At 42.8% G+C, this 72,089-nt stretch overlaps 1 protein-coding gene and 1 pseudogene across 1 annotated transcript; one reads left to right on the forward strand and one right to left on the reverse strand.

Moving 5' to 3' along the window:
• Positions 1-14,793: 14,793 nt before the first annotated feature.
• LOC114883922 (zinc finger protein 665-like) lies at positions 14,794-36,631 on the reverse strand. Its single transcript, XM_029202250.1, has 4 exons — positions 36,573-36,631; positions 33,848-33,938; positions 31,107-31,233; positions 14,794-19,287 (listed from the first exon to the last, which is right to left on the reverse strand). Exons 2-4 carry the CDS (start codon positions 33,860-33,862, stop codon positions 16,850-16,852), a joined length of 2,580 nt encoding a protein of 859 aa, XP_029058083.1. The 5' UTR covers positions 33,863-33,938; positions 36,573-36,631; the 3' UTR covers positions 14,794-16,849.
• A 10,503-nt stretch (positions 36,632-47,134) lies between these two features.
• LOC114907190 overlaps positions 47,135-72,089 on the forward strand; it is a 40,386-nt pseudogene continuing 15,431 nt past the window's right edge.

Raw genomic sequence — 72,089 nt, forward strand, 5'->3', positions numbered from 1 at the left:
TGCTTAATACTTGAACTCAAGGTAAATGTTTTGCCACACCCATTGTATTTGGGAGCTAACACTTCAGTATGTTCCCCAACTTGTGATCTTTGGGTAAAATCCTTGCCACACACAGTACGTTTGTGTTGTTTCTCTCCGGGATAAAGATTCTGATATCTAGTGACGAAGGACCAAAAATTTGAAACTTTGCCATATTCATTGCATTTTTAAGCATGACGTATCTGGTGACCCTGAGTTTAAGGCACGACCTAAAAGCTTTGCAAAATTCATTACTTTCGTAATGTTTTGTCCAGTGCTTATTACCAAACTACTGGTGAGATGGGAGCCATGAGTATAGGTTTTGCACATTCATGGAATTTGTGAGGATTCTTTCTGGAATGAGTTCATTTTCTAAAGGCCTGACTATACTAAATACATTTACCTGGCTTCTAGCCAGTAAGAATTTTCTCATGAACATTAAAATGTGAATCTATGCTAAAAGCGTTGCCACACTGATTATATTTTCAAGGTCTTTCACCAGTATGGACCATCTGATAAGTTAGGCTTGAAAGCACACTGAAGGATTTGTCACACTCATTACACTTACAAGGTTTCTCTCCTGTATGAATAATTTGGTAGGTCATAAGGTATAAATATTGACTAAATACACTGAGACAGTCATTACATTTGTAAGGTTTCTTTCCATCATGAATTGTCTGATGGTAAGTGAGGCTGAACGCACAAAAGCTTTGCCAGACTCGTGATACTTATATGGTTCCTCTCCACTATGAATTCTCCGAAGAAACGTAAGGTGTGAATTTTGAAGTCCTTCCAACATATATCATATTTATATGGTTTCTCTCATGTATGGATTTTCTGATGTGTAGTGAGGGTTGAGACCCGAGTAAAGGTTTTTGCACACGCAATATATGTGAAAGGTTTCTTTACAAAATGTACTCTCCAGTGACTTGTAAGGTGTGAATTTTGACTGAAGGCTTTGCCACAATCACTACATTTGAAAGGATTCTCTCCAGTATGAACCCTCCGATGAAATCGAAGATGTGGTTTTAGATGAAAGACCTTGCCACGCTCATTACATTTATAAGGTTTCTCCCCAGTATGAACCCTCCACTGAATTGCAAGGTTTGAATTACAACTGAAGACTTTGCTACACAAACCACATTTATATAATTTCTTTCCTGTACGAATTTTCTGATGTCTAATGAGGTTTGAGCGGTGATTAAAGGTTTTTCCACACTCATTTGTATACGGTTTCTCTTCGGTGTGAATTCTCTGAAGATTTGCAAGGACTGAATTTCGACTGAAGACTTTGCCACATACATCACATTTATATAGTTTCTCTCCTGAATGGATTATTTGATGTTGAGTGAGCTATAAGCCATGACTAAAGGTTTTGCCACATTCATTACATTAGTAACATTTTTCTACAACATGACTTTCCTGATGACCCACAAGGTGTGAATTTCGACCAAAGATTTTACCACATATATCCCATTTATATAATTTCGCTCCTGTGTGGATTCTCTGATATCTCGTAAGGTTTGAGCTGTTAAGGAAGGTTTCGTTACACTCGTTACATTTGTCTGGTCTTCTGTCAGTGTTGGGGGAATGCATAAAATCATTCTCATTTGTATTAGAAATACTGGTTTGAAGAGTAAGAGGAATTATGTGAAGTGGTGAAACTGAGGCACTACTGTTGATTTTCTTGTCAGCTAAATTTAAATTTAAATTCATAAATTTCCCCTTCACTTCTCATTATATGGAGTTCATCCTGAAAGCTTAATCCAAGCCTATTTCCAATGGGCTTGATTCCTGCATCCTGTCTACAATGGCAATGTCTTCCATCAGTGAGATTTTTGTTATGGGTTATAGGCATAACTTTATAATTTCTTTCATCATCTCTCTGCTGAGACTCAAAGTCATACATATTTTCCTGGATTTCCCTGAGGTAAAAATGTTCGATTTCATGACTTTCAGATCTTCCCAACATCACTGTTTGGAATACTTCTCCTGTTATCACTGTTCGTTTTTGGTTGTAACTGCTGGATCACACGTATAAGAGAGATATCTACAAGATATAAAGAAACATAGTTATCCTATTCATTACAACCTATAAATAAATGTTTCATATTGAATATATATTACACCAAAAGTAATACTTATACCAAACAGAGTTATGAAACTACCCAACAATGATCTTAAAATTTTTAGAAACACTAAAGGAATAGAATTCTTTACTAAACAAAGAGTAACATATAATTCAAGTTCATTTTAAGGTAGCCTTGTTTCACAAATCCTATGTTAAAAACACACAGATTGGACATCAGCTATCAAAGAGAGGGTATTTTTCCACCATGACCCCAAAGCACATACCAATTAACATTAAACATGCTGCTGTCTCATAATTGAGGAGAAAAAAATATTATATTACAGATATATTCTGCATACTTACTACACGTACATAAATGCTAAAAAAAGATGTAATGCTAAATAATCCAAACAAGCTAATAAATAATCTAATTAATTGGCTGTTTAGAATTGAAAAGTTAATACATAATAGAGAAAATGAAGAATTTGATACAACCTTTAAGGAAACAAAATATTTTTCTGAATATCTGCTTTAAAACTATGTACCAGGCTTCCCTGGTGGTGCAGTGGTTAAGAATCTGCCTGCCAATGCAGGGAACACAGGTTCCAGCCCTGGTCCGGAAGAACCCACATGCCGCGGAGCAACTAAGCCCGTGCGCCACAGCTACTGAGCCCATGCACTAGAGCCCGTGCTCCACAAGAGAAGCCACTGCAATGAGAAGCCCATGCACTGCAATGAAAGAGTAGCCGCTGCTTGCCGCACCTAGAGAAAGTCTGTGCACAGCAACAAAGACCCAACGCAGCCAAAAATAAATAAATTAAAAAATTTAAAACAAAAAAGTGATTGTAGGGAGAAGGTAGCATTGCATCTATTACACTATTTCCTATGTAATGTGTCCAACTGCATATTCCATAAGTTCCACTGTCATGCTTATATTTGAGAAACACATACATAATATTCTAGGAGATTGTGCAAGAATTTTGCTAGCAGAAACCAGCAGGAAAAACCAGGAAAAGGCAACTCAAAAGGAGATTCATGCATTTCTTCTGTACACACACATGCTGATACAAAGAAATCGAATCAACGGTACAATAGAGTAGGAAGGAGATCATGATTTTGAAACCGAGTCCCCCTACATTTCAGTTCCCCTGCTGAGTTTGATTAATCTCTTTATAGAATATTTTATTCCCTTTCTTGCCCCACACCTGCTCCCCTTAAGACTGAGGGTATCAAAAGTGTGGGGGGATTGAAACTGAGGAAGACCCTGTGGGGCCCTGCCAGCCTTTCCGTGTCCTCGTTTCTTGTTCATAGAAAAAGGCTTAGTCTCCTAGACTTTACCAGAGATCCAAAGAGCAGATTCAAGCCGTTACTATTAGGAGAGTGAGGGAACGCAGAAAAAAAGGAAAAGCAAGTCCAGCATAATCTTTAAGGTAGCTTAAACCGATACCTTGCTTTATGGCCCCTAACTGCGGCTTCAACCAGTTGTAAACATTGTCACAGTGCTCTGGAGACAGGCTTTTGTGACAGTCCTCAAAACCAGAACAAAAAACTGGAAAGACATATAGGTGAGGTACTTGTGATACTTTCTATCTTGTATCCTACAACCTGCTGACCACCCTACGGAGTAGGTTCAAGTGGTGACTCTGAATGCAGTAGGATGATATTGCAACACATGAGGGAAAGTGTTCTCCATCAGTAATTTTCTGTTACCCAGTAAACCCATTCCACAGGGAGTCCACCAAAAGTTGTCCACAAACTACAGGTGGATTATCACAGCAAAGAAACTGGAAAAATCTTCAGTCCTTAGGACTACGTAATTCAAAAGCACATTTAAGAGGCAAATCGTACAAACTTATGAAAATAAGAAATCAGGAAGAGTACACATTCCCAGACTAGGCAGAGTAGTACAAGAGCCAAAATATTACAAGATATGGGGGTCAGATGCTCGAGGACCTTGAGATGGAACCATGGGCTCGACCCACAGATGCCAACCTAAGAGCCTGAAAGATTCATATATGCTCCCCATGTAGGACTGGGGATCAAAAAGAGGATCCCTCGGGACTTCCCTGGTGGCACAGTGGTTAAGAATCCACCTGCCAATGCAGGGGACACAGGTTCGAGCCCTGGTCCAGGAAGATCCCACTTGCCGCGGAGCAACTAAGACTGTGTGCCACAACTACTGAGCCTGCGCTCTAGAGTCCGTGAGCCACAACTACTGAGCCCACGTGCCACAACTACTGAAGCCCGTGCGCCTAGAGCCAGTGCTCCGCAACAAGAGAAGCCACTGCAATGAGAAGCCCGCGCACCGCAACAAAGAGTAGCCCCTGCTCACCGCAACTAGAGAAAGCCTGCGAGCAGCAACGAAGACCCAATGCAGCCAAAAATAAATAAGTAAATTTAAAAAGAGAGAGAGAGAGAATCTCTCTGTCCGCTGACCTTAGTTTTCCTAACAATGCAGACGAACCACTCCATCTCCCTGTCACACACAACCTTGAAGTGCATGGCAAAAGCAGAACACAAGAAATGGCTGAGGGATCTAAATAAGCAGGCAGGGTTTGAGACAGCTCCATGCAGGTTCTGAGGTACCAGATGAGTCAAAGAGCAGCCAGTGTTTTCCCATCTTCTGATTACGTCTTCCAAGTACTGCAACTCTGATCAAACTCAGAGGCTAAGTGGTGGGACTCCAGAAGCATCAGCTCTGATCTACAGGGACTAAGAACTGAGCATCCAGTGGAATCAAGGCCCGAAGGAGAGATGAAGGGGCAAGAGACCCCTTTAAAACAGCCCGCCTCATGCTCCTCAAAGTCAAGCAACAAGTTCACAGCAGCCAGATGATGAGTGCTGTGGATCTTGATAAAGAACTTGCCTTTGTCTCTGGTGGAGCTGCAGCACCACTGGAGGGTGAAAGAATACATTTCACATGTGGAAGGACAAGAGGGATAAGTTACAGAGAAGAAAAATTTCCTCTGAGAGTTTTCAATAAATAAACTTCAGTTTTCCCAAAGAACTCTCTACCCTGAGAAGCGTTTCCCAAACACTATTAATGTTGTGGCTTCCTCTCTGCCCTGAGATCCCACCTGTGTTCACACTTTTGATACATTCCCACCCATTTGTTTTTTTGCTATTTTCACACCACTCACCAGAGTCCTGGGCTATTTCTCTTGCTCTAAAATGGAGATAATGTTCAGATCAGAAATAGAAATTCCTGCTTATCTGAACAAAGAAATGTATAGTGGGACTTCCCTGGTGGTCCAGTGGTAAAGAATCTGCCTTCCAATGCAGGGGATATGGGTTTGATCCCTGGTCAGAGAACTAAGATCCCACATGCCACGGGGCAACTAAGCCCACACGCCACAACTACTGAGCAAGTGCGTCTCAAGTAGGGCCCGCGTGCTGCAAACTACAGAGCCCATGTGCTCTGGAAACCGTGCACCACAACCAGAGAGAAGCCCGCTCGCCACAATGAAGAGCCTGCGCTCGGCGATGAAAGATCCCGCGTGCGGCAACTGAGATCCCAAGCAGCCAAAAATAAAAAATTAATTACTTAATTAGAAAAAAAGAAAAAGAAATGTAAAGCGCTGTGGTTTTTCCAAAATCACAGTGCTTTGTTCAGCTGAGTAGTGAAGAAAAGACAGGTGTTTCTCGAAAAATATTTCAAAAATTCACCCACTGCCTGCCTCCTTCTAAATGCATAGGGAACAGTGTAATACATATATCTAACACTCTTCCAAGAAATACTGAGTAAAAAGCAAAGGGTACAAAACAGGAAATCAGACATTTTTAAAAAGTCTGCCATTGTGAAATTGAGACACAGATGTAGAGAACAAACGTATGGACACCAAGAGGGGAAAGCAGCGGTGTGGTGGGGGTGGTGGTGTGATGAATTGGGTGATTGGGATTGACATGTATACACTGATGTGTATAAAATGGATGACTAATATAAGAACCTGCTGTATAAAAAAATAAATAAAATTAAATTAAAAAACTAAAAAACAGAAATACAACATGGCAGAGATGTCAAAGATAAAATGGGCCTTGAGCAAGTTTAAGAGATGTATTTATTAATGACTCCTAAGAAGGGCCTAAAGTCAGTGCTTAATAATTCTATTTTATGTCTACCTTTTAACATGATTTTTTTTAAAAATGGTCTGCCATTGAGCTTTTTTTTTTCAATTTATTTTATTTTTATTTATTTATTATTTTTTGGCTATGTTGGGTCTTCGTTGCTGCGTGCAGGCTTTCTCTAGTTGCGGTGAGTAGGGTCTACTCTTCGTTGCAGTGCATGGGCTCCTCATTGCGGTGGTTTCTCTTGTTGCGGAGCACGGGCTCTGGAGTGCGTGGGCTTCAGTAGTTGCAGCGCGTGGGCTCGGGAGTTGTGGCTCACGGGCTCTAGGGCGCAGGCTCAGTAGTTGTGGTGCACAGGATTAGCTGCTCTGCGGCATGTGGGATCTTCCCGGACCAAGACTCGAACCTGTGTCCCCTGCATTGGCAGGCGGATTCTTAACGACTGCACTACGGGGGAAGCCCTGCCATTGCGCTTTATATATAATTAAGCTCTAGAACAACCTCTGATGTAACACAAAAGGCACAGATCATCTGAAGAAAGGGTCAGTTTAAACTCATGATGCTGCATGTCTGAGTCTCCAAGGGGCCTCCCCAAGAGGCACACAGGGGAAAATGCATAACACAAAAGGGCAGATCCCAACATCTAGAAAGAAGTTATCCTCACCCATGGAGATCGGGTTCCTTTACATCTCCAACATCATGTCACTGTACAAGGCCCTCTGAGCAGGGTCCAGGCATTCCCACCCCTCCTGAGAGAATTCAATGGCCACATCTTCAAAAGTTAGCTGTTCCTGAAACAAAAACATTTCTGGGGTGGGGGGGGAATGTTGGATAAATTAGGAGTTTGGGATTAACATATACACACTACGATAAATAAAACAGATAAACAGGAAGGATCTACTGAATCACACAGGGAGCTATACTCAATATCTTGAAATAACCTATAATGGAAAAGAATCTGAAAAAAGAATATATATATAGCTGAATCACTTTGCTGTACTCTTGAAACTAAGACAACATTGTAAATTAACTATACCTCAATTAAAAAAAAATTTAACCAAGTGGCCATGAGGATAGTTTTTATCTTTATAAAAAATGAGGAGAAAGGTGTAAGGACTGATTCTGTCTGTTGACATATATATTCTGAAAGATACACGTTGTGGTATTTGGACCAAATTATGTATCTTTAATTTTAATTTCTTATGCTTTTTCATGGCAGACTATGATATCCTCCAATTAATACAGATTTTTCATCTTTGTGGACAGTTATAAAACACATAGAAACAAAACTCAAGAATGGGTTGTCTATGCAGAAGTGTTGGATATTATGTTCTAAACACTGACTGCTATTCGATAGCCAGATGAGCTTCAGTATGTGTGCTGTCTTCAGACACGACGAAGTCCACCGTGGCTTTAGAGAAAGGTCAAAATCTTCAGTTATGACAATGATAACAACAGCAAGGACTAAAAGTGTTTGAACACTTCCAATACGTAAACATTACTCTAAATAAGTACTTTACAGGTATGAACTTGTTATCAACATAATAGGTCATTGGGAAAAGACCTGTTCCCGTCTTACAGAGGAGAAAACTGCGTCAGAGACACTCTGAGGTCTCAGGTCAAGAAGCTAAGAAATGATACTGCAACGACCTCAACTCAGAGGGTTGGGCTTGGAACTGAAGCTAAAAAATAGAAGAGTTTAGTAAGAGACCATTGAAAGTACATTGACAGGGACTACCCTGGTGGTCCAGTGGCTAAGACTCCACGCTCCCAAATCAGAGGGCCTGGGTTGGATCCCTGGTCAGGGAACTAGATCCCATATGCCATAACTAAAAGTTTGCATGCCACAACTAAAGATCCCACAGGCCACAACAAAGAAATGAAGATCGAAGATCCCGTGTGCGGCAACTAAGACCAGGCACAACTAACTAAATAAATAAATATTTTAAAAGTTGTTAAAAACAAAAAGTACATTGACAGAGGGTTCCCTGAGAAAACTTAAAAGAAGTTCAGGGCTTCCCTGGTGGTGCAGTGGTTGGGAGTCCGCCTGCTGGTGCGGCGGACCCGGGTTCGTGCCCCGGTCTGGGGGGGGTCCCACGTGCCACGTGCCACGGAGCGGCTGGGCCCGTGAGCCATGGCCGCTGGGCCTGCGCGTCCGGAGCCTGCGCTCTGCAGTGGGAGGAGCCGCGACGGTGAGAGGCCTGCGTACCGCAAAAAAAAAAAAAAAGAAGTTCAAAGGACTTCCCTGGTGGCACAGTGGTTAAGAATCCACCTGCTAATGCAGGCGGCGTGGGTTCAATCCACGGTCCAGGAAGATCCCACATGCTGCGAAGCAACTAAGCCCGTGCGCCACAACTACTGAGCCTGCACTCTAGAGCCTGCGTGCCACAACTACCGAGCCCGCGAGCCACAACTACTGAAGCCCAGGCGCCTAGAGCCCACGCTATGCAACAAGAGAAGCCACCACAATGAGAAGCCCGTGCACCACAACCAATAGTAGCCCCCACTCACCACAACTAGAGAAAGCCTGCGCACAGCAACGAAGACCCAACACAGCCAAAAATAAAGAAATAAAAATAAAGAAATTTATGTAAAAAAAAATAAAGACAACGGGACACTCTCTCCAAAAAGAACTGTCACACACAGACACACACCCAATTTGACCAATCATTTCATGGGTAACTGTTGCTCGCACTCAGAATTTTTGGTCTATTCTCTCATCTCCATTTTACAAGTGGGCTCCCCATGGGCCAGAGGGGAGATATCTCTGAGAAGGTCTGAATTCAGTGAAGAGAGCCATGTGGAACTGAATTCTGAAAAGCTTCCTGAAGGACCAGTGGGCAGTTTGTCCTTATTGTCCATCCCACTTAAAACACAGGGACGGGGACTTCCCTGGTGGTCCAGTGGGTGAGAGTCTACCTTCCAATGCAGGTGACGTGTGGGTTTCATCCTTCGTCGGGAAACTAGGATCCCCCATGCCAAGGGGCAACTAAGCCTGCGGCGCCTCAACTACTGAGCCTGCACGTTCTTGAGCCCATGCTCCACAACGAACACCCCCGCGTGCCGCAACTAAGACCCAATGCAGCCAAATAAGTAAATAAATATTTTAAAAAACAAAAAATAAAAAACGCAGGGACGATCTTGCATGTTCCTGAGTAAAGGAAACTTCTCTTGCAAGGTCTGATCACACTGACACCAGGCAATTAATTATTCTTTCTCAGAAAATCAAAGAAAAATGTTAAAAAAACACAGAATTGCAAAACCATTGCTGCTGGTGCGGAAAACACTGAAAGCGGTCAGCTTAGAAATAAGCTGTGAGCAAACTTCTTCATCATAAATAGAGGGGCTTTGTTGGAAGGTTTCACATCAATCCAGCCCATCCTTCCTCACTTGCACAAAACAGTCAAGAGGGCCCTGAGGGAAATATCTTTATAACACCTCACAGCTCACAATTTTAATAGATCACACAAAAAGGAAGAAAACGGAATAAGAGACTAACTGGTTAAACTAGGTTTTGGCTGTTAATATAAACCATCATTGATATCTTTACCAAGTACTCATCAAAATAGCCTAAAATTATTTAGTAGTTACCAAGGAACTTTTCCAATATAGAAGATAAAGAGGAGAAAGCAGGCAGGCCTCAAAGGAACCTGAAACATACTATTTTTTTTTAAACACATTTTTAAAAGAAATAATTTGTGAATTTTTTTCATCTAAAAACTCTGCTGTTAAAGTTTTTAAAAATTGAGACTATAATGTTTAGAAAAGAATGATATGAGTTAATTATAGACCACCAAAAATTATTCCAGAAATAAATACTTATTTACAGGAAAGGAGAAACTGAATGAACTAAGATTTACTCCAACCTACAAAAAAAATTATATATACAGAATCAAGAAAGAAAAAGTAAATGCATTCACACAAAAAATACTTTAAATGTTCCTCTAAAAAGGCACCATGTAGTGACAGAGTCAGTCATTTCTTGCCCCAGGTGTCCTCTCCCCTGACCTCTACTCCATGCCAGGAAAAGGGAAGGGCGTGACCCACAACTAAGTGAATCAAGTCACTGTCCCCCTGGCTGAACAGGGATTGCAAATGCAAGTTATCTTCTCATATAAATAATTACGAAATGCATAAGCCTGTAGTCAGCAGGTTTGCAATTCTCATCCTCATTTGTATAATTTAAACAAATTTTAAATGTACTATATTCTAAAACCAAAAATCATACATCACGACTTAATCATCCATATCCAAACAACTCACCATCCAACTGCATCCAGCTCCCACCACCTACCTGCACTACTGTGTGTTACCATTTCATTCCGTTTATCTGTCTCCCTAGTTTTCTCCGTCTACGTCTCTCCTCCGCTCTCCTGCTGTTCCTGCCCTCTTCTCTATTTCCTCCCTCACACCTGGCCTGCCCCACTCTGCAACCTGTTCCCCCTTGTTCCTCTTTCTCCCCCACCTCCGCTCCCTGTCTACCCTCTCTGGGTTACACCTCTTCTGGTCCCCTTACATTCCGTTCCTCCCCACTCGCCGGCACTTCAGTTGGCGACGCTTCCTTCCTGCTCTGTCTTCCTCTGCTTTTCGTGTCCCCCTTTGTCCTCTTTCTCTCCCAGCACCTGTTGCTCTGAAAGCCTTCGTTCCACCTTTTATCCTCTCCCGGACTCACTGTGTGCAGGGCCTCACCACTGCTGCCCTCGCTCCTACCGCTGATCCAGGCCTCTCGCCATGCTGCTCACCCGGAGATCCGGCTTTTTAAATTTACTTCTCTATTTTATTCGCCCGCTAGTTTCAAGGCTAAATCTATTTCATTTCACTCTCTTTGCAAGTCCCTCAGCCACCGTCTAAGTTCCCATTGGTTCTCCCTCATTCTTTTCTGCTTCTCAGTTTTTCTATCCCTCTCTCGGTCGCTCTGTCTCTGCTTCTCCTGATCCCCCTTCGCCCCCATATTTAGAAAGATGGCGAGTGAATAAGATGCCCGCCTACCGCAAGAGGCCATTTTCCACCTGAGTTGAACTTGGGACGGAAGAACCATGGGTGTCCACAAGGCTGGCCCAGGTCACGTCCCCCTACTAGGGGTGAGGGGAAGGGCTGACCAAGAAAGAAGCCTGTGGAGCAGAAGGACCGGCCTGAGGAAACGCGAGGACAGAGGCGCTGGGAGGGAGGGAGGGGGGGGCGTCTCAGGAGAGGGGCGGGCTCTGCAGAACCCCAGGACCGGGGAGAGGACGCGGCCTGTCCGGGAGCGGGGCGGCCGGCGCTGCCCTCCAGGGGCCGAGAGGGCGAGGCTGGGGGTGGGGTGGAGGGCGAATCCACCTCGCGGTCAAGGACTTTACAGGGGGAGGCCGAGACAGTTAACAGGTTTTAAGCAGCGAAGTGTTGCGAAAGGCGGTGTCTACGTGGACCGAAGGTAGAAAATACAGGGCAAGGACCATCCTCAGAGAAATTTACAACCCGAAGAGAAAAGATCCCCGAAAAGATTCAGACCGGCTAGATCTGAATTTACCTGGGGTAAATTCAGGGGCGGGTGTGGGGATTTTAGGTCCGTAGTCATTCACAAGACCCTGAGGAGGGAGTAAGAGAGGCCCCGGCACGCGGATTTTCACTAGAAAGTAGAAACTCACCCTGTGTCTTATGACCCTGTCTCCGCCGTATCCGCTTCCAGGTCCTCTGGAAATTGCGCGCGCGATTAGAAGCAGGGCCTCCGGGGGGCGTGGCCTGGGCGGAGAGCTTCCAGCGAGGAGCCGGAGGAGGACGAAGCCCAGGTCTGAGAAGGGAGAGGGAGAAGCCCTGGGAGGAGGCGGGCACCGAAGGTGCTTCCCAGTAACTTCACGTGCTTAGTTTAAGTGACTGTAACAGTTTTAAGGTAAAAAGCTTACAGTTGTGTGGGCCAGTTACGTCGGAAACTAAGATGTTTCCTCTTAAGATGAAAATGGTTTAAGTAAGGGAATATCCTGTTGGTCCAGTGGTTAGGACCTTGGTTAGGGAACTAAGATCCTGCAAGCTGCACAGCTGAACAAAAACCAAAAAACAAATCAAAAACAACAGGAAAACACCACACACACACACAAAACAAAAACCCGTCAGTGTCTTTTTGGCAAGAGTTTGCTTTCAAGTCCTGCTAGTGAGACTGAAGCAAGTTGTGACATGTGAACTTAGTTGCGGCACGCATGTGGGATCCAGTTCCCTGATCAGAGATTGAACCCGGGCCCCATGCATTGGGAGCACGGAGTTTTATCCACTGCGCCACCAGGGAAGCCCCCTGTATATTGCTTATTCTTAAAAGGAAACTGAAGAACATTGACCTTTTCGAACTATTTCACTAAGCATTCCAAGCACAAAAACGTTTGTTCTTTTAATGATTTCTGAAAATCTTCTATATTCTAATATTTTTGGTTTACTTCCTATATTCACTTCATGTAAATCAAGGTTTATGCCATGGCTTTTACTCTAGCACACACACAAAAAAAACCACATAAAATATATTCATATAGTGCATATTCGTGAAAGTACGTCAGGTTTTAGGTGGTGTGAAAAAGAAATAACAAGGCCAAGGCAGAGTCCCTTCACCCCAGGACAGCAAACCAAGTCTTAATTGTAGTTTCATCCCTCCCTAGAATGTGGCCTGAAACCAGTAACTCTGCAATTTCCAGATCAACACTAGTGAGGTTATCTAGAGTAAGACCTCAGCTGCACGACTACCCAAAATAGGAGACCTAGCCTCAAACATTCCTTTTTAATTTTTTTTGTGCCAGTAAGTCTGTCTTAACCCACTTTCTCCCTACAAAAGCGTTCATAACTGTACAGCTCCTTGAGCACCACCCTATTTACTAGGTGGCATGCTGCCCTATTCATGAATCATTCAACAAAGCCAATTAGATGTTTTTTTAAATTAGTGTTGCGTCTTAGTTGCGGCACGCATGATCTTCGTTGTGGCGTGCAGGACCCTTCATTGTGGCGCGTGTGCTCTACAGCCTGGGGGCTCAGTAGTTGTGGCACCTGGGCTATCTAGCTGTAGCACACAGGCTCAGTTGTCCTGCAGCATCTGGGATCTTGGTTCCCCGACCAGGGATTGAACCCGCGTCCTCTGCGTTGGAAGGCAGATTCTTAACCACTGGACTAGTAGGGAAGTCCTAGCCAATTAGATCTTTAAATTTACTCAGTTCCATTTTTGCACATTAATGGAAGTCAGCCTCTAAAATGCACTGCTATGGTATTTTCACTATAGCCATCCAAATATTCTGGAATAGAGTGTGGAGAGAATAACTCAAGTACAAATTATGAGTATGTAATCTCCCCAAGTATGCTGCTTGATTCCTTCATTGAAAGAAATTGTTACAGATACATTTTCAGCCCTGAGAGCCTAATAGTGCATTCTCAGTTTCTGTAATATATTACTGAGGTGGGATAAAACTGTGTTGGTAGAAGGAACATGATTAATCCGTGGTTTAAAAAAAAGTGATTTATTAAATGAGGCCTATGATACATTCTGAATAAAACAGCAGCAGCAATTAAATGTGAATCATATAACTACAAATACTATTTGGTTTCTTCTGATTAAATTCCACTCTTGGTTAACCGCTCTCTATTCAATTTCCAAGAATAAGACTATTTTTCAGACTTCCCTGGTGGCACAGTGGTTAAGAATCCACCTGCCAATGCAGGGGACAGGGGTTCGAGCCCTGGTTCTGGAATATCCCACGTGCCGCACAGCAACTAAGCCTGTGTGCCACAACTACTGAGCCTGTGCTCCAGAGCCCATGCTCCGCAGAGAAGCCTGCACACCACAACAAAGAGTAGCCCCTGCTTGCCACAACTAGAGAAAGCCCATGTGCAGTAATGAAGACCCAACGCAGCCAAAAATAAATTTACTGAAAAAAAGACTAATTTTTCATTAACCATTGCCATTCAGTGGAGAATTTCCACTGAATTTCCAGTGCATTATTTCTAATAACGAGTCCTAGTAACCTGTGACTCTCCTCTCATGAAAAGTCCAGTCCTTAATGCTTGATCTGTTCATGGTCAGTTGGTAGAACATTCTGTACTATAACCCACCGTCTATGGATGGGCACCTTGAACATAAGCATGATAACTGATATCATAGTTTTACATTATTCTCTGCCCTTCCCTGATTCTAATTCATTCAATATTGTTACGTAACTCAGTATTTTTTTTTTTCTTTTTGGCTAGGTCGGGTCTTAGTTGTGGCACATGGGATCTTTATTGAGGCATGCAGGATCTTTCATTGCAGCAGACTGGGTCTTTGTTGTGGCAGGTGGGCTTCTCTCTACTTGTGGCATGAGGGTTTTCTCTTCTCTAGTTGTGGTACGCATGCTCCAGGGCACATGGGATCTGTAGTTTGTGGCACGCAGGCTCTCTAGTTGAGAAGCGCAAGCTCAGTAGTTGCAGCGCATGGGCCAGTTTCCCCACGGCATGTGGGATCATAGTTCCCTGACAAAGGATTAACCCACATCCCCTGCATTGGAAGGCGGTTTCTTTTTTTTTTGCGGTATGCGGGCCTCTCACTGTTGTGGCCTCTCCCGTTGCGGAGCACAGGCTCCGGATGCACAGGCTCAGCAGCCATGGCTCACGGGTCCAGCCGCTCCGTGGCATTTAGTATCCTCCTGGACCGGGGCACGAACCCATGTCCCCTGCATCAGCAGGCGGACTCTCAACCACTGCGCCACCAAGGAAGCCCGGAAGGCGGATTCTTTACCACTGGACCACCAGGGAAGTCCTTTAGTATTGTTTTTCCAGGAAAGGTGGATATGAATGAACCACACCTAGTGAATTTGGCCCCTTCGTCTTGACTCCATCCCAGAGACCATCAGGAAATTCTGTAAGAAAGGTATAAAATCAAGACTTCAAACCTTAGCTTGAAATTCATAAAGTAGCAATGCAGCCTTTTCAAGAATACTCAAATGAAATACTCTATAATTTATTAGAACAGAAGGGCCATTTCCACATGTCCTTGCTGCAGTGATACACGTCATAAGTTTTAATATTTTGTGACTTGTAATTATTCTGTAGTATGTAACATCTCAGGTTAATCTCAGAGAAGTAAAGACTTAGTTATTCCTAGTATGGATTATTGGATGTATGGTGTGTTGTAAGAAGTGGCCAAAAAATTTACACATTACATTTGTAAGGATTCTCACCAACATGAATTCTTTGGTGAATCTTAAGAACACACTGTTTCTTAAAGGTATTTCCATGTTTAATATATCTGTATAGTTTCTGTCCTGCATGAATTCACTCATTACGCCAAAGATGTGAATACTTGATAAAGAAAAAAACTTTAAAACATTCATTACATTTGTAAGGTTGCTCTTCAATATAACTTTTTTTTTCCTTTTTGGCTGCTTTGGGTCTTTGTTGCGGTGCACAGGCTTCTCATTGCAGTGGCTTCTCTTGTTGCAGAGCACATCCTCTAGGTCCACGGGCTTCAGCAGTTGTGGCACAAGGGCTCAGTAGTTGTGACGCATGGGCTTAGTTGCTCCGCGGCATGTGGGATATTCCTGGACCGGGGCTCGAACCCATATCTCCTGCACTGGCAGGCGGATCCTTTTTTTTTAATAAAGGTTTATTTATTTACTTATTTAGCTGCATTGGGTCTTCATTGCTGCACGGGGGCTTTCTCTAGTTGTGGCGAGTGCGGTTCACCCTTGGTTACACTGCCCGGGCTTCTCCTTGTGGTGGCTTCTCTTATTGCAGAGCATGGGCTCTAGGCACGTGGCCTTCAGTAGTTGTGGCACACGGACTCAGTAGTTGTGACTCATGGGCTCCAGAGCACAGGCTGAGTAGTTGTGGTGCACAGGCTTAGCTGCTCCGCAGCATGTGGGATCTTCCCAGACCAGGGCTTGAACCCATGTCCCCTGCATTGGCAGACGGGTTCTTAACCACTGTGCCACCAGGGAAGCCTTATAACTCCTCTTATGTTCCACGGTTTTGGTCTTTGGGTAAAGCCTTAGCCTGCACATTACTTTTGTATGGTTTTTCTGAAAGATGTATATTTTCAAGTCTAGTGCAGTGTGAGGCCTGGATAAACCTCTGTCCATACATTTATACGGCTTCTCCTCAATATGGACTCTCAGTTGTTGTATAATACTTGAACTCAAGGTAAAACTGTTGCCACTCCCACTGCATTTGTAAACTATTGCTCCAGTATGTTCCCCCTTTTATGTCTGGGTAAAATCCTTGCTATGCACATTAGATTTGTGTGGTTTGTCTCCAAGACATATATTCTTATGTATCCTGAAAGTAAGCAATAATTCAAAACTTTGCCACCCTCCTTGCATTTGTAAGTACAAAGTATTTGGTGAACCCCGAGTGTAGGCAATACCTAAAAAGCCTTGCCACATTCAGTAAATGTGTAAGGTTTTGTCCAGTACGGATTACCTGATGACTGGTGAAATGTGACCCGAGTAAAGGTTTTACACACTCATATCATTTGTAAGGTTTCTCTCCAGAATGAATTCTTTATAGAATACTAAGGTCAAACCATTCTCTAAAAGCCTTGACACACGCAATACATTTACACAGCTTCTACTGAGTATGAATTTTCTCATGAAGCCTAAGGGGTGAACACCTTCTAAAAGCCTTGCAACACTGATTACATTTGTAACGTCTCTCACCAGTGTGGATTACCTGGTAACATAGGCTTGAACGCAAAATAAAGACTTTGCCACAATCAAGTCATCTGTAAGTTTTCTCTCCAGTATGAATTCTCCGATGATACACAAGGTGAGACCTATAACTGAAGAATTTTGCACATACTTCACATTTAAATGGTTTCTCTCCTGTATGGATTACCTGATGGGAAGTTAAGGTTGATCGCATACTAAATGCTTTGTTACACTCATTACATTTGTAAGGTTTCTCTCCAGTATGAATTCTACGGTGAGTCACGAGTTGTGAACTTTGTCTGAAGCCCTTGCCACACACATCGCATTTATGTGGTTTCTCTCCCGTATGGATTACCTGATGGGAAGTTAAGGTTGACTGCACGCTAAATGTTTTCCCACATTCATTACATTTGAAAGGCTTTTCTCCTGTATGAATCCTCTGGTGATTCACTAGGTGATAAGTCTGTCTGAAGCCCCTGCCACATACATTACATTTATGTGGTTTCTCTCCTGTATGGATTACCTGATGGGAAGTTAAGCCTGATCGCACACTAAATGCTTTGCTGCACACATTACATTTGTAAGGCTTCTCTCCAGTATGAACTCTACAGTGAGTCACGAGGTGTGAATTTTGACTGAAGCCCTTGCCACAAATGTCACATTTATGTTCTGTCTCTCCTGTATGGATTACCCGATGGGAAGTGAGGCTCGAACGCACAATAAAGGCTTTGTCACACTCATGACACTTGTATGGCTTCTCCCCAGAATGAATTCTCTGATGGATTTTAAAGTGTGATTTTTGACTAAAGACCTTTCCACATACCTCACACTTGTATGGTTTCTCTCTTTTATGGATTATCTGATGTGTAGTGAGACTTGAACGCCGAGCAAAGGCTTTGCCACATTCACTACACTTAAAAGGGTTCTCTGCGTCGTGAATTCTTTGGTGAATCCTGGTTTCAGACTGTTGCCTAAACGACTTCCCACACTCACTACGTTGGTAAGGCCTCTCTCCGGTGTGGACGACCTGATGATTAGTTAGGCTTGAAAGAGCGATATAGGCTTTGCCACACACATCACACTTGTACGGTTTCTCTCCAGTGTGAATTCTTCGGTGAATCTTGATGTAATACCATTGCTTAAAGGCCTTGCCACATTCAAAACACTTATATGGTTTCTCTCCAGAATGACTTTTCTGATGGTCAACCAGGCTTGAACTTTGGCTAAAAGCTCTACCACACTCATTACATGTGTAAGGTTTCTCTCCCCTATGAATTCTCTGATGTCTTGTAAGATGTGAATTTTGACTAAAGACCTTGCCACACTCATTGCATTTGTAAGGTTTCTCTCCAGTATGAATTGTCTGATGACGTGCAAAATGTGAATTTCTAATAAAGACTTTGCCACATACATCACATTTATATAATTTCTTTCCTATATGAATTTTCTGATGTTTAATGAGGTTTGAGTGAAAATTAAAGGTTTTGCCACACTCATTACATGTGTAAGGTTTCTCTCCACTATGAATTCTCTGATGTCTTGTAAGATGTGAATTTTGAGTAAAGACCTTGCCACACTCACTGCATTTGTAAGGTTTCTCTTCAGTATGACGTCTCTGATGATTTGCAAAGTGTGAATTTCGACTAAAGACTTTGTCACATATATCACACCTATATAATTTCTTTCCTGTATGAATTTTCTGATGTCTGATGAGATTTGAGCGAAGAGTAAAGGCTCTGCCACACTCATTACATGTGTAAGGTTTCTCTCCACTATGAATTCTCTGATGACTTCCAAGGTGTGCTTTTTGACTAAAGAGCTTGCCACACTCATTACATTTGTAAGGTTTCTCTCCAGTATGAATTGTCCGATGACTTGCAAGGTGTGAACTTCGACGAAAGACTTTGCCACATACATCACATTTGTACGATTTCTTTCCTGTGTGGATTATCTGATGTCTAGTGAGGTATGAGCCCCGACGAAACATTTTGCCAAACTGACGACATCTGTAAGGTTTTCCCTTGTATGCTTTCTGTTCCTGTGCTGGTCCTGAAAGATGGATAAGATCATTCCCATATATATTAGAAATGTTGGCCTGGACACTAGGAGTAATTCTTTCAAGTATTGAAAATAAGCCTCTACTGTTGGTAGACTTCACAGCTTGATTACATTCATAAATTTTCCCTTCAGTTTGATATATCAGCAGTTTATCTCGAAAGCTTGATCCAAGCCTATTTTCAACAGGCTTGTTTCCTGCATCCCTTTTCCAATGTTGATTTCTTTTATAAGTGAGATTTTCTTTACAGGTTATAGGCATTCCTTTGCAATTTCTTTCATCATCTCTCCACTGATATTCAAAGTCATGCATATTTTCCTGGATTTCCTTGAAGTAAAAATCTCTTATTTCACGGCTTTCACGTGTTTCCAACATCACTGTTTGGAATACTTCTCCTCCATCACGGTTCACTTTAGGTTGTAATTTCTTCATTACATATATATGACAGATATCTACAAGATATAAAGAACCATAGGAATCCTATTAATTATAGTTCAGAACAAAGTCATTTCTTGTTGATAACATGATATTAAACCAAAAATAATACTTATCCTGAACAGAGTAATAAAGCTTCCCAAACAAAATGTTCAAAATTTAAGGAACAGTAAAGAAATATGATCCCTTACGAAAGAAAGTGATCACATGTACTTCAAAGTAATCTTAGGTGGGGTATAACGTTTAAAAATTGTGAATCACTATGCTGTACACTCGAAACTTATATAATATTGTAAATCAACTACACGTTAATAACAAAATAAGGATATATAACTGAGAAAAACTAAAAAATTAAAAAATAATAATTTTAGGGTAGCCTAGTTCCAAAACACCCTATGACAAAAACCCTAACGCTGTACAAACTTGTATTAGCTCTCAAAAAAAGGGCATTTTCCCACCATGACCCCAAAGCACAGTAATTGGCAGTAAGCATACTGCTTTTTTTTTTTTTTTTTGGCCACACCAAGTGGCTTGTAGGGTCTTAGTTCCCCAACCACGGGTCAAACCTGGGCCCATGGCAGTGAAAGCGCTGAGTCCTAACCACTGGACTGCCAGGGAATCCCACTGCTGTCTTGTAACTGAGGAGAAAAAAGTATTATATTGTACAAAATTTCTGCATATTTGTACGTAAGTAAATGCTAAAGAACCGACAATGCGTTATAATGGTAAATAATCCAAAATAAGCTTACCTGATGGATAATGTAAACAAATGGCAGTTTAGTATTGAAAACCAGATAGCATTGAGCTATGGCCTATCTAGGCAGTTACCTTAAATTATTGGCCCCAAAGTGTATGTAATACAGTGTGCATTGAAAATTTATTTATGTATTTATTTTTAATATTTATTTACTTTTTTGATTTATTTTTGGCTGCGTTGTGTCTTTGTTGCTGCGCGCGGGCTTTCTCTAGTTGTGGTGAGCAGGGGCTACTCTTCATTGTGGTGCATGCACGGGTTTCTCATTGCGATGGCTTCTCTCGTTGCAGAGCATGGGCTCTAGGTGCACAGGCTTCAGTAGTTGGGCTCGTGAGCTCTAAAGCACAGGCTCAGTAGTTGTGGCGCATGGGCTTAGTTGCTCTGCAGCATGTGGGATCTTCCCGGATCAGGGCTCTAACCCATGTCCCCCTGCATTGGCAGGTGGATTCTTAACCACTGAGCCGCCAGGGAAGCCCTGAAAATTTATTAACTAGGATCAGAGACAATGTTGTTGGGATCAATTACAAATAAAAACATCCAAGTTATAATGTAGACAAACGGATAGCTCACAATAAACATGAAAGTTAGTATTTTTTAAAAGTAACCTTCAAATCTCTACTGTGAAACATGAAATATTCTAAGCCCAATTTTCAAATAAGGGCATCAGACTCACAGGGTTCATGTACATGAAACCAATTTACACAGAAAGTAAGTGAGAGATACAGGATATGAATACCAAGAGTTCAGAAAGAAAATTTCAAGGGTGAGCTGTATATAGCATTATTCAGCCATCCTTCCTGGAAACGGTTTCGGAGGCACCACCTCTGCACATATAAATTAAGGTCCTGCCTAGTGAAATTAATTCACTGTAGGAATACACATGATTTTTTACAATGTGAAAAGTGTGGGAAGACAGTGGGATGGGTGAAAAAAGGCTCTGGGAATTAGGGAGTTCAGAAGTAAAAAACCAAATATGCTAGCAAATAACAGTGTATTCCATCCACATCAAGGGACCATGTGAGGAAAGGTCAGAACTGGGAAGGCCAAGAATGGAGGACAAGGAGTAATGGACGTGTGGGAACACAGCTTGTGCTTTCTAAACTGTGGGAATGTAACTGTACCAGGGCAATGAGAATACTGAATGGGGAAGAAAAGAAGAACTGGTTTAGCAAGTAGTATTGTACCATCTCATTTTTAACCACGGGACTTATACCATGGGCATGCAACAAAAGCAAAAGAAATTTAAAAAGGGAGAGAGTGTGATATTGTAAAGAGAAAGCAGGTTTTTATCTCTAGCAATATCTAGTATGAAATGTACCAATTTTAATATCCATGAGTTCCATTTCCAGGAATATATATTCAAGAGAAAAACATGGGTTTCTCTGCTGGCTCAGTGGTTAAGAAACCGCCTGCCAATGCAGGGGACATGGATTCAGCCCTGGTCCGGGAAGATCCCACATGTCATGGAGCAACTAAGCCTGTGCGCCACAACTACTGAGCCTGAGCTCTAGAGCCCACGAACTGCAACTACTGAGCCCACGTGACACAATTACTGAAGCCCGCGCACCTAGAGCCTGTGCTTCGCAACAAGAGAAGCCACTGCAATGAGAAGCCTGTGCACTGCAATGAAGAGTAGCCCTGATCACTGCAACTAGAGAAAGCCCGTGCTTAGCAACAAAAACCCCCCCAAAAAGGAGAGAGAAAAATACACAGACATTACCGGAGATATATCCAAGAATGTAAGAAGCAGGATTTGGAAGGAAAACATAGGAAATGGCCATCAAAAGGAGATAGATAAGTTTATTCTGCACATTTTCTTGCAGATACAATGAAACCTTACAGTATAGCAAAGCAGGGAGACAAGAGTTCACAATGATAATCTCCTAGCTGGGTGGGCAGTTTGTTTCAAGAAACAAAGATAACAGGAGGTGTTTCCCAAGGTATGAGCATTTTAAGATGTGATCATATTAGTTAAAAAAAGAAAAAGAGGACTTCCCTGGTGGCACAGTGGTCAAGAATCCGCCTGCCAATGCAGGGGACATGGGTTTAAGCCCTGGTCTGGGCAGATCCCACATGCCATGGAGTAACTAAGCCTGTGAGCCACAACTACTGAGCCTGTGCTCTAGAGCCCATGAGCCACAACTACTGAAGCCCGCGTGCCCCAGCTACTGAAGCCCGTGTGCCACAACTACTGAAGCCCGTGCTCCACAACAAGAGAAGCCACTGCAATGAGAAGCCCGCGCACCACAACGAAGAGTTAGCCCCCACTCGCCACTAGAGAAAGCCCGCTCCCAGTAACAAAGACCCAACTCAGCCAAAAATAAATAAATTTAAAAAGAATCTTATTAACTAAATTATTAACTACCTAACATTGTAAAAATTTTAACAATTTGTCATATCAACTTTTTAGACTAAGACTCCTTATTTGGTATTAAAAACAACAGTGTCCCTTTTGCTGTCCTGCTCTAATTACTGGAAATCATAGCACTGGATCTTTTAACACAATCTCTGCCATAAAAAAGACATGAAAAAAAAAAAAGACATGAAAAATGATTTTGGCAAGATAGCAGACCAGTAAACTCCAGGCACTTAGCCCATGGAGACACTGAATTAACAACAATATACAACAAGAACAAAAATCTTTGTGGGTTTTGTTTTGTTTTGGTTTTCGTTTTTTTTGGCTGCACCACATGGCTGGCAGGATCTTAGTTCCCTGACCAGGGACTGAACATTGCCCTCAGCAGTGAAAGCACAAGTCTTAAAGACTGGACCACCAGGGAATTCCCAACAAAATCCTTTGGAATAACTCTAAGAACCAGGTGAGAAGCTGAAACACCCAAAGAAATGCCTACACTCAAAACACAGAACCAAAAAGTGTAATCATGATTTTTGACTCAATCCCTCCAAGGCACAATAAGGTGAGAATAAACAGGAGAAAGTTTCCCAGTTCCCAGCTCCTCCTTTAGGAGAAAATGCAAATCAAACCCTCAAGGAGATATCACTTCACACCTTTAGAATGGCTATTATCAAAAAGACAAGAGAGGGGGAATTCCCTGGTGGTCCAGCAGCCAAAAAAAACAAAAACAAAAAAACCAAGAGGTATGAGTGTTAGTAAGGTTGTGGATTAAAGAGAACCCTACCGTACTATCAGAAGATTATAATTCGTTTTAGTCACTGGAAAAAACTAATTACAGTCAAAATATATTTTTTTAAAGTACCACATAACATAGTTATTCCACATGTGGGTATATACCGAAAAGAAATGAAGTCATCACTATCACACAGAGGTACCTGCATTCCTATGTTCATTAGAGCAGTATAAGCCAGAGCCAGGATATGGAAACTACCTAAGTGTCCAACTAATGAATGGACAAAAAAAAAAATCTCATTTCTATAGAAAATGAGATATTATTCAGCCATAAGAAAGAATGAAATCCTGCTATCTGTACCAACATGGAGAGCATTTGAAGGGATTATGCTAAGTAAAATAAGTCTGAGAGAAAAACAAATAAAGAATAATCTCACTTATAGTTGGGGGGAAAAAAAGCCAAACACAAACAGAAAGTAAAATAGTGATTACCAAAGGCTGGGGCATAGCAGAAATGGGGAGATGTTAGTCAAGATGAATTAGTTCTGGGGATCTAACATACAGCATGCTGACTATGATTATTAATACTGTATTATATACTTGAAAGTTGTTAAGACAGTAACCTTCAAATGTTCTCACCACACAAACAAAATTGTAATTATGTAAGTTAATGGATGTTTTAACAAACATACCTGGTAATCTTTTCAAAATATAAACGTGTAGCAAATCATTACACTTAACTTACACAATATTATATGTTGATTATATCTTAAAGCTTGAAAAAAAATACAAAGGAATGCACATAAAAGATACTGGTTTATCATGTGAATAAAAATAATTTAAAAACTGAAAATAAAAAGAAAAAAAGACCATAGGAAACAGAGTCAAAGCTAGAAAGAAAAAAAATTAAATTAAGAGATATACAAAAAGAATAAAAAACTATAGAAAATCACAAAATTAAAAGTTGGTTCTTTGATCAGATAGACATAATAAACCCTTAAGTAGATTAACTAACCAAAAAGAGAGAAGGCCGAATAACTAAAATAAAAAATGAAAGTGGGGGCATTACAATTGATTCCACAGAAATAAAAAAAAAATAGAATACCAAGAACAATTCTATGCCTAAATATTGCAAAATCTGAATGAATTCCCAGAGACACACACCTATCAATAGAGTCATGAAGAAATAAAAAATCTGAACAAACCCATTCCTTGTAAGGAGACTGAGTCACTAACCAAAAATCACTGATCAAAATCAAAGGAGAGGGCTTCCCTGGTGGCGCAGTGGTTGGGAGTCCGCCTGCCGGTGCAGGGGACGCGGGTTCGTGACCCGGTCCGGAAGGATCCCCCATGCCGCGGAGCGGCTGGGCCCGTGAGCCATGGCCACTGAGCCTGCGTGTCCGGAGCCTGTGCTCCACGGCGGGAGAGACCACAGCAGTGAGAGGCCCGCATACCGCAAAAAAAAAAAAAAAAATCAAAGGAGGACTTCCGTGGTGCTCCAGTGGTTAAGACTCCGTGCTTCCACTGCAGGTCAAGGTTTGATCCCTGATTATGGAATTAAGATTCCACATGCTGCATGGTGCAGCCAGAAAAAAAAAAAGAAAGAAAGAAAGAAAGAAAGAGAATCCAAAGGAAAGCTAGATAGCGTCACTACTGAATTCTACCCAACATCTTAAAAGAATTAAGATCAAGCTTCTTCAAACTCTTCCCCAAAATTTGAAAAGGAAACACTTCAAAACTCATTATGAGACTAGAATTACTCTAAAATCAAAGTCAGTCCAAAACCGGACTTCCCTGGTGGTGCAGTGTTTAAGAATCCTCCTGCCAATGCAGGGGACACAGGTTCGAGCCCTGGTCCGGGAAGATCCCACATGCCACAGAGCAACTAAGCCCATGCACCACAACTACTGAGCCTGTACTCTAGAGCCTGCGAGCCACAACTACTGAGCCCACATGCCACAACTGCTGAAGCCTGTGCACCTAGAGCCCGTGCTCTGCAACAAGAGAAGCCACCGCAATGAGAAGCCCGAGCACCACATCGAAGAGCAGCCTCCACCGCCGCAACTAGAGAAAGCCCACACGCAGCAATGAAGACCCAACGCAGCCAAAACTAAAATATAAAATAAATAAATAAATCTTAATATTGATGCAAAACTCATCAATCAAACAAGAGTAAATGAAATTTAACAGTACTACAAAAGGATTATACACTACAACCAAAGAGGATATATTCTTGGAATGCAAGGATGCTCCAACAAATTAAATCTTTCAATGTAAAACTGCACATTAAATATAAGAAAATACACTACGTGATTATCTCAACTGATGCAGAAAAGCATTTGACTAGTTAACAGCCTTTCAAAATAAACACACTCAATACAATAGGAATAGAAATAAATACAGTAACACAATAAAAGACTAATATAAAAAGCCCACAGCTAACATCGTACACAATGGGGAAAGACTGAAAGCTTTTTCTCTCAGATCAGGAACAAGACAAGATACCTGCTCTCACTATTTCTATTAAACACATAGCTGGAGTCCCAGCCAGACAAATGGGCAAGAAAACAAAATAAAAGGTATCCAATTAGAGAAAGGAGAAGAAAATTATGTCTGTTTAGAGATGACATAACCTAATATGTAGAAAAAACATGAGATTCCACAAAAAAATCCTGATATAAGTAACTAATGAATTCAGAAAAATTGGAAGATATAAAGTCAACATGTAAAAATTGTATTCTATATGTTAATGATGAACAATTAGAAAGAAAATTGAGAAAACATTTCCATTTCAAATAGCATCAAAAAGAATAAAATACTTAGGCAAAACCTTAGCCACATAAAAAATACTTGTACACTGTAACTAAAATCGTTGCTGAAAATTATTAGAAAATACACAAGTAAATGCAGATATCCCCAGTTCATGGACTGAAACACAATATTGTCATTACGTCAATACCAACAAAATGATCAAGAGATTCAAAGCAATACCTAACAAAACCACAATATCAATTTTGGAAAAAATAAACACTTACATCCTAGGACATACACTGAATCTCAAGAGACCCTGAATGGAAAAACAATCTTGAAAAGAACAAAGTTGAAGGTCTCATACTTCCTTATTTAAAAACTTACTAAAAAGCAAAACTAATAGTAAGAGTATGGTACCAATATAAAGACAGACAGAAACACCAGTGGAAAAGACGTCAGCAATAAACTCTTGCATATACAGTCAAGATTCCTCAATGAGGGAAAAGCAGCCTCTTGAAAAAAAGATGTTGAGAAAATCAGATACCCACATGTAAAAGAATGTAGTTGGACTGCTGCATGAACCCATGTAAAAAATTAACTCAAAAGAGAACAAAGATCTAGGGACTTCCCTGGTGGTCCAGTGGTTAAGAATCCACCTTCCAAAGCAGGGAAAGTGGGTTCGATCCCTGGTCGGGGAACTAAGATCCCGCATGTCGTGGGGCAACTAACTCCACACACTACAACTACTGAGCCCACGTGCCACAACTAGAGAGAAGCCTGTGCGCCACAACGAAAGATCCCACGTGACACAATGAAGATACCACATGCTGCAACTAAGACCCAACACAGCCAAATAAATAAATAAATAAATAATTTAAAAAAAAATAGAACAAAGATCTAAACATACAACCTAAAAGCATAAAACTCCTAGAAGAAAACATAGGAAAAAATCTTAATGGCACTGGATACAGCAATGATTGAGAACATACGACTGCAAAAGCACAGCAAACGGAAGTAAAAACAGATAAATTGGACTACATCAAAATTACAAACTATTGTGCATCAAATCACATTCAGTAGAGTGAAAAGACAATCTGCAGAACGGGTAGAAAATATTTGCAAATCATGTATGTGATAATGGGTTAATACTGAAAATATATGAAGAACTCTAACAGTCTGGTCACCAATTTCACAATGAAGGGCCATTCCCCAATTCAACCACCCACGCATTACAAAAAAAAACAAGAACACTAAGAATATCATAAAAATATGAACCTGCTGACTAAATAAATAAAAGTCAAGTTCATTTATAATGCATAGAGGGACTTCCCTGGTGGCACAGTGGTTAAGAATCTGCTTGCCAATGCAGGGAACACGGGTTTGCTCCCTGGTCCGGGAAGATCCCACATGCTGCAGAACAACTAAGCCCACAAGCCACAACTACTGAGCCCATGTGCCACAACTACTGAAGCCCGTGTGCCTAGAGCCCGTGCTCCGCAACGAGAAGCCACCACAATGAGAAGCCCATGCACCGCAACGAAAGTAGCCCCCCTTGCTGCAACTAGAGAAAGCCCACAAGCAGCAACGAAGACCAAATGCAGACAAAAATAAATAAATAAGTAAAAATTTACTTAAAAAAAAGAAAAAACAGTACTTCATTGAAGGCATCATTCAACTTCATAAGCTCTCTCATTAAGACACTTCAAAATGGGCTTCCCTGTTGGCGCAGTGGTTAAGAACCCACCTGCCAATGAAGGGGACACGGGTTCGAGACCTGGTCCAGGAAAAGCCCACATGCCGAGGAGCAACTAAGTCCGTGAGCCACAACTACTGAAGCCCGTGCACCTAGAGCCAGTGCTCTGCAACAAGAGAAGCCACTGCAATGAGAAGCCTGCGCACCACAATGAAGAGTAGCCCCCGCTTGCCTCAACTAGAGAAAGCCCGTGTGCAGCAACGAAGACCCAACGCAGCCAAAAATAAAATAAAATAAATTATTTTAAAAACACACACACACACAAAGATGCTTCAAAATAGTATTTGTTGGGCTTCCCTGGTGGTGCAGTGGTTGAGAGTCCGCCTGCTGATGCAGGGGACATGGGTTCGTGCCCCGGTCTGGGAAGATCCCACATGCCACGGAGTGGCTGGGCCCGTGAGCCATGGCCGCTGAGCCTGCGCGTCCAGAGCCTGCGCGTCCAGAGCCTGTGCTCCACAACGGGAGAGGCCGCAACAGTGAGAGGACCACATACCGCAAAAAAAAAAAAAATAGTATTTGTTGAGGTTGGATAAACAATGACACGTACACGGTATGAAAACTGTGGAATGAACAGTTTAGTCAAGAGACCCAGAGATATGAGGATGTGAACTTGGACAATGCTGACCCAAGGAGAAATTCCTATACCATTTATTGAGGCTCCAAGGGGATGATGACTAGTATATGTGAAAAACATTGTCACAGTTGCTCTTGAGACACGCTTTTGTGATACTCCTCAAAACCAGAAAAAAAAAACTGGAAACACTTATCAGTCAAGTGTTTCTTTGTGGTTTTTTTTTTTTCTAGCCATGCAGCATGTGGGATCTTAGTTCCCTGACCGGGGACTGAACCTGCGCCCCCTTCATTGGAAGCACAAAGTCTTAACCACTGGACCACCAGGGAAGTCCCCCCACAAGCTCCTGTGATGCTTTCTATTTCAGTATCCTAGGACATGCTGACTACTCTAGTGAATAGCTTCAAGTGGTGCTTCTGTATGTAGCAGAATAATATTGCGACGAATTAGTAAACATATCTCCATCAAGAATGCTATGTTTCCAGACTTCACTGATGGCGTAGTGGTTAAGAATCCGCCTGCCAATGCAGGGGACACGGGTTCGAGCCCTGGTCCAGGAAGATGACACATGCCACAGAGCATCTAAGCCCGTGCGCCACAACTACTGAGCCCACGTGCCACAACTACTGAAGCCCACACGCCTAGAGCCTGTGCTCCGCAACAAGAAAATCCACTGCAATCAGAAGACCGCGTACCACAACGAAGAGTAGCCCCCGCTTGCCGCAACTAGAGAGAGCCCACATGCAGCAACGAAGACCGAACACAGCCAAAAATAAATAAATTAATTAATTTAAGGAAAAAGAATGCTATGTTTCCAAGTAAACCCACTCCACAGGAGAGTGAAGTTATTCAACACCTAAAGACGGCTTACCACAACAACAAACAAACAAAAGGATGAAATATCAAATACCTAAGAATGGGTATTTTAAAAGCAGTTTCAGAGGCAAAATCATGCAAACTAAAGAAAATATGACATCAACAAGAGTCTACATTCCCAGACTAAGTAGAGAGGTAAAAGAACAAGAAAAATACAATATATTGGGGTCAGATATTATAAAACTTTAACACGGGACCATGGGCTCTACCCATAGTCGCCAAGCTCAGAGATTCATATATGCTCCCCATGTGGGATTGGGGATCAAAGAGCATCTCTTCGTCCATACTGTTTATAGTTTTCCTAAGTAACAGTTACAGAAGATCCAACCCATTTCCCCATTACACACACCCAGAAGTATGTGGCAAAAGCAGAACAGAAGAAATGGCTGAGGGGGGATTCCCTGGCAGATTCACTGGTTAGGATTCCGGGTTTTCACTGCCACAGGCCCAAGTTCAATCCTTGACTGGGGAACTAGGATCCTGCAAGCCACACAGAACAGCCAAAAAGAAAAAGGAAAAACGAAAACAAAAAACGAAGAAATGGCTGAGGGATCTGAATGGCAGACATGACCTGAAACAGATCCATGCAGGTTCTGAGATGCCAGATGGAATCAAAGAGCAGCCACTGTTTTCCCATCATTTAATTAGTTCTTCCAAGTACACCAAACTGAGACAGGTCCAGGGGTTTGGACTATGGAGGCCTCAGCTCTTATCTATATGGACTAAAAATTGAAAATCCCATGCAATCAAGTATAGAAGAAGAGGGAAACAGATTCCTTTGAAACAGCTCACCACGTGCTACTCAAATCAAGCAACAAGACCCAGACGGCAGAGTGTAGATCACGATAAAGACCTTGCCTTTGATTCTACTGGAGCTGCAGCACCACAGGGAGGTGAAAGGATGAATTTTACACGTTGAAGGATAGTGTGCTATGTTGGGGAGAAGAAAAATTTCCCCTGAGAAAAGTTCATAAGTAATAAACTTAGAATTTCCTAAAGAGCTCTCCAAACACCATTAATGGTGTGGCTTCCTCTCTGCCCATCTGAGTTCTGACCTGTGTTCATACTTTTGATACATCCCCAGCCATTGTTTTTTTGCTATTTTCATGTCACTCTGCACAGTCAAGGGCTCTTCCTCTTGCTCCAAAATGCAAATAATATTCAAGTCAGGAACAGAAATAACTGCCGAAAAGAGAAAATAAATAATATGTTGTAGGTTTTCCAGAATCCCAGCTCTTTGATCAGCACAGGAGTGAGCACACAACAAATGGATCTCAAACAATATTTCACAAATTCATTCATTCACTGCTTGCCTCCTTCTGAATGCAGAGAGAATAGTATAATATGCAGATAACTGGCTTTCTTCCAAGAAGTAGTGACTCAGGGCTTCCCTGGTGGTGCAGTGGTTAAGAATCTGCCTGCCAATGCAGGGGACACAGGTTCGAACCCTGGTCCAGGAAGATCCCACATGCCGTCGAGCAACTAAGCTCCTGTGCCACAACTACTGAGCCTGTGCTCTAGAGCCCGCGAGCCACAACTACTGAACCCGTGAGCCACAACTACTGAAGCCTGCACACCTAGAGCTTGTGCTCCACAACAAGAGAAGCCGCCACAATGAGAAGCCTGCGCCCTGCAATGAAGAGTAGCCCCCGCTCACCACAACTGGAGAAGGCCCACGTGCAGCAATGAAGACCCAACGCAGCCAAAATTAAAAATTAAAATAAATAAATAAATTTATTTTTTTAAAAGATAGTGACTCAAAGAACAGCGGTATGAAATAGGGAATCAGATATTTTAAGTTTCCAATTGGGCTTTATCAATACTTAAGCTCTGGAACAACTCCTGGTGTATCATGAAGTGGGCAGATCACCAGAAGAAAGGACAACGTTAAACTCCTGACACTACACCATGAAGCTTTTCACGTCTGAGTCAACAGGGCTTTGAGCTCAGTGAAGCAATGCAGGGACTCCCAAAAGGTACAGAAGGGAAAATGCAAAGATACATAAGGGCAGATCCCAATGTCTAGAGGGAAGTTATCCTCACCCAGGGAGACCAGGTTCTTGTAGGTCTCCAACATCACGTCCCTGTACAAGGCCCTCTGAGCAGGGTCCAGGCATTCCCACTCCTCCTGAGAGAATTCAATGGCCACATCCTTGAAGGTCAACTGTTCCTGAAATGAAAACACATTTCAACAAGGGGCCATGAGGAGAGTCCTCATTTTCACACAAAATGAGAAGAGGAGAGAGGGGTAAGGATCAATTCAGTTGAAGTATGTATTCTGACAGATCCATGTTAATGTATTTAGAGCAAATGATGGGTCTCAAATTTTAATTTCTTATGCTTTTTCATAGAGATTATAATATCTTCCATTCAATACGGATTTTTCATTTTTTTGGACAATACATGAAATGCATACAAATAAAATTCAACAACAGGATGTCCAGGCAGAAGTGTTAGATATGATGTTTCACACGCTGAGTGATATTCAATATTTAGAGGAGCTACAGTATGACTGGTGTCTTCAGAGATGACAAGTCCACAGTGGCTTTACAGAAAAGTCAAAATCTTAAATTATGATGATGATACCAAGAGCAATGACTAAAGGTGTCTGAATGCTTCCTATATGCTAAGTATTACTCTAAATGTTTTACATGTATGAACTTGTTATCAACATAATAGCTCATTAGAGAAAGTCCCATTTTTATTTTTCAGAGGAGTAAACTGTGTCCAAGACACTCTAAGAAACTTGCCTCAGAACAAACAGCTAGGAAATGGCACTGCAAGCATGAAAACTCAGGTGGAAGATAAAACTCAGGTATCTTCTGTACGACGAAGAAGCTTTGTAAATAAAATCTTAACATTTTGGGTCTATTAAAAAAAAAAGAAAAAAGCACATAGCTAACATCAAAATCAATGGTAAAAGATGAAAGCTTTTCCTCTAAGGTCAGAAAGAAGGCAAAGATGTACACTCTCTGCACTACTTTTCAGCAACGTACTGCAATACCCAGCCAGAGCAATTAGGCAAGAAAAATACAGAAGTAAAATTATCTTTTTTTTGCAGATGACAAGATCTTATATGTACAAAACCATAAAGATACCACAAGAAAAATGTTATAAATAAAAAAGATATCAGAAAAGTTGCAAGATACAAAATCAACACACAAAAAAATCACTGCTTTTCTATACACTCAAAATGAATAATCTGAAAGGAAACAGACAATCATTTTTACTATAGCATCAACAAAAAAAAACACTTAGTAGTAAATTTAGCCAAAGAGGTGAAAGACTTGTACACTGAAAACTACTAAACTCTGCTAAAAAATAAACAGAAACACATCCCCTACTCATGAATTGGAAGACTTAATGCTAGAATTCATATGGGATTTTAAGGGATTCCAAGTCGACAAAACACTCTTGAAAAAGAAGAAAGATGGATGCCGTGCTGTTTTAGATTTCAAAACATATTAAAGGGCTTCCCTGGTGGCGTAGTGGTTGAGAGTCCGCCTGCCGAGCAGGGGACACGGGTTTGTGCCCTGGTCCGGAAGGATCCCACATGCCGTGGAGTGGCTGGGCCCGTAGCCATGGCCGCTGAGCCTGCGCCTCTGGAGCCTGTGCTCCGCAACGGGAGAGGCCACAGTGGTGAGAGGCCCGCGTACCGAAAAAAAAAAAAAAACATATTAAAAAGCAAAATAGCATGGCATTGGCATAAACAGATATTTAAACGAATAAACCAGGGATTTCTCTGGTGGTCCAGCAGGTAAGACTCCATGCTCCCAATGCAGGGTTTGATCCCTGGTCCAGGAACTAGTTCCCACATGCGTGCCACACTAAGAGTTTGCATGCCACAACAAAGAAGTCTGCATGCCGCAACTAAGAAGTACGCATGCCACAACTAAAGATTCCACATGTCACAACTAAACATGTCGCAATGAAGATCCCGCGTGCCACAACGAAGACCCAGTGCAGCCCCAAAATAAATACATAAATTAAAAAAAAAATGAATAAAACAGAACATTCAAAAGTAAACCCCTGCACATACGCCGACTAATTTTTGACAAGGATGCTAAGACTACACAATGCGGAAAGGACAGTCTCTTCAACAAATGCTGCTGGGAAACGGAATATCTACCAGTAAAAGAGTGAAGCTGAAACATTACCTGCATCAAACTTAAAAAACCTTCTGTGTGTCAAAGGACACAGTGAGTAGTGTGAAAAGACAACCCCAAAGGAATGAAGGTGATGAAGATGATTTAAAGAATCTCTAAGTGTCAGAGACTTAGGTTGATTTCATAGTTCAAAATCAGTGATGGAATAAAACACCCTCTATCACTGATGTCTCTGAACTTTCCATTCCATTCCCAATGATTAAGATTTTGAATGAAGTACACTCATTTAGCTTCAAGTGTACTAAAACAGTCAGAACTGATTTCCCCTTATTGGTCTATGTTCTAGATTTTACCAGGTATTTGTACATATTACTGTGTGACTTCCACGTGCAGCTTCTTTATCAGGGTTTACAGAGAGTGGACGTTACAACCAGATGGGGCCCCTAAGCAATCCCTGCTGCCCGATAGCACTGACACGGTGTCTCCAACTCATGGGTGTGAAGCCCTGCCCAGGACTATGCCTAGTGGGGACTCTAAGTGGAGATGACAGGCCCTGAGGGAAGCCCCCTGGTGAGTGTGAATGTACAGGTGTCAGGCTCAGAGTGAGAGATTAGCGAGTCCAAAGAAGGGCATTTCAGGAAGGACAGACAGAAGAAACAACTGAGAATATGATTTTACCTGAGAAAGAGCCATTTCTGACTCCTTTTCTTTCCTCTTCCTCCTCTTCCGGGCTTCTTACCCAGGTAGCAATACTCTTTAGATGTTGACCCTGAAAGTTGGAAACATGCCGTTTAATGCTTGGAATCAACACACCTCCTTCCTGAGTCACCACCACACACACAGGGAAGCCCTCAGCATGTGGAACAGACGGTCCTCTGCTGCCCACTGTCCCAGGAGGGGTTCAGGACAGTAACTCCCACACAGAGACCAACAGGTGAGTTTTCCCACCCTTTCCTTCAGTTCAGGCTCCCCTCCTGGTGAGGCCCTCACGTACACAACAGCAGCGGGCACCTCAGCTGGACCCGACGATCCCCTTCAGGTCACAGACCAGCCCTGATCCATCCCCACGCAGAGCAGAGCCCTCACCCTCAGCCCAGATCTCAGCCCTCAGGAACGGGAGGACCTGGAGCCATGATGCTCAAATGGATACAAATTAGAATCACCCAGGGAATTTTAAATATTACTGAGGCTGGGCCAAACCTCAACTATTTGAAGGGGAATATCTGGTCAGGGGACACAAAACATATGTGCAAAATGCATCAGCAATCTAATGGGAAGCCTGGGTTAAGCACCACTCAGAGGAATCAAGCCCAGCACACCTCTCACTCTGTCTTTTCCAGCTTTACTGAGGTATAACTCACTAATGAAAATGGTATATATTATATATATGGTGTACATGTGATCATTTGACAGGCATATGCAGTGTGAAATATTTATCACAATCAAGGAATTAACATATCTATCAACTCACAATTACCATTTTTCATGTCTGTACGGTGAGAACACTTAAGATTTACTCTCAGGACTTCCCTGGTGGCGCGGTGGTTAAGAATCTGCCTGCCAATGCAGGGGACACGGGTTCGAGCCCTGGTCCGGGAAGATTCCACATGTTGTGGAGCAACTAAGCCCGTGTGCCACAACTACTGAGCCTGAGCTCTAGAGCCCGCGAGCCACAACTACTGAGCCCACGTGCCACACCTACTGAAGCCTGTGCGCCTAGAGCCCGTGCTCCGCAACAAGAGAAGCCACGGCAATGAGAAGCCCGCACTGCAACGAAGAGTAGCCCCTGCTCACCGCAACTAGAGAAAGCCCGTGCATGTGCTCGCTTCGGCAGCACATACACTAAAATTGTAACGAGAAAGCCCGTGCACAGCAACGAAGACCCAACACAGCCAAAAATAAATAAATAAGTAAATTTATTTTAAAAAAAAAAAGGCACCACGTAGTGACAGAGTCAGTCATTTCTCGCTGTACGATTCCTGTCCATAGTCCTCTACCCCATGTTAGGAAAAGGGAAGGGGGTGACCCACAATGGAGTGACGTCACTGCCCGCTGGCTGAACAGGGCTTGCAAATGTAAGTTATCTTCTGTTACAAATAATTACAAAATGCACAAGCCCTGTGCACAGGAGTTCTGCACTTCTCATCCTTATCTGTATAATGTAAACAAACAAGTTTTATTTGTATTAGATTCTAAAGCCGCAAATCAATATATTACACCTTAATCATCCATATTCAAACAACTCACCATCCACCTGGATCCAGTTTCCCCCCTCTACCTGCACTACTATGTGTTTCCATGTCATTCCGTTTATATATCTCTGTATTTCATTCTCTTTTTATTCCCCTCTGCTCTACTGCTCTTTCTCCCCGCCTATTTCTTCCCTCACTCCCGTCCTGCCGCACTCTGCAACTTGTTATTCCTCTTGTTCTTTCTCCTCAACCTTTCTGATTGCCCAAAACCTCCATATATTCCTTCCTCTTTCTCCATCTCTGCTCCCTCTCTGTCCTCGGGTTACACCCCTTCAATCCCTGTCACCTTCCCTTTGACTTCCACTCTCTGGCACCCCACACGGCTACGTCTCCTTCCTGCTCTCTCTTCCTCTGCTCTCGCCTCCAGTTGTCCTCTTTCTCTCCCAGCACCATGTTGCTCTGTTGGCCATTCTCCAAATAAGTTGAACTAGGGACCGAAGAACACTGGGTGTCCACGCAGAAAGACCGGCCCGAGGAGAAGCGAGGACAGAGGGGCGGAGAGGGAGGGAGGGGGTCTCCGGAGAGGGGCGAGCTCTCCAGAATCCCAGGACCGGGAAGAGGACGCGGCCTCTCTGGGAGCGGGGCGGCCAGCGCTGCCCTCCAGAGGGCGAGGCTTGGGGGACGCGCATCCACCTCGCGGAAGAGGGCTTTACAGGCCGAAGGCGGAGACAGTAAAAGGTTTCAAACAGCAAAACGGCGCGAAAGGCGGTGTCTACGTGGACCGAAGGCCGAAAACCCAAGGACCGGGACGGGCCTCAGAGCGATTTCAACCCCAAAGGGAAACGACCCCCACTGTGAATTTCTTTAGGATGTAAGGGCGGGGGCGAGTACTTAAAATTCCGCAGTAAGGGGCTTCCCTGGTGGCGCAGTGGTTGACAGTCCGCCTGCCGATGCAGGGGACACGGGTTCGTGCCCCGGTCCGGGAAGATCCCACATGCCGCGGAGCGGCTGGGCCCGTGAGCCATAGCCGCTGAGCCTGCGCGTCCGGAGCCTGTGCTCCGCAACGGGAGAGGCCACAACAGTGAGAGGCCCGCGTACCGCAAAACAAAAACAAAACAAAACAAAAAAATTCCTTAGTAAGTCCCACACTCTGAGGATGTATGGGGGGGGCCCCGAAGCGCAGATACAGTAGAAAGAAGAAACTCACGCACCGAAGAGCGACTTCAGCTCTCCGTGGTGACCCAGGTTGGTCTCTCCGCTTCCGCGTCCGTGGAACACTGCGCAGGCGCAGAAGGAGCAGCCTGGGGGCGGGGACTGCGAAAGTCGCTTACGCGAGGAGGCGGGGCGAGGAGAGCGACCCAGGCTGCGGGGGAGCCCCCCCAAAGGGCGGGGGCAGGAGACGGGGGCCTCTGCATCCCCTGCCCCACCCCCAGCCTTGCCTGTAAAGCGTCTCTTTAGGGATTTAGAAACTTGTGTCTTTTGAACTCTGTGTAGCCGCTTTGCCTCCTGCTTATTCTGATTTACTGTTGAAACCAAAGGTAGTCACCAGTTAGATCTATTTAACTTACTAAATAAATAATAAACTGTAACCTGCTTTTGAGGATCAAGTCCACTGTAATTATTTTTAGGAAAGCTTGCACATCCTGCAAGTGTCATTTAGCTAAAGATGTTTGTCCAAGTTGTTTTTTAGAAACTTGGAGTCAGCCGTATCCAGTTTGATGCCGAGCTGGTTACAACTAGTTAGAACCACTGACCCTCCACCTGCGCATCTGTGAGTGTCGGCTCTGTGACATTTTGACATCAGAGGGCCAAAAACTCCACCTTCTGAACATGCTAAGAGCCATTTTCTGAACATGAGTTCCCTGAAGAAGCCTTTAACTTAGTTGTGCTGGTGCAGAACAAGGATTACCTCATGTTTTTCTTATCTCCAATCACTTTTCCTATGTCCCAGGTCTTGCCATGAGGGAGGTGGGTTTGATATTTGTTCTCCTATCACTTAGCTTGGCTGCCTCATGAATAAAACTTTCCCTGCTGCAAACCTTCATGTCTTGCTGAACATTGGGTCAAGGAACCTGGTTCGGTAAGGTAACAAGATAGGTTAGAGGATCCCCAGAAAAAGAGAACCAGGAATGGCTTTCTTGATATATGAGAAACCATTTTTGCCTTAGCCATTTCGTGATCTAAGCCTGGCCACAATGCTTGCCCTTGAACAGGTCTCAGGAATTAAAGATCTTAAGGGAATAAAGGAATGCAGAAATGTAGCCTGCTATCAGGCAAGAGAACTAACAATAGCAAAGACAATATATCAGTTGTAATGACTCCCAGTTCTGTTTCAATAATAAAGATTAGCCTGAAGCACTCAACCACCAGGTCAACTGGAACCTAAGGGATGTTGATGATGACCTTTCTGACCCTCCTTACTTCAATCAACTAAAGCTTGGACTCCATTGACAGCCCAAGCCCCTTCATGAATAGGCATGTACTTTTAGCTTAAAACATCCCCTTGGACTTCCCTGGTGGTCCAGTAGTTAAGACTCTGCTCTGCGCTTCCACTGCAGGGAGTACGGGTTCGATCCCTTGTCAGGGGTAATAAGATCCCCACATGACTCGAGGCACACCTCCCAACAAAAAACTGCCAATTTTGCTGTTGGTGAGACACAGCATTGGGAAAGATCCCCAGTGTTCTCCTCAACTTGTTGCAGGTAATAAGTCCTTCCTGGGAATTCCCTGGTGGTCCAGTAGTTACAGTTCCAGGCTTTAACTGCTGGGGGCCCGGAGTTGGATCCCTGGTCAGGGAACTAAGATCCTGCAAGCCACGTGCAGGGCCAAAAATAAATAACTAAACAAACCCTTCCTTCTTTCCTGCTTTGCATCTGTTGGCTCCACACCCACTAGAGGACAGTAACACTGTCTCTAACAGTTTTGTTTGCAGCCTTCTCATTGTGGTGGCTTCTCTTGTTGCAGAGCACAGGCTCTAGGCACACAGGCTTCAGTAGTTGTGGTACACGGGCTCAGTAGTTGTGGCTCCTGGGCTCTAGAGCGCAGGCTCTGTAGTTGTGGCACACGGGCTTAGTTGCTCCACGGCATGTGGGATCTTCCCGGACCAAGGCTCAAACCCGTGTCCCCTGCACTGGCAGGCGGGTTCTTAACCACCGCGCCACCAGGGAAGTCCCTTTAACAGTTTTAAGATAGAAGGTTACATCGTGTGGGACACTTCTGTCAAAAATTTTTTTGTTTTGTTTTGTTTTTGCCTTGCCGCACGGCTTGTGGGCTCTTAGTTCCCCAACCAGGGATCAAACCCCAACCCATGGCAGTGAAAGCATGGAGTCTTAACCACTAGACCACCAGAGCAGTCCTGGAAACAGATGTTTTCCTCAGGACAAGTTGAACATGGTTTAAGTTAAAACCTATTTTTGCTAGCTGGTTGCAGGCAAGTCCTGCTAGTGAGACTGAAGCAATTAACTGGTCTGGAAACTGGGATCTTGGTGAGAGCCTGATGTGGCCGTGATTGGACCCAGGAACATTTCCTGCAAGTATAAAATAACCAACAAGGACCTACTGTATAGCATGGGGAACTATACTCAATATTTTGTAATAAACTATAAGGGAAAAGAATCTCAAAAAATATATATATGTATTCATTTTGAATATATATTATATATAACTGCATATATACATATAACTGAATCACTGTGTTGTATACCTGAAACTAACATAACATTGTAAATCAACTATACTTTAATTTTTTAAAAAAGAAAATTAATTTAGGTGGTTTAACGAATCAAAAATTGCAGTTGTTTGTATAGGGATTACAGACAAGAATGTGAAATGCAAAACTCTCCCTGAGTACAATGGACAGTTTCATACCGACATGCATTTCTGTTTCTATTCAGAAATAGTAACAGCATTTCTGTTTCTATTCCCCATTCACACAGGAGGCCTGCTGGGCTGCACCCGGAAGGCCTGCAAACCTTGTAAATTCGCAGCCTCAAGACCTAAGAAAGAGCCCGGAAACAGTCACAGACACATCAGTGATTCTATTGGATAGGGGATCTTACAGGTCCGAAACAAGGTCATGAAATGACACCCCGCCTTGTATAGCAGAAGGCAGGCAGGCAGGACAGGGCAGCAGTCTTCGCTATTGGAGGGGAAGAGGTAGGTTATCAGTTGGTAGGGGAATTGACCTGAGGTTGGCTTATGGGTTACCAAGGAAACTATCATAGGGGAGCTGTTCTGATCTAAAGAGTAAAACAGTCACTAGCTGGGGCAGAGGGGTAAGCATGTAGGCAGTTGCTGACTAGGCTCTGTGATTAAAAAATATAAATAGATCGTTTTAGGGTCTGCGGAAACCTGGGAGTGTTTCTGACCCTGAAGCGACATACAGTGAGGAGGGAGGACAGGAAAGTGTCAGGGGAGCAGGGAATGAGTAGGGGTGAATTCTGGGCTTATATGGAGGTTTGGTCAGGAAAAAGGAAGGTTCTGGGGGCAGCACCGGGCTTCCCTCTGTTCTGCACCTGGGTGTTTCCTTCTGCCTAACTGAACTGGATCATTACCTTCTGAATCTCTGGAGTCTCTGAGGAGTACAGCTCCTACCTGCTTATTTCAAAGTAATGTTTGAAACAATCAAGGAAAATTCTTAGAGCTGTCATTTTCGGCCACTTATATTGCACACGGTTTTGTTTTGTTTTGTTGGGTTTTTTTCCTTCTTAAATTGAAAAAAGAACTAATTACATGAAAAATTAGGGGGACTTCCCTGGTGGTCTAAGACTCCAGGCTTCCACTGCATGGGGCACGGGTTCCAAAAAAAGAAAGAAAGAAAGAAAGAAAGAAAGAAGGAAGGAAGGAAAGAGAGAGAGAGAGAGAGAAAGTAAGAAAGAAAGAAAGAAAGAAAGAAAGAAAGAAAGAAAGAAAGAAAGAAAGAAAAAGAAAGGAAAGAAAAGAAAGAAGAAAGAAAGAAAGAAGGAAGGAAGGAAGGAAGGAAAGGAAAGAAAGAAGGAAGGAAGGAAGGAAGGAAAGGAAAGGAAAGGAAAGGAAAGGAAAGGAAGAAAAAGAAAGAAAGAAAGAAAGAAAGAAAGAGGAAGAGAACAGAGGGCAAGAAGGAAAGATTTATGTTTCACTGCAGACATGATAAACTAAGGAAGACAGCCGGGCATGAGTGGGTGGAGACAGGTACACTGGGAGTGAGATGACTGCAACTGAACCATGGGATGTAGGGTGGGTTCTCACCCAGAACAGGCTCATTTACTTAAGCAAGAGATAACAGAGTTATCTTTGTAGGGAACTGCAGTTGAAAGGTGAAATGCAAAACTCTGCTTGTGCTGACTGAGTATTTTCATACTAATGGTATAAGAACATTATTTCCATTTCTATTCCCCTAAAACCCCGGAGGCAGTGACCAACTCTGATCCAGGGAGTGTAGGTCAAGAGGAATCTGACAGTTTAAGTCAAAAGCATTGCTTTATATCATCAATGTAAAAAAAAAAAAACAACAACTTTAAAAACACATGTTAAGTCTTTGGTTCTTTATATTTAATTTGTTGATCTGTTTACAGTCAGGAGGTAAATTGTTATTTCATAAATATGATTGAAATTAAGCCAAATGGCATCTACTTTTTTCAATCAACTGAAATTGTCTTTTGACCAAATTTAAGGTCATATTTGCTGTCTTTTCTATGTGTGTGTTGTAAAGACAAATACGAATTTAATCTAAGAGACTTAATTCCTCTTGTATGTGACAGGAATAGACACAACACAGGCACAAGGAGCATGCAGGGTCCTTCAATGCCATTCAAAGGCATAAACGCTGAGGTTCTTGGGCATGTTTGTTATTATCATTATTAGTTTAAATTTTGTAATATCCCATTATCCAAATGTAACATGTGTATTTGTTATTTTTTGAATTTTGCTTGATGTCACATTATGTAGTGACAATGTTAGACTTTACTCCAATCCTGGAGCTCTGGAATATAACAAAGGTAAAAGAACTCCTTCTCTTCTTTTCTGCAGATGGTAACAGCTTACTTACTAAGCCCTATGCTTCCTCTTTAATTTCAGTAAGACTTATGATAGCCCCCTTGTTTACTTTGGAAACAGCAAGAAAGGAATCCGACAAATTACCATCCATTGCTTTATCAACGATTACTGATTTGTTGGTCCTTATATCAGTGGACACAATGCCTGTTAACATGATTTAATCAAAATTAAGTTTTTCTCCTCTCCCAAATGCCTTACTTTTTGGACCACTTTTGAGGTTTGTAATTCAGAGCAACTTTCTTGCCAGAATATCTGCACCCAAGAGTAACTGACTTCAGCATAAAACATCATCTGAGGGGCTTTCCTGGTGGCGCAGTGGTTGGGAGTCCGCCTGCCGATGCAGGGGACACGGGTTCGTGCCCTGGTCCGCGAGGATTCCGCGTGCCACGGAGCGGCTGGCCCCGTGAGCCGTGGCCGCTGAGCCTGCGCGTCTGGAGCCTGTGCTCCGCAATGGGAGAGGCCACAGCAGTGAGAGGCCCGCTTACCGCAAAAAAAAAAACAACATCATCTGAGAAACTGAGGCTCCTGCCATATGCTCATCCACTCCTCCACATGGGAGTTTTCCTACCTTGTTTACCCCTGGGTATAAAAGAAAAGCTCTTTTTTGTCTGACTTTTGAGGCTTTACAAATTTTGTGGCAGGGCAGCTTGCTAGATCTTAGTTCCCCGACCAGGGATTGAGCTGTCCCCCAACAGTGGAAGCACAGAATCCTAACCACTGGACCACCAGGGAATTCCTGGTAATAATCCTTTATAATAAGATCTATCCTTATCTAAGTTTGACACTGGTAAATATTTCAGTCCTTCCACCTGGACTCAAAAATGTATATTCTTTAATTTTTAAGGTCACGTCATACTATATCGTTCTGTTTTTCACATTTTTGAATTGTTAATAATTTGTATCAGTTTCATAATGATATCACAGGGAGACCTGTGTCAAAATCTTCCTGTGACTTAGGAAGTTCCCTTTTTTTCTTGTGACTATGTTAATTTGGCTGCCTTGATAATTCTGTAAGGAAGGAAATTCCCCATTAAAAAAATGGATTCATGACTTTGCCTTATAATCAGCTTCTCCTCTACTGTTCTGTGTTTAATGAAAGGTTCCACCATTGAGTCATCTCCTTGCTTGGAAACATGGAAGTCCACACTGAAACGTCTTTTTTGCCAACACGGCTAGTTTCTTTTTTTTTTTTAAGCAAGAGACAGGAGACTTTTATATTAAAAAAATGTGTTGCTTGCAAGACATATGCAGGGTCTTCCCTGGTGGTCCAGTGGTTGAGAATCCATCTTCCAACGCAGGGAACGCAGGTTGGAAACCCTGGTCGGGGAAGTAAGATCCCACGTGCCACGGGGCCACTAAGCTGGCTTGCGGCAACTACAGAGCCCACACTCTGGAGCCAGCGCACCACAACTAGAGAGAAACGACCCCCCCCACCCAGCCACCCCCCCCACCCAAGGAAAGATCCCCGGTGCTGCAACTAAGACACAACACAGGGCTTCCCTGGTGGTGCAGTGGTTGAGAGTCTGCCTGCCGATGCAGGGGACACGGGTTCGTGCCCCGGTCCGGGAAGATACCACATGCCGCGGAGCGGCTGGGCCTGTGAGTCATGGCCGCTGAGCCTGCGCGTCTGGAGCCTGTGCTCCGCAACGGGAGAGGCCACAGCAGTGAGAGGGCCGCGTACCGCAAAAAAAAAAAAAAGACACAATGCAGCTATAAATAAATAAATATTTAAAAAAATATATTTAAAAATATGTAAAAAAAGCTTTAAAAAAGGAGAACAAAGGCACCATTCTTAATAATTTTCTTCCACATTATTAAAAAAAAGAACCTCATAACTACCGTTCCTTTTATTTTCCTTAAAAAAAAAACCTATCAGGCTTAGGCACAAGTTGCTGGTGGCTGCCAACCAAGCTAGCTCTGCACAGCATCTCCCTCCCATGAGCAGTATGTTTGACTCTTCACGTTTTATACTTAAGGCATCTTTTTCTCTTGTCTGACAAAGTGTATATATTTCCTGCATGCTTTCTTTACAGTTTTGTTACCGAAAACAAACAAACAAAAAAGGCTCCTTTCGGCCCAGGCCTGGCCAGCAGGGCTGAGACGCAGTTTCAGGTGGAGTGGCCGCCTCCCACCAGGCTGGCGTGCCGCCGGCCCATTGGCTTGATGGGGCCAGCTAAGCCCGGGGCCAGCTAAGCCCGAGGCCAGCGCCCAGTGACCCGGCAACAGCCCGTGCACATCTCCCGCTCTGCCCACGGTGAGACCGCAGAGGACATGGATGGCCTCGTCCCGGTGGTCCTCCATCTTGCTCTGCGCGCCGTGGAGACCCCCATCGTAGCTGGGCGATAAGGCACGGGGGGCTCCTGCTCGAGGCCACTGTGACGACCCTGCCGGGCCCTGTGGGGAGCCCGGGGGAGGCTGGGGGGGCTGGATGAGAAGTTATTGCTTGAGAGATCGAGACCAGTGTCTTCTCAAGGGCGTCCCCGGTGCTGCCACCCACCAACACGGCTAGTTTCAAACGTTGCGTAATTATCTAATGCACCTCCCAAAATTTATTCCAGTCGCTGCAACTTTTAAAAATGGGATGTTGGGGACTTCCCTGGTGGTCCAGTGGCTAAAACTCGGCACTCCCAATGTAGGGGGCCTGGGTTCGATACCTGGTCAGGGAAATGGATCCCACATGCTGCAACTAAGACCCGGCCCAGCCAAAAATAAATAAAATAAAAATGTGATGTTGTTTGCATGATGTGTTACAGCAGGACATTCTGCTCATTTTGTCTGAAAATATTTTAAATATGCTAATAGCCCTATGTAAACATCACATTACACTTGATTACTGTTTGTCTATGGATGAAATCTTCCACCTGTAGGGATGTGGGAAAACATACTGCAATAAATGTTTAATGACAGATATTGCCATAGAAATATTGAGGGCAGAAATGAAGTTATTGCATAGTCGATAATCTAGATTTACCTTCTTTAGGGTTCATATTAAAGAGAATATACCTCCCCAGTAAATGTCCTTAGAAACATGGCAAAGTTAATTATTCCTTAGATGAGAATAAATCCCAATGTCTTCTGAATACTATATATTTTACAGGCTCTATTATCCACACCTGACAGAACTTTCAGCAATAGAACACAAACAGCTAAAATACATTACAGTTTAAAAATAAAAGGTAAATTTCTACTTATTCTCATAATGAACATATTGTGAATTTGAAATTGCATTATATCTAGTTATTGTTGACTTAAGTATATTAGGATGTAAACAAGTTTTTCCCAATGATATTTTAAGGTAATTCAGCACAAACATGGAATACGATAAGTATTTTACAAAATAAGGCAATTCTTATGGCTGAAAGCCAAAGACAATAACAAATGAGAAATATATGATTATATGTGTAGAAGGATCCAAAAAAAAGGCAATTCTCATCAAAAGAAAAATTTTTTTCTTTTATTTTCCTTTCTCTTTTTATTTTATCTATGTGAAATGATGGATACTAATGCTAATTAAACATATCGTGGTAATCATTTCACAATATAGGGAAGTCAGACTATTGCTGTACATCTTAAACTTATATACTGATGTATGTAATTGTATAAAGAGTTGTTTATACAATTCTTATATGTCGCTGTGTAAACAGTTAGCTTCAAAACGGCAAATAGGGGACTTCCCTGGTGGTCCAGTGGTTAACACTCAGCAATCCCAATGCAGGGGGCCCGGGTTCCATTCACTGGTCAGGGATCTAGATCCCGCATGCCTCAACGAAGACCCCACGCAGCCAAATAAAAAGTAAATATTAAAACACAGAGAGAGAGCAGCTTCAAGATGGCGGAAGGGTAAGATGCGGAGATCATCTTCCTCCCCACAGATACATCAGAAATACATCTACAGGTGGAACTGCTCCTATAGAACACCTACTGAATGCTGGCAGAAGACCTCAGACGTCCCAAAAGTGTGGATGGAAGGCTTTTGGTGCTCCAGCCAGAAGTCAGTGCTATGCCTCTGAGGTGGGAGAGCCAACTTCAGGACACTGGTCCACAAGAGACCTCCCAGCTCCACGTAATATCAAACAGTGAAAATCTCCCAGAGATCTCCATCTCAATGCCAAGACCCAGCTCCACTCAACAACCAGCAAGCTACAGTGCTGGACACCCTATGCCAAACAACTAGCAGGACAGGAACACAGCCCCATCCATTAGCAGAGAGGCTGCCTAAAATCATAATAAGGCCATAGACACCCCAAAACACACAGTGACAAACACACATACAAAACGGTAAATGGGACTTCCTGGCGGTCCAGTGGTTAAGACCCTGCACTCCCACTGTAGGTGGTGCGGAGCTAAGATCCCACATGTCCCGTGCTGCGGCCCAAAAATAAATAAATAAAAATACTTAGGAGACGGCTTCCCTGGTGGCGCAGCGGTTGAGAGTCCGCCTGCCAATGCAGGGCACGCGGGTTCGTGCCCCTGTCCGGGAGGATCCCACATGCCGCGGAGTGTCTGGGCCCGTGAGCCATGGCCGCTGGGTCTGCGCGTTCAGGGCCTGTGCTCCGCCACGGGAGAGGCCGCGGCAGTGGGAGGCCTGCGTAACTTAGGCTAAAACAGCAAATAATTAAAATCCATTAGCAAAAAGAAAGAACAATGCAATTTATAACAATTTTTAAACATATTTATTTTTTTATTCAGGCCGCGCTGTGAGGCATGCAGAATCTTAGTTCCCTGACCAGGGATGCAACCCGTGCCCCCTGCAGTGGGAGTACAGAATCTTAACCACTGGACCACCAGGGAAGTCCCAATTTACAACAATTTTTGAAAACGTTTTGCTCTTTTTAAAGCAACGGTTACTGACCTAAATTATCACTTGCCTTAGTCCTCCAGTCTCAGACCCTACGACTTGTCCCTGAGTCTCTGGAACTAAGCAAATTGTTGAATTTGGCCTCTGCAGTGAAAGGGGAGTAGAAATGGAGAAGCTGTTCTGCAGGGTGTCAGTATGAAATAGCCCATTCAACCCAGGGAGAGTTTTGTATTTCTCATTCTAGTGTGTAATACAGAGACAAGTTCAGTTGTTTTTGTTTTTTTTTTTTTTTTTGCGGTATGCGGGCCTCTCACCGTTATGGCCTCTCCCGCCGTGGAACACAGGTTCCGGACGCGCAGGCCCAGCAGCCATGGCTCACGGGCCTAGCCGCTCCGCGGCATGTGGGATCCTTCCGGGCCGGGGCACGAACCCATGTCCCCTGCCTCCGCAGGCGGACTCTCAACCACTGCGCCACGAGGGAAGCCCACAAGTTCAGTTCTTAAATTAATTCTAATTGCACAAAATCTTCCTGGATCCAACCACTGACTCCTGTCAACTACTCTGGAAGACCCACATTTCCAGAAATACAAATACCTTTGGGCTCATTAGCAGGACACGAGAGCAACCTACTGGGGAAAATAGCTTTTATTTAAACCATATTCTACTTGTTTAGAGGAAACATCTTCGTTTTCGACATAACTGGTCCCCACAAATATAACCTTTAGGTTAAAATTGTTACAGACTGCAACTTAAGCCCATCAGGTACAAGCACCTTCCAAACACCTTCCGGGCCCCCCCCCCTTCCCCCCCCCCCTTGGTCCCCGCTTGCCCCTGGGTTCCCCCCCCCCCCCCCCCCACCCGGTCCTTAGCGCTCCACCCAGGCCCCGCCCCACCTCTTCACCACGCGCATGCGCACTTCTCTACGGACCCGGAAACGGAATGCTTACAACGAAGGTCACACTGCAGAACGTAAGTTTCTCTTTTCTAGTTTAAATCTGTGCTTCGCGGTCCCTTTACTCCATCCTTAGGGTGCTGGAGTCACTGCGGTGTTTAAATTCCCACTCCCGCCCCTCCTCCCATCACTGTTACAGATCGTGGACCTTTTCCCTTTGGGTTTTAAATTTCTCTGCTTCCAGTACCGAAGCCCTTGCCTTTTCTGCCTTCGGTCCACGTAGACACCGCCTTTCGCTACATTTTCCTGCTTAAAACCCTTTAGTACCTTCGCCTTGCTTGTAAAGCCCTCTTCCGTGAGGTGGATTCGAGCTCCCCAGCCTCGCCCTCCGCCTCCGTAGGGCAGCTCCGGCCGCAGTGCTGCTGGAGAGGCCGCGTCCTCTCCCCGGTCCTGGGGTTCTGGAGAGTCCTCCCCTCTCCTGAGACCCCCTCCCTCTTAGACCCTCTGTCCTCGCCTCTTACTCAGACCGGTCTTTCTGCTCCGCAGGCCTCCCCTTCCTGGTCAGCCCTTCCTCAGACCCTGTGTAGGGGGAGGTGACCTGGGCCAGCCTTGTGACACATAGTGTTCTTCGGTCCCGAGTTCCAAACTGTCTCTAACAGTATGCGGGCGTCTTATTCAGTCGCCATCCTCGTAAATACAGGGGCGAGGGGGATCAGGAGAAGCAGAGACAGAGAGCGACTGAGAGAAACAGAAAAACTGAGGAGGATAGAGAATGAGGGAGAACCAATGGGAACATAGAGGGACTTGGAAATAGACAGTAAAGTGAAAGTGATTAAGCCTGGAAGGTAGCAGGTGAATAAAATAAAGAAGTAAATAAAAAAGCCGGATCTCCAGGGATTGGAGAGCAGCAAGGGGTGAGGGGCTCTGGATCAGTGGTGGGAGGGTGGTGACAATAGTGAGGCGTTTCAGACAGAGGGTCCGGGAGAGGATAAAAGGTGGAACCATGGCCTTCAGAGCATCATGGTGCTGGGAGAGAAGGAGAGGAAAAATATGGACTACTAGAGCAGAGAGAGCAGGAAGGAAGCATAGCCACCTGGGGTGCCAGAGAGTGGGGAGGAAGAGAGTGTAACAGGGAGAGAAGGGGTGTAAACAGAGGGCAGAGAGGGAACAGAAATGGGGGGAAGAAAGGCAGAAATACATAAAAATGTAGGTCATCCGAAAGGCTAGGGAGAAAGATCATCAATAGGGGGAACAGGTTGCAGAGTGGGGCAGGACAGGAGTGAGAAAATAGAGAGGAGGGCAGAAACAGCAGGAGAGTAGAGGGGAGCAAAGAGGCAGAGACGTAGAAACAAGTAGGGAGACAGATAAACAATGAAACGGAAACACATAGTAGTGCAGGTAGAGTCCTAGAGATTATCATACTAAATGAATTAAATCAGACAAATAGACACATGATATCACTTATATGGGGAAAGCTAAAAAAAATGGTACAAATGAACGTATTTACAAAACAGAACTAGACTCAACAGACATTGAAAACAAACTTATGGTTCCCAAAGGTGGAAGGAGGGGGAGGGATAAATAGCGAGTTTGGGATAAACAGATACACACTACTATATATAGAATAATTAAAGCAACAGTGACCTATTGTATAGCACAGGGAACTGTATTCAATATTTTATAATAGCCTATAATGGAAAATAATCTGAAAAATATATTCAATAAAAAAAGGATAACCTACACTATTTGATCTTCAAAGATCTATCATGCACTGAAAAAAAATAAGTGTAGGAACTTACTTGTTGTTCTCTGTGTGGGAGTTACTGTCCTGAGTCCCTCCTGGGACAGTGGGCAGCAGAGGACCGTCTGTTCCTCATGCTGAGGTCTTCCCTGTGTGTGTGGTTGTGAGTCAGGAAGGGGGTGTGTCGATTCTAAGCATTAAACAGCATCTTTCCAACTTTCAAGATCGACCTCTAAAGACTCCTATTGCCTGAGGAAGAAGCCCGGAAGAGGAAAGAAAAGGAGTCAGAAATGGCTCTTTCTCAGGTAAAGTCATTTTCTCTGTTGATTCTTCAGTCTGTCCTTCCTGAGATGCCCTTCTTTGGACTCGCTAATCTTGTCTGCCACCTGTACATTCACAGTCATCCAGGGCCTTCCCTCAAGGCCTGCCATCTCCACTTAGATCCCATCTCCCCATGACCCAGTGACCTGGGACTTGTGAAGAGGCTCCACTGGGCCTAGTCCTGGGCAGGGCTTCACACCCATGTGAAGTGTCGCGGTGTCAGTGCTACTGGGCAGCAGGGATTGTTGAGGGGCCCCATCTCAGTGCACTGTCTGTTCTCTGTAAACCAGGATAAAGAAGCTGTACATGTAAGTCAGGTAATAATATGCACTTATGCCTGGTAAATTGTAGCAAACAGACTAATTACAGCAAATACCTTCTGACTTTTCATGCTGCATTAGAACCGAAATGGATGTGTCACTGATTTAAAAATCGTAATGATGGGGAATGGAATGGAAAGTTCAGAGATAACATCAGTGATAGAGGGTGTTTCATTCTATTATTGATTTTAAACTTTGAAATCAACCTAAATCTCTGACACGTGGAGATTCTTAACCCATTTTCATCATCTCCGGTCCTTGGAGGTTACTTTTCGCTGTTGGTTGCCTCCTCTGACACATAGAAGTTTCTCATTCTGATGCAGGTAAGGTTCCAGCTTTATACTTTTGCTGGTAGATACCCGGTTTCCCAGCACCGTTTGTTACTGAGACTGTCCTTTTTCTATTGTGTGGTCTTGGCACCCTTGAAAGTGCGTTCTATGTATATGCAAAATTAATTTTGCGTGTTCTATTCTGTTGCATTACTTTACGTATCTGTTTATGCCAGTACCACACCATCTTGATTATTTCGTGATATGTCTTGAAATCTATAAAGGGTGCCCTCTATTTTTCTTCTTTGTCAAGGGTATTTTGGAGATTTGGGAGATTCCCTATGAATCTTAGCATAGTTACTTCTATTTCTGCAAAAATTGCCATGGGACTTTTGATAGGGATTACATTGAATCTATACAACACTTTGGGTAATAGGGTCATTTTAAGAATATTTAGTCTTTCAATCCATGTGTATAGGATGTTTATTTATTTGTATCTCCTTGTGTGTCTTTTAGCAACATTTAATAGTTTTCAGTGTACAAGTCTTTTGCCTCCCTGGTGAATTTCTTACTAAGTAATTCTATCCCTTTGATGCTCTAGAAATACGATTGTTTTCTGATTTTCTATTGACATTGTTCACTGTGTATAGGAATGCACATGATTTTTGGGCATTGATTTTTGGTATCCTGCAACTTTTCTAGACTTGTTTTTTGATGTAGCAGTTTCCTCGTGGAATCTTTACTGTTTTTACATATAAAAGTTATCATCTACGAAGAAAGATAATTTTACTTTTTTCAATTCAGGTAACTTTCTTTTTCTTGTCTAATTTCTCTGGTGAGGGCTTTCTGTACTTTGCTGGACAGTGGTGCAGAGAGTGTGTATCCTTGCCTTCTTCGTGATCTGAGAAGGAAAGCTTTCTAGCTGAGTGTTTATATCTCTCTTTTTTTCTTTTTGGCCTTGTGGTGGGGCCTTAGTTCCCTGACCAGTGATTGAACCTGGGCCACAGCAGTGAAAGTGCCAAGTCCTAACCACTGGACCACCAGGGAATTCCCAGAGTTTTTATATCTTGAAACATAGTTGAATTTTGTGAAATGCATTTTTCTGCATCAATTGAGACGATCATATGTTTTTTTCCTTTATTCTGTTAATGTGGTATATGACATTAATTGATTTTTGTATGTTGAGTCATCCTTGCTTATAGTAATAAAATCCACGTGGTCATGATGTAAAGTCATTTTAATGTGTTGCTGAATTTGGTTTGGTACTATTTTGTTGAGGATTTTTCAGTATTCATGAGGGATATTGGTTTGTAGTTTTCTGTGTTTCGTGCGTCTTTCTCTGGGCTTGGTATAGAATCATGCAGGCTCCATAGAATGAGTTTGCCAGTGTTCCCTCTACAGCTCTTCGGAAGCTTGGAAGCTTTTTATCAGGATTAGAGGTAATTCTTCTGTAAATGTTTGGTAGAATTATGCAGCGAACCGATCTGGTCTTGGCTTTTTCCTTGTTCGAGATTTCAGATTACTGCTTGAACCTCTCTAGTTATAATTCTTTTCAACTTTTTTATTACTTAAAGATTAGAGCTTAATAGGTTGTATGTTTCAATGAATTTACCTGTATCTTCTAGATTATGCAATTTGTAAGCATTATTGTTCATAGAACCCCTTACAGTTTGTTTTTTTAATTTATTTTATATATTTATTTTTGGCTGCGTTGGGTCTTTGTTGCTGCGTATGAGCTTTCTGTAGTTGCGGTGAGCTGGGGCTACTCTTCATTGCGGTGTACGGGCTTCTCACTGAGGTGAGAAGCTTCTCTTGTTAGGGAGCATGGGCTCTAGGCGCATGGGCTTCAGTAGTTGTGGCACGTGGGCTCAGAAGTTGTGGCTCGCGGGCTCTAGAGCACAGGTTCGGTAGTTGTGGTGCACGGGCTTAGTTGCTCTGCAGCATGTGGGATCTTCCCGGACCAGGGCTCGAACCCGTGTCCCCTGCATTGTCAGGCGGATTCTTAACCACTGCGCCACCAGGGAAGCTCCTCCTTTTGCTAAATTTGATTTTAGTTTATTCTTCTCTACTTCCTTGAGTAGTAAAAATAGATTTCTGATTTGACTTCCCTGTTAGTACAGCTTTCACTACATTTTATAAATTTTTGTATGTTTTCATTTTCATCCAGATATATTAAAAATTCCTTTGTGATTTCTTCTTTGACCCATTGGTTATTTATGAATATGTTGTTTTATTTCCACATTTTGGGGATTTTCCTGTTTTCATTCTGCTGTTTATTTCTAATTTTATTGCTTTGTGGTTTGAGAAAATTCATTATGCTCTCAGTCTTCTTAAAATTGTTAAGGTTTCTTTTATGTCCTAACACGTGGTCTCTCATGGAGAATGTTTTATTTGTTCTTGAGAAGTGTGTGTTTTCTGCTGTTGTTGGGTAGAGTGATTTGTACATGTCTGTTAGGTCCAGTCGGTCTATAGTGTTGTTCAAGTCCTCTGTTCCCTTATTGATGTTCTCTTTGGTTCCACCCATCGAAAAAACTGGGATGTTAAAGTCTCATAGGCTTATTGTGCTGCTATTTCTCTCTTTGTTTCTGTTCATGTTTCCTTCATTTTTGGAGGGAGCTCTAATGTTAGATATATAAGTACTTAAAATTATTATAGCTTATTGGGGAATTGATTCTTTTAATAGTATATATTGTCCTTTGTCTCTTGTATCAGATTTTGTCTTTAGTTTATTTTGTCTGACATTGTGTAGTCGCCCCTGCTCTCATTAGGATGGAATATCTTTTTCCATCCTTTCACTTTTCACCTTCCCATGTCCTTAGATTTGTGAATGTTCACAGTTGCAGCTCTGACGCACTCTCTGTGTGTCTCTCGCTCTTGTTCCCTGTTTTCCTCCTGTTACTTCCTCTGGTGGTCCCTGCTCAGGCACACTGTACAGTGGTGAAAGGCAGGAGCCCTGGCCAGCTCCCTTCACTCCACTGTAACTCCAGAGGGAAAGCATTGAGGGTTTCCTTCTGATTTTAATGTTTGGTGAAATGTTCTTGCTTCATAACAATATCTTTTTTCTATATTCCTTTTTGTCATGATTTTTAATTCTCCAGGAAGTTTTTAACTTTATTATTGTGATAAGTCTTTTTCTTAATACGTTAAATTAATGTATAACAGTAATAACTTCTAATTTTGAGTCAGTGTTTTATAAGTGGAATACACAAACTCTGTTCTGCATTTGTTAATACCTACCTATTTTAATTTTAGTGGATAAAATTGTACTTATATTCTTCAATTTAGGTGTTATATAGAGATAGGAGTTAAAAGGTTTGTGTTTTTCTCTTTATGTTTGTACCATTTTTCTTTTACTAGACTACTATAGAATAATGTTGATGAAGTAAATTAAGTACAGGTAATACTTTCTTGTTCTTCGAAAATGCTGAAATAAATGTGGATGAAAATGATAACAGAAAATGTTATCCAAAAATATGTCAATAGACAACTCCTATCTTTTTTTTTTTTTTTTTTTTTTTGTCCAAGCCAGGCAGCTTGAGGGATCTTAGTTCCCCAACTAGGGATTGAACCCAGGGCCACAGCAGTGAAATTGCCGAGACCTAACCACTGGACCACCAGGGAACTCCTGCCTTTTCAATTAATTGTGTGTTTACATGTGTGTGCATGAGTGCATGGAAGTGCAAGTCCATGGTTTTGATAAAGACATCATTATTTCAAACCTATCTTTTTGCATATGAAATTATATCTTAAATGTATTTCTTGGCCTCGAATTTTTTCTACAGTATTGTGTTAATGGTTTAAATAACAATAACGATTACTAATATTTTATGTGCATCTGTGTGTGAGCTGACACAGTACTATCCTTTGTAAGATTGGAACAGGTCATCTCTAATGAGCTTTTATGTTTATAACAATTTCATACATGTAAAGAATTTATTTAGAATGATATTTAGCATACAGGAATTGTTCCAACACTTCTAGTCATTGCTCTTGTTATCATTATCATAATTGCAGATTTTGACCTTTCTGTAAAGCCACTGTGGACTTTGTCATCTCTGAAGGCACCACTGATACTGTAGCTCATTTAGATTTTGAATATCACGCAGTGTGTAAAACGTAATATGTAACACTTCTGCATAGACAACCTGTTATTGAATTTTATTTCTAAGTTTTTCGTGTGTTGTCTGGAAAAATGAAAAATCTACATTGATTGGAGGATATCATAATTGCTATGAAAAGGCATAAGAAATTAAAATTAGAGACCCATAATTTCCCTAAATACCTTTACATGGATCCGTCAGACTACATACTTCCACTGAATTGATCCTTACCACTCTCTCCTCTTCTCATTTTGTGTGATAATAAGAACTCTCTTCATGGCCCCTTGATGAGATATGTTTTCATTTCAGGCACCGTTGACATTCAAGGATGTGGCCATAGAATTCTCTCGGGAGGAGTGGGAATGCCTGGACCCTGATCAGAAGGCCTTTTATGTGGATGTGATGTTGGAGACCTACAGCAACCTGATCTCCCTGGGTGAGGATAACTTCCCTTCAGAAGTTGGGATATGCCTTTTGGGTATCTTTGCATTTTCCCTCTGTGCCCCTTGGGAGCCCTTGTTTTGTTTGACTGATCTGAAATCCCTGTTGACTCAGATATGAAAAGCTTCATGATGTGGTATCATGAGTTTAAGCTTCACTTTTCTGCAAATGATCTATCCATTTCATGATACGTCAGGCGTTGTTCCAGAGCTTAAGTATTTATAAAGCTCAGGGCAAACTTTTCAAATAACGAATTCTCTTTTTTCTACCCCTCTGCTTTCGATTCACTACTTCTTGGAAGAGAGCTAATTATCTGCATATCACACTGTTCCCTCTGCATTCAGAAGGAGGCAAGTGGTGGAGCAATCGGTGAAATATTTTTCCAGACCCACCCGTCATGTCCTCACTCCTCAGCTGAACAAAGAGCTGGGATTCTGGAAGAGCCACAGATCTTATTTATTTCTTTTGAGAAGCAGAAATTTCTATTTCTGATCTGAATATTATTTGCATTTTGGAACAAGAGGAAGAGCCCTAGCCTCTGAAGAGTGATGTGAAAATAGCAAAAAACCAAGGGGGTGGGAATTTATCAAAAGTGTGAACACAGGTTAGGTCTCAGAAGGTCAGACAAGAAGCGGCAGCATTAGTAGTCTTTGGGTAACTCTACCCAAGTGGGAGAGTTCTTTCCGAAAATAGAAGTTTATTTATTGTGGACTCTGAGAGGACATTTTTCTTATTCCTGGGTTATCATTCTGTCATTCAACATGTAAAATGTTTTCACCCTCTGGTGGGGCTGCAGCCCCATCAGAGACAAAGGCAAAGTCTTTTTTTTTTTTTTAAATTTATTTATTTTTATTGATTTATTTTTGGCTGCATTGGGTCTTCGTTGCTGCGCATGGGCTTTCTCTAGTTGCGGCGAGCGGGGGCTGCTCTTCGTTGTGGTGCACGGGCTTCTCATGACGGTGGCTTCTCTTGTTGCGGAGCATGGGCTCTAGGCTCGCAGGCTTCAGTAGTTGTGGCACGTGGGCTCAGTAGTTGTGGCTCACAGGCTCTAGAGCACAGGCTCAGTAGTTGTGGTGCACAGGCTTAGTTGCTCCACGGCATGTGGGATCTTCCCGGACCAGGGCTCGAACCCGTGTCCCCTACATTGGCAGGCAGATTCTTAGCCACTGCGCCACCAGGGAAGCCCAAAGGGTAAAGTCTTTATCATGATCTATGCTCTGCCATCTGGCCCCTGTGAACTAGATTTTACTTGACTTTGAGGAGCGTGAAGAGGGTTGTTTTAAAGGCATCTTTTGCCCCTTTCATTTCTCTTTCTGTACTTGATTTCATTGGATGCTCAGTTCTCAGTCCATATCATAAGAGTTGATGCCTCCAGACTCCAGTCTCTGGGCCTTTCTCAGTTTTATCCCTATTTGTGTTCTTATATGACCTAATCAGAAGATGGGAAAACACTGGCTGCTCTTTCATTCCATCTGGCACCTCAGAACCGGCATGGAGCTGTCTCAAACCCCATCTGCTTGTTTAGATTTCACAGCCATTTCTTCTGTTCTGATTTTGCCGCACACTTCAGGGGTGTGTGAAACAGAGAGGTAGATTGGATCTTGTGTAATTTTTACAGAGCAAAACTATAAAGACAGTGGACAGAGAGATCCTCTTTTTATTTCCCAGTCCCTCACGGGGGGAATATGTGAATCCTTCAGGCTCTCAGTTTGGCATCTTGGATAGAACGCATGGTTTCTTCTCGAGGGCTGTAATATCTGACCCCCATATCTTGTATTGTTTTCGCTCTTGTACTGCTCTACCAAGTCCATAATGTAGACTCTCCTGATTTCATATTCTTCTAAGCTTGCATGATTTTGCCTTTTGAAACTTGCTTTTGAAATACATATTCCTAGAGTCTGAAATTTTATCCAGTTTCTTTGCTGTGATAATACACCTGTAGCAGACAGCTACGAATGGACTCTCTGTGGAGTGGGTTTACTGGGTGACAGGAAATTTTTGTTGGAGAATGCTTTCCCTCATATGCTGTAATATTTTCCTGCTCCACAGTAAGTCGCCACTTGAAGCTTCTCAGTAGAGTGGTCTGCGTGTTGTAGGACACGAGATAGAAAGTATCACAAGAGCCTGACTGAGAAGCCTTTCCCGTTTTTTTTCTGGCTTTGAGGACTGTCACAAAAGCCTCTCTTAGGGGCACTGTGACAATCTTGTTTCCAAATACTAAGGACCATCCCCTATGAGCCTCAGGAAATGATGTAGGAATTTATCCCAGGAAAACTTTGTCCAAGTTCCCCTCTTCCTGATGCCAGACCCCAGGGCTGGAGGGTCTGACGTGTGGCTCAGAACTCGCACTCCTGTGGGAAGACCTCGGTAATACAATTATTCTCCAGTTTGTCTGTCACCCACACAAAGTATGGGATTTGGTGGTATCATGGGTCCGCCCCCTCCTACGTATCTCCTTGTGGTTTTTTCTTTATGTCTGGTAGGTTTCTTTATGTTCTGGTAGGTTTCTAGTAGGTTTCAGTCTTTTTCAGCCATGGTTGTTGTCATTTGGGTGTGCTCCTGAGACGAGGTGAGCTTAGGGTCCTTCCACTCCGCTATCTTGGCCGCTCTCCTCTTGTACAGTTATATTCACACAGATAGACAGTCACAAGCTGTGCTCCCAATATGCATATACCCTGTGCTCCACTCATGCCCTTTCTCAGACCTGACCTTTCCTGACATGGTACTTTGACGTAGACGGAACCACTGTTATTTGCTCACGTATTTATGTTGTTCCCCTGATTGTCTCAATTTCCGCAGCACTCCTTCACCCATCCCTCCACCTTCCACATTACTCAGGCTGTAAAAATGATGCCTCTTTTTCTGTCGAATAACTTTCTCATGACATGACCGAAATCACTATGTGCAGCTGTGATGATTCAGAAACCATTTTCAGGAGTGGTGGCTGAATAACACTGTCAGTTACACGGCTCCCTTCTTTTGCGTCTGTCTTGGAGTTTTCTTTTTAAACTCCTGGTATTTGTTTTAATATTTTGTAATCTGTACTGCCTGGGTGGGCAGTCATGCTTGAGAATATGTTGTCTTAGTTTGGAAGTTCAGGTTCAAATCCTGTTTCTCTCAGTCCTTTCTATATCAATTGCAGTCATGTACATAAACGTGTGAGTCTACTTCCCTGATTTTAAAAATTGTGTTGATTTCCCTCAAGCCTTTTAAACAAATTAGTGCCATTAGATGGCTTAGAATCTTGTATGTTTTATAGTAAAGATTGAAAAGTTACGTTTTATAAATAGTTATATTAATATTCTGTCATGTTTATTGTCATATCACTTTGTATCATATCTTGTATGCTTTTCATCTCCAGTTCTAAACAACGCTATGTCTGACCCTAGTTAATAAATATACAAATTGCTCACTCTTTATTACATATATTTTAGAGGCAATGAACTGGAGAATTTAAGTGCTCTGTGAAGGTAGGGAATTGCTCTGTTTATTGGCTATTAGGTTAGGTAACTCTAGAATAGTTCATTTATTAATTTTTTTGGTGTTTTAAAAATTTTATTTATTTTATTCTTGGCTGCACTGGGTCTTTGTTGCTGGGAGCAGGCTTTTCTGTAGTTGCGGTGAGCGGGGGCTACTCTTCGTTGCAGTGTGCGGGCTTCTCATTGCGGTGGCTTCTCTTGTTGCAGAGCATGGGCTCTAGGCACACGGGCTCAGTAGTTGTGGCGCACGGGGCTTAGTTGCTCCGCGGTATGTGGGATCTTCCTGGACCAGGGCTCGAACCCGTGTCCCCTGCATTGACAGGTGGATTCTTAACCACTGCACCACCAGGGAAGCCCCATTTATTAATTTTTAATTGTAATTTATATATGATGGTTTTTCAGCATTTATTATAGAATACAGCTGACATGTGCCACTTGTTAATGTAGTGAAATGTGTATTCTTCATGGGGCAGATATTTAGAAAAATATTTTTTGAAAAATTGTGTTATCAAATTCTTCATCTTCTATATGCTGTATTTTGTAATTCTATACTGCTAGTTATTTAAATTATTCATTAGGTAAGTCTGTTTTGGATTATGTACCATTACAGTACATTGTATGTTCTTTAGCATTTATTTATGTACCACAGTATGCAGAATATATGTATAGTATAATATTTTTTGCATCCTCATTTATGAGACCACAGTATGTTTATTGTTAATTGGTGTATGTTTTGGTGGAAAAATGTTGTTTCTTCAAGAGCTAACATAAGTTTGTCTAGTGTGAATGTTTTTGTTATAGGATGTTAGAACTAGGCTACCATAATATTAATTTGAATTACATGTAGTCACTCTTTCTTTAGTAAAGAGTCCTATTCTTGGGGCTTCCCTGGTGGCGCAGTGGTTGAGAGTCCGCCTGCCGATGCAGGGGACACGGGTTTGTGCCCCGGTCCGGGATGATCCCACATGCTGCGGAGCGGCTGGGCCCGTGAGCCATGGCCGCTGAGCCTGCGCATCCGGAGCCTGTGCTCCGCAACGGGAGAGGCCACAGCAGTGAGAGGCCCGCGTACCGCAAAAAAAAAAAAAAAAAAAAAAAAAAAAGAAAAGAGTCCTATTCTTTTAGTGTTCCTAAAATTTTTAAGGTCATGATTGGGAAGTTTCATAACCTTTTTGGACATAAGTATTACTTTGTGTTTATTTTACTTTATTTTGGCCATGCTGTGTGGCTTGAGGCATCTTAGTTTCTGGACTAGGGATCAAACCCGTGCCCCCTGCAGTGGGAGTGCAGAGCCCTAACCACTGGACCACTGGGGAATTACATACTTTTGGTTTAATATCATATATTCAACATTAAACATTTACTCATGAATTGTAATGAATAATACACCTTATGGTTCTTTGTATCTTGTAGATATCTCTCACATACATGTGATCAAGAAATTACAACCAAGAGCAAACAGTGATAGAGGAGAAGTATTCCAAACAGTGATGTTGGAAAGACAGAAAAGCCATGAAATGAAACATTTTTACTTCACGGAAATCCAGGAAGATGACTTTGGGTGTCAGTGGAAGGATGATGAAAGAAATTACAAAGGAATGTCTGTAGCCTGTAAGGAAAATGTAACTCACAGAAGAGATCGACATAGTAGGTGGAATTCAGGAAAGAAGCCCATTGAAAATAGGCTTACATTAAGCTTTCAGGATGAATTGCATGTATTTAAGAACGATATTTACAAATGTAATGAGTGTGGCAAAGCCTTTAATCATGGCTCATCCCTCCGCAGACACCAGATAATCCATACGGGAGAGAAGTTATATAAATGTGGGATATGTGGCAATGTTTTTCGTCTAAAGTCACACCTTGTAAGTCATTGGACAACTCATACTCGTGAGAAAACTTACAGATGTAATGACTGTGGCAAAAGCTTTAATCATGGCTCATCCCTCCGTAGACATCAGATGAGCCATACCGGAGAGAAACTGTATAAGTGTGATGTATGTAGCAAAGTGTGTAGTCAGAATTCCTCCCTTAAACGTCATCAGAGGATTCATACCGGAGAGAGACCTTACCAATGTAATGAGTGTGGCAAAACCTTTAATCGTGGCTCTCACCTCTCCACACACGAGGTAATCCATACAGGAGTGAAATTATGTAAATGTGATGTGTGTGGCAAAGTCTTTAGTCAAAATTCATGCCTTAGAATCCATCGGAGAATTCATAACGGAGAGAAACCTTACAAATGTAATGAGTGTGGTAAGGTCTTTCGTCAAAATTCACATCTTGGAAGACATCAGAGAATTCATACCGGGGAAAAACCTTACAAATGTAAAGAGTGTGGCAAGGTCTTTAATCAATATTCAAATCTTGCAAGTCATCAGAGAATTCATACTGGAGAGAAACCTTACAACTGTAATGTGTGTGGCAAGGTCTTCAGTCAAAATTCAAATCTTGTAAGTCATCAGAGAATTCATACGGGAGAGAAACCCTATAAATGTAACGAGTGTGGCAAATTCTTTAATCAAAAGGCATACCTTACAAAGCATCAGAGAGTTCATAATGAAGAGAAGTCTTACAAATGTAATGTGTGTGGCAAGGTCTTCAATCGAAATTCAAATCTTGAAAGTCATCAGAGAATTCATACTGGAGAGAAACCTTACAAATGTAATGAGTGTGGCAGGTTCTTTTCTCAAAAGCCAAACCTTGGAAAGCATCAGAGAGTTCATACTGGAGAGAAACCTTACACATGTAATGAGTGTGGGAAGGTCTTCAGTCGAAATTCACTTTTTGCAATTCATCAGAGAATACATAATGTAGAGAAACCTTTCAACTTTAATGGAGTTGAAATGCCTTTACTCAGATCTCAACCCTCACTAAATATCTGATAATTTATACGTGAGAGAAACCGTGTAAATGTGACCTATGTGGGAAGGTCTTCATTCAAAATTTACACCTTACAATTCATTGGAGAATTCATAGTGGGGAGAAGCTGAGCAAACGTCATGAATATGGCAAAGATTTTGTGCCTGCAAGCCTCACTTTCTATCAGATAATCCATAGTGGAGAGAAACCTTACAAATGTAATGAGTATCTCAACGTCTTCAGTCCAAATTCATACCTTAAGATCTGCCAAATATTTTATACTGGAGAAAATCTTTTCAAATGTAATGAGTGTGGCAAATCCTTCAGTGTTCTGTCAAGCCTAACTTACCATCAGGTAATCCATACTGGTGAGAGACTTTAATAATATAGTGATATGACGAGGCTTCTATCAGGCACCCACATCTTACGCTTCATTAGAAAATTCATTCTGAATAGCAACCAGATAAATGCATTTATTGTGGCCAGGCCTTAAGAGGAGAAATTTATTAATTAAAGAACTCATTCTGGAGATTACCTCACAAATGCCACGAATGTGAAATAATAATCTTATTCCTCAGGTAAGACAATTTATATTTGTGAGTGACAGACCACTGGGAGAACAGTGACCAAAAAGAAGTGGGAGCGTCATCCTTTTCACCTAACAGAAGTCCAGAGGGTGTAGTGTGGGGTGTGATGGGTCCTCTGCTCCTTCTTCATCCATGAGCACTTGGTCCTCACCTTCCTATAGTAACGTGACTGCTGTATGACTGAGAAGGGTGAAGGTGGAGGGCAAAAAGCCTTTTCATTTTAAGATTCTGTCTTGTTTTCATGGAAACATTCATCCCAGATACATTCTCTTTGGGTCATGCTCTTGTGACCTGTCTGAGAACTCTGCATCAAGTTCTGGATTCTGAAGATTTTATTCTATACCGTTTTTCCTAAATCTCTTATAGAATAAAGTTTTAAACTTTATTTTAAAGCTTTAACTTTGAGCTAATATTTGTACAGATGTAAAGTTTAAATGGAGATCTCTTTTTTTTTTCTTCTTTGAATATTTCATTGATTAGCACCAGTGTTGGAAAGTCCTTCCTTCATTGAATTGGCTGAGTACCTTTGTCAAAAAGTGGTTGGAAGTACACTTGACCTTTGAACAAGGCATGGAGTTAGGATTTTAGACTCATGACCAGTTGTAAATTCACGTATAACTTAATGTTGTCCCTCTCTATCCGTGGTTCCGCATCCTCAGATTCAACCGGCCACAGATCCTGTAGTACTGTAGTAGTATTTATTGGAAAAAAATGCCCATATAATTGAATCCACACAGCTCACACCTGTGCTGTTCAAGGGTTAACGGCACTGATGTAGGGCTCTTTCTGGTTTCCACATTCTGTTCCATTAGTCTATTTGTCTGTCACTGCACAAATCCCACACAGTCTTGATAACTGTCACTATATTAGAAATCTTGAGGTCATGTGGAGTGATTCCAGCCACTTCAGTATTTTTCAGGTATTTTAGCTCTTCTAGTTCTTTTGCCTTTCCCTATTATTTTTAGAAAAATCTTGTTTGAATCTACAGAAATCTTGATTGAAAACACATTAAACATATATGTCAATTTGGGGCGTTTTAATATAATTTCTATGTTGTATCTTCCAGTCAATTAATCTGGTATATTTTGTTAACAATTCAATGAATATGGTATGTTTCACTCAGATGACCTAAATAGAAGGTCATTTTGTTTCATTACAGTTGTAGGTTTCAGCATAAAAGTCCTTACTTTGTTAGGTTTACACATTTTCCTTCTACTTTTACTTTTTTGAGCAAACATTGTATTATATATTTAATTTTAATTTCCATTTGTAAATTGCATGGGTATAAAATTACAGTGGATTTTTGCACATTGTACCCTGACACCTTGCAAATTATACTTTTTCTAGAAATTTGTATAGATTGTTTTGATTCTCTACATACATTAATTTATTAAATTTTCTGTTTCTATTGTAACAAATTACCACAAACTGAGGGCCTTGAAGGACCACAGATTTATTCTCCTGTGGTTCTGGAGGCGAGATGTGTAAAATGATCCAAAGCACTGTGCTCCTTCTGGATATTCCAGGGCAGAATTTGTTTTCTTGCCTTTCTTGGATGCCAGAAGCCACTTACCTTCTTTGTCTCATGGTCCCCATGTGTACTTGCATGACACTCTTTCAATTAATTCATGATTTTATTCAGATATCTTCTTATATCACGTGGGCATTTCCTGAACACGTTGTTTACATTAGGACACCCTGTCACTCTCTCACTGTACGTGTACACCTTCATCGTACTTAACACCATCATATCTGATTTAATTATTGCTGACTTTCCCTTGTAGAAAATGTATGCTCCTTGAAGGCAGTGTATTGATTTTGTTTCCTGCTAGATATCCAGTGACTGGAAGCATTCCCAACTGACAGGTGAGTGAATGCGTTTATCAGTGCAAAGAAGGTTTGTGTAATGCATCGGCTCATAGGTCAGTAAGTCAGATGGTCAGATAAACGTGTAATTGTATTGCATTTGTGGCCTCACATTCTTTACTCCATTAACATTACACCTGAACGTTCTGAACATTTGTCATAAATTCTCACAGTATGATTTATGCACACGCCGTGAAATTTTCTCCCACATGGGCTCAACAGATCTAACTCATCAGTGAAGAGATGTCTTCATGAAGTATTTTTCATCCACATTTTAAGTTTAGGATTCTTTCATTCGTGCTCCATTCCACACCCGTGACAAAATAATAATTCTGTTTCTCAGGTAGTAACTGAAAGAAGGAAATTTATCATTCTCACCAAACAGGAAGTCCAGAGGGTGCCGTGGGCGGTGTGATAGGTCCTCTGCCCCTTCTACCGCCGTGAGCACTTAAAGTCTTCAGTGTCTTCATAGCAACCTGGCTGCGGGATGACGAAGAAGGCTGAGAGGCAAAACCCTCTTCAATGTTAGGTTTTGTCTCATTTTCATGGAAGATTATTAGCCAGTTGCATTAAATGGCCACGGTAATTTTAATAATATGAAATTTCAAATTTCATATTTCCCTCTTGAATAGAGAAAAAAAGTAAAGGGAAAAGGTGTCAGGGACAGATTATATCAAAAGACTTTCTTCTTTATCGTGATAGGGTAATATTCCATGTAACACTGGGCTACTCTGATGTTCAGAATGTCAAGGAAAGTTTTTAGAGCCCTTGTGTTTTCTAACTCACAGATTTCTTTCCTTTCTGCTGTGTCTGATTCTAAACACACTTAAATCATTCTCCAGTTTTTTTTTTTTTTTAGCTGTGCCCCGCAGCTTGCGGGATCTTAGTTCCCTGACCAGGGATTGAACCGGTGCCCTCACAGTGAAAGTGCCAAGTCCTAACCTCTGGACTGCCAGAGAATTCCCTCTCCAATTGTGATGTAGTTATTCTGATTCCAGTATCAGGGTAAGAGGTAAAGGAACCCATTTTGAGATGTTTTTTATCCATGCCATCGTACCTGAATGTGAGAAATATACAAAAGGCTTCTAGTTGGGAAATACTCTAATATCACCTCCAAATATATTTTAATATTAGACTCTATATAGTAATATAACTGCTATATCATAACTCTGAGATGTTAAATATTGGGGAAGGAACATTAAATATTCTCCGTGAAGTACTAGAGGCTCAAATAGGATTGACTTGCTACTATACATAAAATAGATAAGCAACAAGGATTTACCGTATGGCATATAAAATTACATTCAACTTGGAATAACCTACAATGGAGATTAATCTGAAAAAAATTTATATAACTGAAGCACTTTGTGGAACACCTGAAACTCATACAATATTGTAAATCAGCTATCCTTCGATCAAAAAAAGAAATGGAACTTCCCTGGTGGTCCAGTGGGTAAGACTCTGCGCTCCCAATGGAGGGGCCTGGGTTCAGTCCCTGGTAAGGGAACTAGATCCCACACGCATGCCTCAACTAAGAGTTCTCATGCCGCAACTAAGAAGCCCCCGTGCTGCAACTAAAGATCCCGCTTGTTGCAACTGGAATCTGGCGCAGCCAAAATAAATAAATAAATTTGTTTGTTTGTCTTTTGCGGTACGCGGCCCTCTCACTGCTGTGGCCTCTCCCGTTGCGGAGCACAGGCTCTGGACGCGCAGGATCAGCGGCCATGGCTCATGGGCCCAGCCGCTCCGCAGCATGTGGGATCTTCGCGGACCGGGGCACGAACCCGTGTCCCCTGCATCGACAGGCGGACTCTCAACCACTGCGCCACCAGGGAAGCCCCGAGATACCTTATTTTTTTAATTGAAGTATAGTTGATTTACAAAGTTGTGTCAATCTCTGCTGTACAGCAAAGTGACTCAGTTATACACATATAGACCGTCTTTTTTTAAGTATTCTTTCCCATTATGGTTTCTCACAGGATATTGAATTTAGTTCCCTGGGCTATACAGTAGGACCTTGTTTACCCATTCTACATATAATAGTTTGCATCTGCTAACCCCAAACTCCCAGTCCATCCCTCTCCCTCTCGATCCCCCCTTGGCAACCACAAGTCTATTTTCTATCTCTATGAGTCTGTTTCTGTGAGAGAGACATTTTTAAGGTAAAATTAACAGACCATGTTTCCAAAATGCCAGTGTTAGGGACTTCCCTGGCAGTCCAGTGGTTAAGACTCCATGCTTCCAATGCAAGGGACGTGGGTTCAATTCCTGGTTTGGGAACTAAGATCCGACATACCATACAGCCTGGCTAAAAAAAAAAATAATAATCTTCATAATCATAAAAATAAAATACCAGTGATGCACCTGCACATTAGCAAAAAGTCTCTTGCTATGCACTGTGAGACTAGTTCATTACCTGGTACTATTCCAGTTCTCTCAATAAACTTGAAATGTGAGGAGATTCTGTCTTCATGGTTATAGAATTCATACATTGCATCTGTCATTTCTCTGTGTACATGCCACACAAATCTTAAAACAACCCCTTGATTTATGCATCCTCCAGGCATTTCAGTGAAGTAAAACGGAAGAAATGCAAATGAAATAAATTGGGCAAAGTGTGTTTTTAAAAATAATAATGAAATATATGACTCACAAAATGAGCTTCCTCAGGAAACTAAAAATAGAACTACCATTTGATCCAGGAATTCCACTCCTCGGTATATATCTGAAAATGATGGAAGCACTAATTTGAAAAGATACGTGCATCCAATGTTCATAGCAGCATTATTTACAGTAGCCAGTATATGGGAGCAACCCAAATGTCCATCAAGAAAAAGACGAATTAGGGCTTCCCTGGTGGTGCAATGGTTGAGAAGCCGCCTGCCAATGCAGGGGACACGGCTTCGATCCCTGGTCCGGGAAGATCCCACATGCCGCAGAGCAGCTAAGCCCGTGTGCCACAACTGCGGAGCCTGCGCTCTAGAGATCCCGAGCCACAACTACTGAGCCCACGTGCCACAACTACTGAAGCCCGTGCACCTAGAGCGTGTGCTCCACAGCAAGAGAAGCCACTGCAATGAGAAGCCCATGCACCGCAACGAAGAGTAGCCCCCGGTCGCGGCAACTAGAGATAGCCCGTGAGCAGCAATGAAGACCGAACGCAGCCCAAAATAAATAAAAAAAATTTTTAAGTCATAAAAAAAGGAAAAAGATGGATTAAAGAAGAAGTGGTATATGTATCTACAATGAAATATTACTCAGCCACAAAGAAGAATGAAATTCTGCCATTTGCAGCACCATAGGTGGACCTAGAGCATATTACACTAAGTGAAATATGTCTGACAGAGAGACAAATACTACTTGATATCACTTAAATGTGGAATCTAGAAAAGAAATGAATGTATATAGTGAAACAGGACACACTCACAGAGAAAACAAACTAGGTTACCTGTGAAGCGAGGGAGGAGGGGAAGGGCAAGATAAGAGTATGGGATTGAGAGAGCCAAGCTATCAATACTTTGTATAAAATAGATAAGCAATATCTTAAACAATATATTGCACAGCACAGGGAATCATAGCGATTATTTTGTAATAAGTTTTATAATCTATGAAAATTCTGAATCACTATGCTGTGCACGTGCAGTGAATGTCATATTGTAAATCAACCATAGTTCAATAAATATATATCATGCATATGTATCATATAGGCTTCACAAAATGGAATTTTATAACAGTTGAGATATAATGCTTATTACTATAACTTAACTTTTTTAATAGCCTTTCAAAAAGCCTCTTGAAAAATTATTCATATTTATAATCTGATAAATACCTGCACACATTAATTTTCATGAAACAAGTGGAAAATATCCTTGGCAATTCATCTGAACAGTATTTCACAGGTATTTCTAACATTCATATTGCACCATGAGTTCTGTGATCAGGAAGCGGAATGTAGCAAGTGTGTTTTTTTATTAATTTATGGCTGCGTTGGGTCTTTTTTTTTTTTTTTTTTTTTTCGGTATGCGGACCTCTCACTGTTGTGGTCTCTCCCATTGCGGAGCACAGGCTCTGGACGCGCAGGCTCAGCAGCCATGGCTCATGGGCCCAGCCGCTCCGCGGCATGTGGGATCTTCCCGGACCGGGGCACGAACCCGTGTCCCCTGCATCGGCAGGCGGACTCTCAACCACTGCGCCACCAGGGAAGCCCTGCGTTGGGTCTTTGTTACTGCTCAAGGGCTTTCTCTAGTTGCGGGGAGCGGCCGCTACTCTTCATTGAGGTGCGTGGCTTCTCGTTGCTGTGGCTTCTCTTGTTGCGGAGCACGGGCTCTAGGCACGTGGGCTTCAGTAGTTGTGGCACATGGGCTCAGTAGTGGTGGCTCGCGAGCTCTAGAGCATAAGCTCAGCAGCTGTGGCACATAGACTTAGTTGCTCTGCGGCCTGTGGGATCTACCCAGACCAGGGCTTGAACCCAAGTCCCCTGCATTGTAAGGCGGATTATTCACCACCGAGCCACCAGGGAAGCCCTACCTGGAACCTTTTATCTCATATACATTTATCAATTCACTTAGACACGCCAGCTAACTGCTGGCAAAAACAGCTTTTTATTGACACCATTCTTGACTCGTTAGGAGGAAACATCTTAGTTTCCGAGATAACTGGCCCAAGCAACGGTAAGCTTTTGCCTTAAAACTGTAGCAAACAGTAAATTAAAACAAGCAGTTTCAAGCTTTAGGGGCCAACCTACCCCTACCCGCCTCCTGCCCCGCCTAACTGCGCTCCCTGGACTGACAGGGGCTCCCTCCTCGCCCCGCCCCTCGCCGCTAGCGCTCCGCCCAAGCCCCGCCCCCAGAAGCCCTGCTTCTAACTCCGCGCTCGCGCCGTTAATAACGGAAGCGGAAGCGGACAGCGCGGAGAGAAGGTCGCCCTGCTGAGAGTAAGTTTTCTTTTCTGGTGTTAATCTGTGCCGCGCGGCCCCCCTTTCTCCATCTTCAGAGTGTGGGGGGTCACCAAGGACCGTAAATCCCAGCACCCGCCCCTACGCTCCCAGTAAATCCAGACGTCGCCGTTACAGGTCAGGCATGTTTACCTTTGGGTTTGAATTCGCTCTGAGGCCGGTCCCGGTGCCCTTGGCTTTTCTGCCTTCGGTCCAGGTAGACACCTCCATTCGCGACATTTTCCTGCTTAAAATCCATTACTGCCTCCGTCCCTTCCCGCCGCCTGTAACGTCCCCTTCCGCGAGGTGGATTCGCGCCCCCCAGCCTCGCTCTCTCGGCCCCTGGAGGGCAGCGCCGGCCGCCCCGCTCCCGGACAGCCCACGTTCTCTCCCCGGTCCTGGCATTCTGCAGAGCCCGCCCCTCTCCTGAGACCCCCCCTCCCTCCCTCCCTCCCAGCGCCTCTGTCCTCGCGTCTCCTCAGGCCGGTCCTTTTGCTTCCCCGGCCTCCCCTTCATAGTCAGCCCTTCCCCTCACCCGGCGTGGGGGGCGGGGAGTGACCTGGGCCAGCCGTGTGACACCCAGTGTTCTTCCGTCTGAAATTCCACCCCGCTGGAGAATGGACTCTTCCGGTAGGCGGCATGTTATTCCGTCTCGGTCTCTGTAAATATGTGGGCGATGGGGGAACTGGAGGAGCAGAGACAGCGACTGAGAGAGAAATAGAAAAGCTGACAGGGTGGAAAGAATGAGGGAGAGCGGATGGAGACGTAGAGGATGGCTGAGGAGCTTATAAAGAGACAGTGAAATGAAAGAGACTAAGTAAGCCTTGAAAATAGCAGGTGAATAAAATGAAGTAAATGAAAAGTAAATGAGAAGTAAATGAAAACGCCGGATCTCCGGGGATTGCAGAGCAACATAGAGAGAGGCCCTGGATCAGTGGTAGTAGGGAGGGCAGCAGTGGTGAGGCACTGCACAGAAAATCTGGGAGAGGATAAACGGTGGAACCATGGCCTTCAGGGCATCCTGGTCCTGGGAGAGAAGCAGAGGACTTCTGTGGCTAGCAGAGCAGAGGAAGAGAGAGAGCAGAAAGGAAGCACAGCCACCTGGGGTGCCGGAGAGTGGGGAGGAAGGGAGAGTAACAGGGACAGAAGGGGTGTCACGGGCCGGGCAGAGAGGGAATAGAGTTGGGGGAAGAAAGAGGCAGAAATGTATGGATAGGCCAGCAGGAGCACCAGGGGAGTAGATAAGATCAAAAAGGAGGAGACAGAAACAGGGAAAGAAATAGACAATAAAATGGAAACACATAGTAGTGCAGGTGGAGGGCAGACTGGGTCCAGGTTGGGGGTGAGTTGATTGGATTTGTACGATTAAGTTATGATATACTGACTTCTGGCTTTAGACGCTAATAAATTGAAATGTTGCTTGCTCAAATTATACAGGTGAGGATTTGTATTGCAAAACTGTAAGGTTTGTGCATTTTGTAATTGTTTGTATGACAAGAAAACTTCCCTTTGCAATCCCTGTTCAGCCAAGGGGCAGTGAATTGACTCAGGCAGTTATGGGTCACCCCCTTCCATTTCCTGGTGTGGGGTAGAGGACAGGGGAGAGACTAGTGGGGCAGGAAATGACTGACTTTCACTACATGGTGCTTCTTTAAAGAAATTAAAAATTTTGTTTTTCTGTAATGGACTTACTTTTTTCTCTCTGGTTTCTTTACATTTATGTCTTTCCTTTAACTTTGCATATATCCTAGTGCATTAGATATCTAATTTCCTGCAAATAATTACTAACTTGTGAAATAAGTTTGGTGGCCTTATGTATTCTACTCATGTGATTCTTTTCTAAATATGATAAAGCCTCGATTTTTTTTGTTATTTATTTATTTATTTGTTTTTCGCTGCGTTGGGTCTTCGCTGCTGCGCGTGGGCCCTCTCTAGTTGCGGCAAGCAGGGGCTACTCTTCGTTGCGGTGCGCGGGCTTCTCATTGCGGTGGCTTCCCTCGTTGAGGAGCACAGGCTCAAGGCATGCGGGCTTCATTAGTTGTGGCACGCGGGTTCAGTAGTTGTGGCTCACGGGCTCTAGAGCGCAGGCTCAGTAGTTGTGGCACACGGGCTTAGTTGCTCCGCGGCATGTGGGATCCTCCCAGACCAGGGCTCGAACCCATGTCCCCTGCATTGGCAGGCAGATTCTTAACCACTGCGCCACCCGGGAAGCCCCAATCCTCAATTTTTTTAAAACATTGACAGCAGGATCTTTAGATTAAAAAAATTCACAAATTCATTTTATTTATTCAGATATAATTGACACCTGAGTTCTTCCCCTGCTTTATCTTTGTATACTGGTAAAGTTCTTTGGTAACTAGTAAATAATTTTAGACTCTTTTGATGAGTACTTGGTAGATATGTCATTGATCTTTTATATTAACAGTCAAAACCTAGTTTAACCAGTTAGTCTAATATTCTTTTTCACCTTTTATTCCTCTATTCATGATGAAGAAGTTTGCTCAGATCTTGTTTCTAAGCTGAACGCTTGCAATGTTTTATGCACCAGCAACTATGCTTTTCCAATTGTTTATTTTTTAATTCTTTTACTGTGATTTTTCTGGAAAGAAAAATTACCTGTTTGGTGACAGTGTGATCAGACATTGAAAGAGAAGTTTCCTTTGATCAGGCACCTGAAAGATGGTGTTTTAAATGGGACAGGCGATAAGGACAGACTCTGCCCACCGACCCCTCAGGATCTCATTTCAGAATTCAGTTACACCTGATTCTGTTCACTCAACCAGGACTTTCTCAGAAAAGTCTCCCTTCTGGGCCTCAGGGCGCCCACTTATAACATGGAGATGAGAGACTAGACCAGAAACTCTCAGTCAAAGTAACACTGACCCTGAAGTGGTTGGCCAAATTGTGTTTGTCTTCTTTTTGGAGAGAGTGTCTAGTTTTATTTAGAATTGTATATGGGTTCCTGTCTTCCCACAGGCTCAGAGTAGAAGTGACCGTAGTCAGAAATATTTCTCTGCATTAAGTATAAATCCGAGGAGAGTTTATGCCAGTTCTGGCACTCAGACCTGCACCAGCTCTTATTTGCCCTCAGGACAAATCCCAACTCCTCCCTGTGGCTGCTCAGCCCTGTGTCATCAGGGCCCTGCCAGTGTCTCCAGCCTCATCCTGGGAGCTGACCCTGTTCTCATGGTTCACTCTACCCTGGGCACATTCACCTTTTGTCTGTTTCCAAACAAAAACTATTTCTATCTGACATCATAGTTCCTGTTCTTACCTTTTGCCTTGAAGTCACCGTAGCACAGGCCCTTTGTCTCCCTTCAGGTCTAGGCTCAGAGAGGGCTCGCCATCTCCTCCTGACTGTGTCACATTTTATTGCCTCTGTATCAATCACCTTCAACAGAAATGCCGCTCTCCATTGATTATTTGGAGTCTTCCTCCTTTTCCGTTCATTGAAGGATGCACAGTGTTCCTCTTCTTCCCTGGATAGCTGCGGCATCTCCCTCTGGGGATGTGTTAGGTGGCTGGGACTGTGGGTTGGGCTGAATAATCCTCAGGGGAGACCAGGGGAACACGGTAGGTGATGAGGATGGTTCCTACATTTGTTCTGGACATTTCAACTCTAATTGATTATTACCCCATATGGCTGCTTAATTACTCAAAATAAGAGCAAAAAGATGCAGGGAGTGCTAAAAATCCCTACAGAACTGATGTCCTCATGTAGAATGTTGAGGTGTCCCCATGTTTAGTGTGCTGTGTCACTGCTCCACTGTAGCCCCCAGGTGTTCCAGGCTGTGCACATCCAGGGACCAGTTGCCTCCTTGGACAGGAGCTTTGCCTTCCAGCAGTTCATCTGCTCCGAGTCAGGGGTAGTGATTTCACTGTGGTAACTGTGGGCCAAAGTCCAGAACCTAAGGAGGAATGAAGGAGACTTCCCTCAAAGAGTTAGGGTATCTTTTAATTACCTGTGAGCTGGGAGAACAGGAGAGAAGAAACTTGGGGACCATCTGTCTTGGGGACAAGAAATCTGGGGACCGCCTGTCTTTGAGTCTCCCACACTGCATTCAAATGTCCTTTGTAACTGGACTCCGT

The sequence above is a fragment of the Monodon monoceros genome, unplaced genomic scaffold (assembly GCF_005190385.1).
Source record: "Monodon monoceros isolate NGI ecotype Baffin Bay Population unplaced genomic scaffold, NGI_Narwhal_1 Super_Scaffold_10, whole genome shotgun sequence".
NCBI lineage: Eukaryota > Metazoa > Chordata > Mammalia > Artiodactyla > Monodontidae > Monodon > Monodon monoceros.

What these genes read in the sequence shown, in the direction of transcription:
- LOC114883922 (XM_029202250.1), bottom strand. An exon ending in CAAGAACCTGGTCTCCCTGG is followed by an intron (nt 19,288 to 31,106) that starts GTGAGGATAACT and finishes TATATCTTGTAG; the next exon opens with ATATCTGTCATATATATGTA.